Genomic DNA, 72,089 nt, shown 5'->3' with positions numbered 1-72,089 from the left:
GTTTGTATTTGATAATCATTTCATCAATAGGTTCAAGTTTGTATGGGGTTTCACCCTCAAAGCCTATGCCTATTCTCTTGTTTCCACTTACTCCATATATCATAAAGGCTAGCGGACTTCTGCCTATACCTCTAGATAGAAATTTCTGAAGCTTAAGTCATATTCCTTCAGAATATTATTAGTACTTGGAATAGACTTTTCTGAACTAGAAGATGATTCAGCATCTTTGGTTAATTTTAAAACTTTTTCCTTAAGTTCAGAATTTTCTGTTTCAAGCCTCTTAGTTTCATATTCAAAGAGCTTTTTAAGCTTTTTGTATTTGATACTAAGTTGACTTTTAACTTCCAAAAGTTCAGAGAAACTGGAAACAGGGCCTTCTCTAGTAAGTTCAGAAAATACCTCATCAGAGTCTGAATCAGAAGTAGACTCTTCACCAGCGTCATTCGAAAGCCAAAGACAATGGAGAGATCCACCTTATGGGATGCCATATTCTTACATGGCAGGTTTAAGTAGTAGTATACTTGTTTACAGTGCACCCAATATGTCAGCTTTTTTCCCATTCCAAAATTCTGGTTCTAGTGTGAATTACATGGGACAAAATGTCCAAAGTCAAAATGTCTTACCCACACTGACAACAAACAATCAAGCAACGTTCCGATAACAGATGGATGCCAATAATCAAGATATGGTAGGTTTGTTGGCCAGAGAAATGAGAGCTATCTTTTCTCCTTTAATACAGAACATCAACAAAACCAATCAAGATAACTCTGAGACATGTCAGCAATTGTCAATGCAGATGGGTCGAATAACAAACTTTTTAGGCGCTCCTGAAACCTCGGCACGTCGAAGGACAAACCAAATAGTCATTCAGGAGGATGAACCAACCATAAACCAAGTTCGACCACCTAGACCACCCCCGAAACAGAACCCTTGAGGGCAGGATTAGAACAACAAGTAGTTCAACAGTAGACCCCTGAAGAACATCCAGGGAGGGTAGTGATGGTTAATGAAACCAAAATTCTAACGAAGTAATTCACAGGGTTAGGAAAAATAATCAGATGGAGACAAATCTAACTGCTATGATAGAGAGGATCATGGCCCAAAATGGTCTGAACACCGGACATTTCGAAGGCAAAATTATACCTCTCCTTTATGAGATTATGTTTTACAAACTGAATTACCTAGTGGTCACAAGGCCCCTGAGTTTATCAAACTTTCAGGAGATACTAGTGAATCTACCACAGAGCACATAGCCAGATATATGACTGAGGCCGGAGATTTGGCGAACAATGAGGATTTGAGGATGAAATATTTCCCTAGTTCTTTAACCAAGAACGCTTTCACATGGTTCACGACACTACCACTAAATTCTATAGATACTTTGTCTCAGTTAGAAAGGTAATTCCATGAACAATTCTATATGGGTCAAACAAAGATAAGTCTCAAAGAATTGGCCAGCATTAAAAGGAAGTTTACTGAACCCATAGATGATTATTTGAACAGGTTCCTTCTGTTGAAGGCTAGATGCTTTACAGTGGTGCCTAAACACGAATTAGTCGAAATGGCCGCTGGAGGTTTAGATTACTCTATCAGGAAGAAATTGGACACGCAATATCTGCGAGATATGGCCCAATTAGCTGATAAAGTTCACCAGGTCGAAAGATTAAAAGCTGGGAAGGCTAGGGCGAACAAAAGCTATAAAAAGGAAAGGGTTACCTACGTCGAAGTAGACGAAGGAGAACCAGAGATTTCTGAGGACCAATATGGGTTCGAAGATTGCAAAGTGGATCTAGCTGAATTAAAGGAAGCAGGCCCTTATACCTGCAAGATAATCACACCATCAAATGGGAAAAATCCCGTTGAAATATTCGATTTTCTTGTGAAAGATGGCCAAATGGTTTTGCCTCCTAACATTAAAATTCCTAAGTTAGAATAATGGAAGAAGAGAGGCTACTGCAAATACCACAATTTTTTAGGCCACAAAACCTCACAGTGTTTTCGTTTTAGGGATCTTATTCAGAATGCAATCAAGGAGGGACGTCTGAAGTTTACAGACAAAGGAAGAAATCAAATGAAGATAGACGCTAATCCCCTCAATATTTCTGACAGAAATTACTCTGAGCCTGTCTAAATCAACATGGTTGACATGGTTGACATGGTTGAAGTTGAGGCAAGAAGGAACCCAAGAGATGAAGAAGATGTCCAAGCTGGAAAACAGGTTACTGACGACCTGAAGGAGGATGTCACGTCTGAAGTGTCAGTAGAACCAAATACTACTGAAGGTCTTGTTGGAGAAACAACTATGGCTACTGAAGGCCTAAGGAAGAAATTTGAAGAAATGTCGATTATCCATGGCGCCAACTTAGACATCGACATGGTTAATCTGGACCATTCAAACCCTGAAATGGAAGAGGTTGAATGTTTCTTAAAGAAAGAAGGACTGCAGTCCAAACATGAAGAAACTCTGAAGGAATAACTCTGGAGATGTCACAAACAAAGTTCTGAGATACTGTTGTTAGAACAAGATTTGTTCTGATCAATATTCTTAGTTTTGATGATAACAAGGATATGAGTTTTGTGTGAGATAATGTGGTACTCTAATACATTGCATTTTCCTTTTCAGGAAATATATAAAGAGTATGCACAAATCAGCGCTCAGAAGCTTTGTCTCAAAAGGTTCAGCATGCAACATCAGAACATGGTCTGGCAAGACATCAGAAGATGGTCAAGGCAGAATCAGAACATGGGTCTATGGAAGCATCAGAAGAACTTGAGTTCAGAAGCAGAAGCACTGAAGTTCTCATGGTATCACGCTCAGAAGCACTTCAAGGTCAGAAGACAAGAAGATGCTATGCACCAAGCTGTTTGACTCTGATGATATTCAAACGTTGTATACACAAACATCAGATCAGAAGAAAGTACAGGTGGCAGGCTACGCTGACTGACAAAAGGAACGTTGGAAGCTATTAAAGGCAACGTCAGTAGACACAGCGTGAACAAGGCTCGAGGTAGTTGACAAAAGCGTGAAACATTAAATGCAATGCTGTACGGAACACGCAAAGCATTAAATGCTCCCAACGGTCATCGTCTCAAGTAGGGGTGATCAAAACCAAACCAACCCAATAGAAAACCGCAAACCAAACCAAACCAAACCGAAACCGCAAAAAACCGCATTTGGTTCGGATTAGTTTGGGTCAGTTTTTACAAAACCGCACGGTTCGGTTCGGTTTGCGGTTTGTATTTTGTAAACCGAACCAAACCGAATCAAACCGCACTATGTTACAACCTAAATTTTACTAACTCACATCCAACCCAAACTTAAACTCATTATACATTAGCATTATGATTACGAACAATTTTCTCATCCTTACACATATAATTTCAGTCCCGATCTTCTAAAATCTCTAATAACATTATCGCACCTTCTTTGCCACATATATATTCCCTCTTCTTCTATAATCTATACTCTCTTATATTCTTTCTTTTTCACCTTCTCATTTTTATGTAAATGTTTCGTATTTCAGATTCATTTTTATCGCATATCTTCTTCTCTAATCTCTCAACACTTTTTTTCTTTTTCACTTTCACTAATCTTTCGTCTCTTCTATTTTTTTGTTTCGTTATCATAGTTATTATATTGTTTTATGCTATTATTTTATGTTTAATATTCCACTTTTGTCTAATTTAATTTTTATATATTAAATGAATAATTGTTGTCAAAATATGACGAGTTTTGTTGTTATTTGATAGTGTATGAATGTATAAATACAAAATTATGTTATCATCTATATGTGTATGTATGGCTCAATAAAATATTTGTAAAAAACCGAACCGAACCAAACCGCATTAGTTTGGTTTGGTTTGGTTCGGATTTTTTTTAAAAGCCAACCAAACCAAACCAAACCGCATTATTTTTTCTCTTGCGGTTCGGATGAATTTTTTCGTCAAAACCGCCCAAACTGCACCGCGAGCACCCCTAGTCTCAAGTGCCTATAAATATGAAGTTCTGATGAGAAGCAAGGTTACGAATTCTGAACGAACCTATTCTGAATAACTTGCTGAAACGCTGTTTAACTCAAAGCTCAGAAACTTCATCTTCACCAAAGCTCACTACATTGCTGTTGTAATATAGTAGTGAGATTAAGCTTAAACGTTAAGAGAAATATCACTGTTGTGATTATAGCTTTTCGGAAGCATTTGTAATACTCTTAGAATTGATTACATTAATTTGTAAGTAACTAGAGTGATCAAGTGTTGATCAGGATACTCTAGGAAGTCTTAGCTTGTGTCTAAGCAGTTGTAATTAGAGTGATCACGTGGTGGTCAGGATACTCTAAGAAAGTTTTAGCTTGTGTCTAAGCATTTGTTCCTAGAGTGATCAGGTTGTGATCAGGATACTCTAGAAGACTTAGTCGTGGGCTAAGTGGAAAACCATTGTAATCTGTTGAGATTAGTGGATTAAATCCTCAGGTGAGGTAAATCACTCCGCGGGGGTGGACTGGAGTAGTTTAGTTAACAATGAACCAGGATAAAAATAACTGTGCAATTTGTTTTTATCGTTCAAGTTTCTATCCTTCAATTGGTATCAGAGCGCCGGTTCTAAGGTGCAAGCACTTAACCGTGTTTAGAAAAGATTCAGGAAGAGAAAAACGCTTCAGTATAAGATGGCTGGTGAAATTCCAACAAATCCACCTGCATCTACATCTGGCTCTGCTGAGCAATATAATGGTAACAATGGTTATACTAAACCACCAGTATTTGATGGTGAAAACTTTGAATATTGGAAAGATAAACTTGAAAGTTACTTTCTTGGTCTAGATGGTGACTTATGGGATCTTCTGGTGGATGGTTACAAACATCCAGTTAAAGCTAATGGTGTAAAGCTCTCAAGACAAGAGATGAGTGATAATCAAAAGAAGCTATTCAAAAATCATCATAAATGTAGGACTGTTATGCTGAATGCTATCTCTCATGCTGAGTATGAGAAGATATCTAACAGGGAAACTGCCTATGATATATATGAGTCATTGAAAATGACCCATGAGGGAAATGCTCAAGTCAAGGAGACTAAAGCTCTTGCTCTAATCCAGAAATATGAAGCCTTCAAGATGGAGGATGATGAAAACATTGAGAAGATGTTCTCAAGATTTCAAACGCTAACTGCTGGATTAAGAGTTCTGGATAAAGGCTACACCAAGGCTGATCATGTAAAGAAAATTATCAGAAGCTTACCCAGAAGATGGGGTCCAATGGTGACTGCATTCAAGATTGCCAAGAATCTGAATGAAGTTTCTTTGGAAGAGCTTATCAGTGCCTTGAGAAGCCATGAAATAGAGCTGGATGCAAACGAGCCTCAGAAGAAAGGTAAGTCTATTGCATTAAAATCTAATGTTAAAAAATGCACTAACGCTTTTCAGGCTAAAGAAGAAGATCCTGAAGAATCAGAATCTGAAGAAGAAGATGAACTGTCCATGATTTCCAGAAGGGTAAACCAACTCTGGAAGAGCAAGCAAAGGAAGTTCAGAGGCTTCAGAAGTTCAAAGAGATTTGAACGTGGAGAATCTTCTGGTGACAGAAGATCTGACAAGAAGAAGGCTGTCTGCTATGAGTGCAATGAGCCTGGACATTACAAGAACGAGTGTCCAAAACTTCAGAAGGAGAATCCCAAAAAGAAGTTTCATAAGAAGAAAGGTCTTATGGCAACATGGGATGATTCTGAATCAGAATCAGAATCAGACTCTGAAGGAGAACAAGCCAACTTCGCGCTGATGGCTACAGAAGATGATGGATCAGAATCTACATCAGAATCAGATTCTGAAGAGGTATTTTCTGAATTATCTAGAGAAGAGTTAGTTTCCAGTTTAACAGAACTTCTGGAACTCAAGGCTCATCTTAGTATCAAATACAAAAAGCTGAAGAAGCAGTTTGAATTTGAAACTAAGAAGCTGGAAGTGGAAAACTCTGAACTGAAGGAAAAAGTTTTAAATCTATCCAAAGACAGTGGATCTCCTTCTGAAACAGAAAAATCCATTCCTAGCATGAATCATATTCTGAAAGAATATGACTCGAGCTTCAGAAAGTTCTTATCTAGAAGTATTGGCAGAAGTCATCTTGCTTCTATGATATATGGTGTTTCTGGAAACAGAAGGTTTGGTTTTGGCTATGAGGGTGATACCTCACATAAATTTGAACCTGTTGATGATCTGAAGATCACATACAAGCCATTGTATGATCAGTTCAAATATGGCCATGCTCATGATATTTGGCTCACTTCACATGCACAGAAGTTTAACACTGTTCACACCAAGAAGCATGTGACACATCCTAAGAAATATCATGTTGTTCCTCCTGTTAAATATTTTGCTAAACCCAAGTTCAATCAGAACTTGAGGAGAACTAACAAGAAAGGACCCAAGAAATTGTGGGTACCTAAGGAGAAGATAATTTCTGTTGCAGATATCCTTGGCGACAAAGAGGACAAAAGGCAAAATGTCATGGTACCTGGACTCTGGGTGCTCGCGACACATGACGGGAAGAAGGTCTACATTCCAAGACCTGGTGCTTAAACCAGGTGGAGAAGTCAAGTTTGGAGGAGATCAGAAGGGAAAAATCATTGGCTCTGGAACCATAAGTCTTGGTAACTCTCCTTCCATAACTAATGTACTTCTTGTAGAAGGATTAACGCATAACTTATTATGCATAAGTCAATTAAGTGACAATGGTTATGATATAATCTTCAATCAAAAGTCTTGCAAGGCTGTAAGTCAGAAGGATGGCTCAATCCTATTTACAGGCAAGAGAAAGAACAACATTTATAAGACAGATCTTCAGGATCTTAAGAATCAGAAGGTGACTTGTCTTATGTCTGTTTCTGAAGAGCAATGGGTCTGGAACAGAAGATTAGGACATGCTAGTTTGAGAAAGATTTCTCAGATTAACAAACTAAATCTTGTCAGAGGACTCCCTAATCTGAAATACAAATCAGATGCTCTTTGTGAAGCATGTCAGAAGGGCAAGTTCTCCAAACCTGCATTCAAGTCTAAGAATGTTGTCTCTTCCTCAAGGTCGTTAGAACTTTTGCACATTGATCTGTTTGGCCCAGTCAAAACAGCATCTGTCAAAGGGAAGAAATATGGATTAGTCATCATTGATGATTATAGCCGCTAGACATGGGTAAAGTTCTTAAAACACAAGGATGAGTCTCATCCAGTGTTCTTTGAATTCTGCACTCAGATCCAAACTGAGAAGGAGTGTAAAATCATAAAGGTCAGAAGTGATCATGGTGGTGAATTTGAGAACAAATTCTTTGAGGAGTTCTTCAAAGAAAATGGTATTACCCATGATTTCTCTTGTCCTAGAACTCCACAACAAAATGGAGTTGTAGAACGAAAGAATAGGACTCTACAAGAAATGGCCAGAACCATGATCAACGAAACCAATATGGCTAAGCACTTCTGGGCAGAAGCAATAAACACTGCATGTTATATTCAGAATAGAATCTCTATAAGACCTATTCTAAATAAGACTCCTTATGAATTGTGGAAGAACAGAAAGCCCAACATTTCATATTTCCATCCTTTTGGATGTGTATGTTTTATTCTGAATACTAAAGATCATCTTGGTAAGTTTGATTCTAAAGCACAAAAGTGATTCCTTCTTGGATATTCTGAACGCTCTAAAGGCTACAGAGTATACAATACTGAAACATTGATTGTAGAAGAATCAATCAATATCAGGTTTGATGATAAGCTTGGTCTTGAAAAACCAAAGCAGTTTGAGAATTTTGCAGATTTTGATATTGAAATATCAGAAGCAGTAGAACCAAGAAGCAAAGCTGCAGAAGCTGATAGTCTCAGAAGCAATGGATCAGAAGATCAAGTTGCTGCATCTTTAGAGAATCTCAGGATTTCTGAAGAGCCAACAGTCAGAAGATCACCTAGACTTGCTTCAGCTCATTCAGAAGATGTGATCCTTGGGAAGAAAGATGATCCCATCAGAACAAGGGCATTCCTTAAGAACAATGCAGAATGTCAATTAGGTCTTGTTTCTTTGATCGAGCCAACTTCTGTTGACCAAGCTCTAGAAGATCCTGACTAGATAATTGCCATGCAAGAAGAACTAAATCAGTTTACAAGGAATGACGTTTGGGACTTGGTTCCTAGACCAAAAGGATTTAACATCATCGGCACTAAGTGGGTGTTCAGAAACAAGCTAAACGAGAAGGGAGAAGTGGTAAGAAACAAAGCCAGACTGGTTGCTCAAGGTTATAGTCAGCAAGAAGGGATTGACTACACAGAAACCTTTGCACCAGTGGCCAGGTTAGAATCTATTCGTCTATTAATTTCTTTTGCCACTCAACACAACATCACTCTTTATCAGATGGATGTTAAGAGTGCCTTTTTAAATGGTTATATAGATGAAGAAGTTTATGTCCATCAACCTCCTGGTTTTGAAGACTCCAAGTCTCCAAATCATGTTTTTAAATTAAAGAAATCATTATACGGATTGAAGCAAGCTCCGAGAGCTTAGTATGAACGTTTAAGTTCCTTCCTTCTGGAAAATGGTTTCACTAGAGGAAAAGTGGACACTACTCTTTTTTGTAAAACCTTTAAAAAGGATATTTTAATATGTCAAATATATGTTGATGATATCATCTTTGGAACATCTAATGCTACACTTGGAAAGGAGTTTGCTGAGTCTATGCAGGCTGAATTTGAAATGAGCATGATGGGAGAACTCAAGTATTTCCTTGGAATTCAAATCAACCAAACTTCTGACGGAACTTATGTTCATCAAACGAAGTATGTGAAAGAACTTCTGAAGAAGTTTAATCTTTCTGAAAGCAAAGAAGCCAAAACTCCTATGCATCCAACATGTGTCCTAGGTAAGGATGAGGTAAGTAAGAAGGTAGATCAGAAGTTGTACAGAGGTATGATTGGATCTCTTCTATACCTAACTGCTTCTAGACCTGACATTCTCTTCAGTGTTTGTTTGTATGCTAGATTCCAATCAGATCCGAGAGAATCTCATTTAACTGCGGTTAAGAGAATTCTGAGGTATCTGAAAGGTACTACTAATGTTGGTTTAGTTTACAGAAGATCCAAAGATTACAACTTAGTAGGATTCTGTGATGCTGACTATGCTGGAGATAGAATAGAAAGGAAGAGCACTTCTGGAAGTTGTCAATTCCTTGGAAGTCATCTGATCTCATGGTACAGCAAGAAGCAAGCTACAATTGCCCTCTCAACAACAGAAGCAGAATATGTTGCTGCTGCTGGTTGTAGCACATAAATGCTCTGGATGAGAAGTCAGCTAGAAGATTATCAGGTATATGAGAGTAACATTCCTATTTTCTGTGATAATACTTCTGCTATATGTTTATCTAAGAATCCTATTTTACATTCAAAAGCTAAACATATTGAGATTAAACATCATTTCATAAGGGACTATGTTCAGAAGGGTGTTATATCTTTAAACTTTGTGGATACAGACCATCAATGGGCTGATATCTTTACAAAACCCCTTGTTGAAGATAGGTTTAAGTTCATTCTGAAGAATATCAGTATGGATTTATGCCCAGAATGAGAGGATGAGAAGATCTTATGTATGAGTATCATCTGAAATGAGATTGGATTAGTCTTTTATAAGAAGTTCTGAATGTAATCAATTAGAAGTAGTGATTCTGTTATTACTAACGTTTCATTGTCTAAGTTGACTCAGAATCTCTTTAAAAGTAAAACAGCTGTAACTGGCTATCCAGATGGTAAACACGTGTTCACTATTTCTGGACAAGCGTGCGTGCAGTTGAGGGGACGCCTACTTAGGTAACTGTGCTAATCACTTCTTTTGTCATTATTATCTCTCCTCACGTCACGTAACATTAAATGCTATCCATCATTTCTTTTTATTTTTTTCTTTTATATTCTTCAAACGTTTCTTTTCCCTCTTATATTTCTCTCTCTTGCATTCAGTTTCTTTTTCGCTCTCTCTCTCTCTCTTTCTCTCTCTCTCTCTCTCTCTCTCTTTGCATTCATATCATAAACCCTAGCGGTTTTCACTATCTGCAAACTTCATCATGAATCCTTCATCAAGCTCATCAAACCAAGAAACTGATCGTAAACAAAAGAGAAAGGCAACTGATGAACCAGAAAACAAACCAAAAAGAGTAAGGATCACCTACGATCCTCTCAAGGTGAACCCCTTTGAAGCTATGATGTCTGGAAACTATTCTAGACGTGTGTTTAAACCTCTTGATGGTATCCCTCAATCACCTTCCTCTTCACAAACATCCACCACCTCTTCCTCATCATTCATCTCTCTGGAACCACCATCTTCACCATCTGATATCTCTTCTCCTTCAACCCATCCCACAGATATCTCCTCATCTCTCTCACACCCTTTTCCCACCAGAACACCTAACCCCTACAGCTTTGTGTTTCCTGACTCCAGATTCACTGTCAACCCTCCAACACCTACCACTCAATCATTTCTTGAGCTTTTACACTCAGATGTAAATATCTGGTTGGAGATTCTGGGTGCTGCACACCTTAACCATCTGGATGAGTATGCTACCTGCAACCTCTGGGAAGCCTTTCGCCAGGATTTTCTGGTTAGGGCTACGGACGTTCAGAGAAGGATCATGACTGAAGCACCTGGTGCTCGTGGTCGTCTCTTGGAAGTTGGTGAAAGCAGCTATCACCATCTCATCAGGAACAGAAGAGTTCTTGAAGAGAGGATACCTGCAGATGAGATGGAAGAAGAAAATCTCTGCAGAGACATCGTGGTATGGAGACCATGGTATCCAGTGCTGACTGGAGATTTTCAGTGGCTGTTTAACTGGTTCAGAATGAACCCTTCTGAAAGCGCACCTCACATGGTCTTTCCAGAAGTGGTTTATCCTGCTGAAGTTGCTGGTCCTACTCCTCCAACAAACCTAGCAGCTATTCTTCAGGCGTTGGAAGTTGGAGCTTCTGAGTTGCCTGAACCAGAATATGCTGAGGCTGCTCCTGAGTTAGACTCAGATGTTGAAATGGACGGTACAAAAGCTGAAGACCTTCCAGAAGATCGTCCTGCTGAGATTGTTGTCCCTGTTGGCAGAAGTTCTGGTACTCCTTCTTCTGGTGAACCCTCAGCTCTGATGGAGACCTTGGAAGCTCTTCATCAGAATCAAGTTATGCTGGCTTCTCGTTTGAACACGCAAGAAGCAGCCAATGCTGAGTTTCGCTCCTTCATGGCAAGGCAAACTACAAGCATTGACGGGGTTCATGACATACTGGCGCAGATTTTGTCTAAGCTAGGGTCTTAGTCTTTGAGTCTTTGTAGTTTTCTTTCCTTGTTGCATCTGTTTTTTTTTTCTGCATACATCTTTTGTAATTCTGTTTGATTAATCAATGAAAAAAACTAATTTTGTTTCTTTCCTTTGTCGTTTTCTACATCTGAATCTTTTATATTCTTTTTGATGTTATGACAAAAAGGGGGAGAAAATATATGATAAATGATTTGATTAATATTAACTGTTACCGGGTAAAAAGGCCCCACATTACTAACAGAACTTGCAAAGTTCTATGTTTTAAGTTGTGTTGTTGCAGGAACTGAAGATTCTTTACAAGATCAACATAAGAAGCAACAAGATGAATCAAGTTCTTGGATTCTTGAAGCAAGTTGAGTGCTATGAAGCTTCAGAATCAGAAGCAAGAAGGAAGAATGTTCAGATATTCTAATGATAGAATATGCTCTGAAACATTTTGTCTATTTGTTCTGACACATTCTATATGGCTCTGATACATATTATGTGTTCTGAAACATATTCTATGCTCTGACTCATTCATGCTGACTTTTGTCGTTTAGTTTTGTTCTGTAACATTTCAGGATGTAGAGATGCTCTGATGATGCTCTGGTACATTCAACAATATTCTGATACAATCTAGCATGAAGTGATGTAAGAAGAAATTCAAGCTCTGAAGCTGTCCCAATGGAAGCAAGAATCAGAAGTTGTGAATGTTCTGAAGATCAAAGAAATTCAAGTTCTGAAGCTGTCCGATGGAAGCAGAAGTCAGAAGCTGTGAATGTTCTGAGGATCTAAAGAAATTCAATGTTCTGAAGTTGTCCGATGGAAGCAAAAATCAGAAGCTATGAATGTTCTGTGGATCTAAAGAAATTCAATGTTCTGAAGCTGTCCTATGGAAGCAGAAATCAGAAGTCATGAATGTTATGTAGATCAAGCACTATGAACGTCTCTACTGAAATACTCAGGGAAGTCTTTTATTATTAAAATTCTTCTAGTATTAATTTCAGGGGGAGATTATTCATCTCAGAGGGAGACATATTCACATGCTTATGCTATAGCTGTGTAAATTGTCTTTAGCCGTCTGCTCTTTCTGATCGCAAATTCATATCAATTATATATGTTTTTGTCATCATCAAAAAGGGGGAGATTGTTAGAACAAGATTTGTTCTGATCAATATTCTTAGTTTTGATGATAACAAGGATATGAATTTTTTGTGAGATAATGTGGTACTCTAATACATTGCATTTTCCTTTTCAGGAAATATATAAAGAGTATGCACAAATCAGCGCTCAGAAGCTTTGTCTCAGAAGGTTCAGCATGCAACATCAGAACATGGTCTGGCAAGACATCAGAAGATGGTCAAGGCAGAATCAGAACATGGGTCTATGGAAGCATCAGAAGAACTTGAGTTCAGAAGCAGAAGCACTGAAGTTCTCATGGTATCACGCTCAGAAGCACTTCAAGGTCTGAAGACAAGAAGATGCTATGCACCAAGCTGTTTGACTCTGATGATATTCAAACGTTGTATACACAAACATCAGATCAGAAGAAAGTACAGGTGGCAGGCTACGCTGACTGACAAAAGGAACGTTGGAAGATATTAAAGGCAACGTCAGTAGACACAGCGTGAACAAGGCTCGAGGTAGTTGACAAAAGCGTGAAACATTAAATGCAATGTTGTACGGAGCACGCAAAGCATTAAATGCTCCCAACGGTTATCGTCTCAAGTGCCTATAAATATGAAGTTCTGATGAGAAGCAAGGTTACGAATTCTGAACGAACCTATTCTGAATAACTTGCTGAAACGCTGTTTAACTCAAAGCTCAGAAACTTCATCTTCACCAAAGCTCACTACATTGCTGTTGTAATATATTGGTGAGATTAAGCTTAAACGTTAAGAGAAATATCACTGTTGTGATTATAGCTTTTCAGAAGCATTTGTAATACTCTTAGAATTGATTACATTAATTTGTAAGTAACTAGAGTGATCAAGTGTTGATCAGGATACTCTAGGAAGTCTTAGCTTGTGTCTAAGCAGTTGTAATTAGAGTGATCACGTGGTGGTCAGGATACTCTAAGAAAGTCTTAGCTTGTGTCTAAGCATTTGTTCCTAGAGTGATCAGGTTGTGATCAGGATACTCTAGAAGACTTAGTCGTGGGCTAAGTGGAAAACCATTGTAATCTGTTGAGATTAGTGGATTAAATCCTCAGGTGAGGTAAATCACTCCGTGGGGGTGGACTGGAGTAGTTTAGTTAACAATGAACCAGGATAAAAATAACTGTGCAATTTGTTTTTATCGTTCAAGTTTTTAGACTACACTTATTCAAACTCCCCCTTTCTAAGTGTTTTTCTATCCTTCAACTGTTATGCCCAAGGTGCAGTATACAAGTGAATCCGAGGGTAGCAGAAAACTATAAAAGGTGGCAACGCGCTAAAACCCATAGGAACTGAAGGAAAGAAGGTGAATTGTTAGGAGTGTATCCCAAGCCAGGAGAAAGCCTATTAAGTTTTCTTGTTCGCTGCCACAAAGCCTATTAGGCATCACCACTGGATTTTTTTACTTTTGTTTGGCGTCAATGGAGGTTTGCCACTACCTTGAAAAAGAAAAAGACAAAGGTTTTTAAAAAAGGGAAAGAAATAAAAGATTACATCATTAAATACCTTTTATTTTTTTGTTGTTATGGGAGCAACCTCGTTAACTGGAATTCCTTGACTTGAGGAAGTGGTCATGCCAGAGGAAATTTTAGCTGCAGGTTTGTCTTTTCTTGGTGTTTTGCTTTCGATGGCTGAAAAGAAAATAATTTGGTCGAAACATACACTATGTCAAAGACTAGTAGGTTGAAAGGTTGTAAAACCAAGAAATCCAAACATTCCACACCTTGACCCACTGGAGAGGTAATCCTCACTGCATCCAAGTCGAAGTGAAGAAAGACTTTGAAACTGACTAAGGTATGTTTGGTTGCAACCACTCTTTTAGCTGGTTTTTGTCGATCATTTGTCAACTCTTTAAATAGGTCTCCACATACAAACCAATTTGGGTAAGAGGGAAAATGATAAAGCAAAATATGCACTGGGTAATCTTGGAAATTGGGGTGGTTCAAACTCAAAAGCCAAGTCATATCTGTACTTGGGTTTTACGGCTTTGAGAGTCTTTCTTTTAGAAATTTAATTTTCAAACTTTTATTTTAGAATAGGGGCTGCATCACAAACTATTCGAAGGATCTGGGTAGGCTCATAGAAAGTTTCAAAGTACTTTTGGAATGCTTGGATTTCTTCGCAGTGTGTGAGTTTACCTTTGTGAGATTGATCCTGCAAAGATGAAAAAACTTTTGTCATATTAGCATCAATTTCTTCAGTGGTGTACATATTCAGAGAATAGAAGTCCGTTCACCATTGGTCGAACCCTATTGTGTAATAGAATGCTGGTTGGTAAACTATCAATTGGAAGTCAGCAAAATCTGCGTAGCGTTTTTGGTGTGTTACAACATCTCGAGCTGCCCAAATGGTATTGGCAACGCATAACTCGCGTTTCGTTGAAAGAGAGAAACAGGGATAATTTGGCATAACCCAAATTGCATGGAAACAAGATTAGGTTGATAAGACAACAAGCATACATGGCTTTTTACTGGTTAAAGTCTGAAAACCAGTAATCGAGGAAGCAAAAATGCACGCCATATGTCTTCAATGGTGGTGTTTTCTCTTTAACAGCATCTTCAAGTGAAGCAGTAAACCAAGATGGACCACGAATTTGATTGGCGAATGGAGCCATCGAAGGAGTGAAGATGTGACATGAAGAAAACATCAAGGTGTATTGGGTAAGAGAAGCTTGCAGATCTGTATCCTCATAAGCAGGAGTCAATCGGAGGAGTCTGGTACCTTCGATTTTTCTATCCTTTATATCTGGACTATTTTCATCAACTTGTCCACGTGTTGACAAAGAAGGTTCGAAAGTGGCATTAAGCCACAATTGAAGGAGCCAATAAGGTCCAAACAGGAGCAAGTTAGTGTCAGGTTTATAATTTTTTATTTTCTCACTTGCAGATCCTAAACTCTCATATAAAGTTGCTAAGAGAAGTTCACTTAAACATATTTTTTTATCAGCATACAATTGGTTAGCAAGTGTCGGAAACCTCTTTGCAACTTGCAAGGATTTACAACTAAAGACGAACTTAGATAACCATAGACCAAAGAATGCTATATGTTCTGTATCAGAGACAATTTCTTCTTTAGTATGGGATAGACTGATGTAGGAGCTGAAAGTAGCATTTTTTACGGTAAATCCGATTAAGTTTTCGCTATCCTGATAAGGGTCAAAGGTTTCCCCTGTTGGAGGAAGTCCAGAAATGGTAGCTATGTCGAAAAGTGTAGGAGTTATCATTCCACATGGGAGGTGGAAAGTATTATATGCATTGTCCCAATAGTACAAGCTAGATAACAACAAAGGTTGACAATAACTAAACCCTAGTTTTGACATTTGAATCAGGTCGAAGATGCCTAATTCTTTCCAAAGTGAAGCTTTTTGGGTTTCAACTTTATCTAGCCAAGATAAATATAATTTATCTAAAGATGGACAAGAGCTAAATGGCCTAAAGTTGTCTGTGATATAGTCTAGTTGGAAAGCTTCTCTGGTTTCCCTGTTGGAATCAGCAGATTGCTGGGTTGAACCTTTTTCTTGGAAGAATTGGTTTTGTTCTCTATGGGTTCTGTGTCAAAGTGACATGGGAAAAATTTTACGCATTTTTTCAGATGACCTTCTGGGGCTAACGGTCCTAAAAACCCTAATGTACTTTCAGAAAGAAGAGATGGAATCATTACCTGAGAATCCATGATAATTCTTTGTTCTTTCGTAAGTTTTAGGGGTGTGATGTTCTCCCGATTTCTAGTAGTCACGATCTTGCTTGTTGAAGTAGTGTGAAGACCGAAACTCTTTGAGGAGTCAATGTCTGTGGTTTGCTTTAATTTCTTTGGTTGCTTATTGATAACACGATTTTATATCGTATATTTAGCCTAAAATCCATAGATATTTATAGCATTTTCCATTTATTATGTCAATTTATTATGATATTACGCGTGTATTTGCTTTGTTTCAGGTTTTACACTTCAATTCCGACTATTTGCGAAAAGGAAAGAAAATCGAGCTTAAATGACCAATATTTATGCTTAAAAGACGAAAAGGGGTGCTGAAACTAAAGAGGGGTGCAATTAGGACCCAAAAGGCCCAAAAGAGACGAACCAGCCCACAAAGGAACAAAATTGCGTGGCCCAAACCTGCCCAGCAAGTGGAGACGCACGTCTCCACATCCTCTATGCCACGTCAGCAAAGGGAGACGCACGTCTCCATGTTCCTACATCTTCTCCACTTGAGACGCACGTCTCAAGTCACGTACCCAGTCTCCCTGAAGAATAGGAGACGCACGTCTCCAAGTCCCGGTCTGCAAAAAGTCCCGTTTTTCACGCAAAGCAACTGCAAAGCCTCACCTATAAATAGAGGCAGCCACTTCAGTCCAAAGAGTCCGATTTCCTGCCAACGAAGTGCTGCCGAAATTGTACCGCGAACTGCTTTTCATTATTCTGTTTCCATTTAACCTTCTATTTTCTCACAACGATTTCTACATTGGAAATTGTTGTGAACTTTTCATAGATCTAGCCTTACGTTAGATTTATCGCTTTATTTTCCTTGTTTTTATTTTCTGCCATTTAAATTCCGAAGAACGATCCAGCCAAGCTGTGGTGGAAGTTCGATACTTGAAGAATTATTTGCCATTTATTTAATTCAGGTTTTTATTTACCGCTTTTATTTATATTACTATTGCATGATATATCTATATTATATGCCGTTTAATATGCTTATTATTATGAACCGAACCGATTTATGTATGTTTAATCGTATTAATATGTCTGGCTAAAATACTAAAGGGGTCGGTATGTAAAGTAAGTTAACCGTAGGGGTCCGAAATAAATTGGCTTAAATTAGGTTTTATTAATTATCACTTATTTTTGGTTTGTATGTCTAGTTTAATTAGTAAGTCTTAAAACCAATAGAGCGAAAGTTTGAGGGATTAGGACGGTCAAAGGTTAAAACCAATAGAGCGAAAGTTTGAGGTCTTTAACTGGATAGTAGACATAGGACATTAGTTTTAAGGATGGCGAAAGCGTATTAAAACTAATTGGAACTTATTTATTTTCAAAAATTGTTTTTACACTCGAGCGGGATGGCGAAAGCGTACGTTAGGGGTATTAGCTTGCTCCGAGTCAACAGAGCGAAAGTTTGAGATTAGGATATTTAAATAGATAACAACCTCGTAAAATAGGCATTTTATTAATTACATTGTTTTCAAAAAGCTCTTCTAAAATCTAATGGGATGGCGAAAGCGTACATTAGGATTAGGATAGTAGTCTGAATCAACAGAGCGAAAGTTTGAGACGAGGATTTTTAATCAATTGGAATTAGTAAAGATTTTTAATTTAATTATGTAAAAGCCAACGAACCTTCGGATTACCTTTAGTTAAACGAAATACATACTGACACCTGTCTTTCATTATTATTCTTTATTTTCTCACAATCACTTTCCCTTAGGAACAATCGAAAATTTTAGTACTCCTAGCTTTACATAGTAACCTTAGATAACGGTAGATCGATTCATAGTCCCTGTGGATTCGATATCTTTTAAAACTACACGACACGACTGTGCACTTGCAGTCATCAGATTTATAGACACGTAAAGTCGCGATCAAGTTTTTGGCGCCGTTGCCGGGGACTATTTAAGTCGATATCGTAACTCACTGTTACACCGTAGAGACTAGGAAAATTCTTCCCTTTCTTTTTGAACGATTGTATGCCAAATACTCGTTCACAAGGAGGAGACTTAATACAACGAATTAACGAGATCGAACGTTTCATTAACGTTAAACGTCGAGCTCGCAACCTTCCCGAAGTAGCAGAAATTCCGATTAATCAGGAATTGAATTTTACTGATCAAATCAATCAAATCACCCCGAAGTTAGAGATGGCTGCTATTCGTCCTCTTAGAGACTATGCCGCTCCTTCGCGCGCTGAACCGCATTCAAGTATCGCACCACCTGCGATTGAAGCGAACAATTTCGAACTGAAACCTTCACTGGTCCAAGCTGTTCAACAGAATCAATTCTCTGGAAGCCCTGTAGACGACCCCAATCTCCATTTATCCGTGTTCGTGCAATACGCTGACACTATCAAAGCCAACAACGTTAGCTCCGAAGCTATTCGATTACGCCTTTTCCCTTTCTCCTTGAGAGATAGAGCGAGAGCGTGGCTTCAATCCCTGCCTTCCAATTCCATAACTACGTGGGACGAATTGAAGAGAGTATTCTTAGCAAGATATTTTCCGCCTAGCAAAACTGCTATGCTTAGAGGTCAAATCAACGGATTTACCCAGAAAGATAACGAATCGCTTTTCGAAGCTTGGGAACGTTACAAGGACATGCTTAGAATATGTCCTCATCATGGACTCGAACCATGGCTGATCATCCATACCTTTTATGGTGGTCTCTTATATAACACTAAAATGACTATAGATGCCGCTGCTGGCGGAGCATTAATGGACAAGCCCCATGATGAAGCATACAAACTCATAGAGAACATGGCACAAAACCATTACCAATGGGGAGGAGAACGCGCCGCTCTAGAGAAAGCCCAAACCAAAGGAGGAATGTACGAAATTAGTGGTATAGACCGCGTTAACGCTAAAGTAGACGCTTTAACTCAAAAGATCGAGAATTTGACCATCACTCCTTCAGCCACCGCTGCCGCTGTAGCACCTAACTGCGAGATTTGTGGATTGACTGGGCATGTAGTTGCTGAATGTCAACTCTTGACTGGAGTCCCATCTGATCAAGTAAATTACGCTCAAGGAAACCCTTATTCTAACACGTACAACCCTGGATGGAAAAACCACCCGAACTTCTCTTATAAGAACAACAATGCGTTGTACGCGCCTGGACAAGCACCTGCTGTACCACCTGGCTACCAAAAAGCGCCTGTAGCTGCTCAAAACACCCCTAGGAAGTCAAACCTAGAAATCATGATGGAGAACTTCATAGCTTCCCAACAACAAACCAATAAAGACTTCTTGAATCAAAACATCCACAATAGCGAGCAACTAAAACAACTATCGAACAAAGTAGATGCTTTAGCTACGCATAACAAAATGTTAGAAACTCAAATCTCACAAGTAGCTCAACAACAAGCACCTACTGCTGCCCCTGCTGGCACGTTTCCTGCTCAACCACAACCTAATCCTAAAGGACATGCGAACGCGATAACACTACGAAGTGGAACTAATTACGATGGACCCATAGATCCTAGAACCCTAAACGTACCCATGTCACAACAAGAGCCAAAGGAAACCCAAAAGAAAACAACCGACGAACAAACTGCTAAGACTGATGAGAACAATAACGAAGTGGAACCCGAAAAGGAGAAACCTTATGTTCCACCACCACCTTATAAGCCACCAATTCCTTACCCTCAGAGATTAGCTAAATCCAAAACCGAAGCGCAATTTAAAAGATTTGTAGAACTTCTGAAGCAATTAAACATAACCATACCATTCACAGAAGCCATAACTGAGATGCCTTCATACGCTAAGTTCTTAAAAGAAATCTTATCAAACAAAAAGAAACTCGAGGATAACGAAACTATAACACTTACCGCTGAATGTAGCGCTATCATCCAAAACAACATGCCTCCAAAACTGAAAGACCCTGGTAGTTTCTCTATACCCTGCGTAATTGGAAAAACCATCATAGAGAAAGCCTTGTGCGATTTAGGAGCTAGTGTTAGTTTGATGCCTCTTTCAACCTGTAAGAAACTCAATCTAGGTGAGCTTAAAGCAACAAGAATGTCTCTTCAACTAGCAGACCGTTCAGTTAAATATCCTGTAGGAATGTTAGAGAATATCCCTGTTCGTGTAGGTCAATTCTACATCCCAACTGACTTCATCATTATGGATATCCAAGAAGATTCTAACATCCCGATCATTTTAGGAAGACCATTTTTAGCGACCGCTGGTGCAATTATAGATGTAAAGCGAGGAAAGCTTACTTTCGAAGTAGGAGAAGAGAAAATAGAATTTATCCTTTCCCAATTCCTAAAAGCACCTTCTATAATTGACACATGCTGTTCTGCTGATATAATCGACGAATGTGTCAAGGAAATAAAATCCGAACCAAATAAGGATACCGAAACCCTAAGAATTCCTATGCCGCCAATTTTTGAAGATGACAACTGGCGTGAGGAATATCAAGATAACCACCTGAGTGAATGCTTAGCTTTAACCCCTGATCCTATACCTGGACCTAAGAAACCTGCTATAGAGCTGAAGACACTTCCTACCGATCTTAGATACGAATTTCTAGACGAAGAACTAAACCGACCAGTTATAGTGAACGCCAACTTAGGACGAACCGAGACTGAAAAATTACTTAATGTTCTAAGAAAATACCCTACCGCTTTAGGATACAACATATCAGATCTAAAAGGTATAAGCCCTTCTCTGTGTATGCACCGCATTATGCTCGAAGACGATAGTAAAACCTCTAGGGAACATCAAAGGCGAATAAATCCTATTATGAGCGATGTGGTTAAAAAGGAAATCCAAAAACTGCTAGAAGCTGGAATAATATATCCTATATCCGATAGTAAATGGGTTAGCCCCGTTCACGTCGTACCAAAGAAAGGAGGAGTCACTGTAATCACTAACGCAAAAGGAGAATCTGTAGCACAACGTACCCAAACTGGATGGAGGATGTGCATTGACTATAGGAAGCTAAATAAAGCTACCCGAAAAGACCATTTCCCTTTACCTTTCATAGATCAAATGCTCGAACGCCTAGCTAAACACTCACATTTTTGTTATCTGGATGGATACTCCGGATTTTTCCAAATTCCTATCCACCCTGACGACCAAGAGAAGACCACATTCACCTGTCCTTATGGTACATTCGCTTATAGACGAATGCCTTTTGGACTCTGCAATGCACCCGCGACCTTCCAAAGATGCATGATGGCAATATTTGCCGACTTCCTAGATGGGATAATGGAGGTCTTTATGGACGACTTCTCTGTCTGTGGAGGAAGTTTTGAAACATGTTTAGAAAACCTTGAAATGGTGCTTAGACGATGCGTAAGCGTAAACCTAGTCCTTAATTGGGAAAAATGCCATTTCATGGTTCGACAAGGAATTGTACTTGGACACATCGTATCCGATAGAGGAATCGAAGTTGATAAAGCAAAAATCGAGATTATCGAAAACCTTCAACCTCCCAAAACCGTTAGAGAAATAAGAAGTTTTCTGGGACATGCTGGTTTTTACCGACGCTTCATTAAAGATTTCTCTAAAATAACCAAACCTTTAACTGAACTACTCATGAAAGACGCCGAATTTGTTTTCACCGATAAATGCACTGAAGCATTTCAAACGCTTAAACAAGCATTGATCTCTGCGCCAATTATGCAACCTCCCGACTGGAATGAACCTTTCGAAATAATGTGTGACGCAAGTGATTATGCTGTAGGAGCCGTTCTAGGACAAAGAAAGGATAAGAAACTACATGTCATATATTATGCGAGTAGAACCCTAGACGAAGCTCAGATGAATTATGCCACGACAGAAAAAGAATTATTAGCTGTCGTATTCGCATTAGACAAATTCCGTTCTTACCTGGTAGGAGCCAAAATAATCATATACACTGACCACGCCGCCATTAGGTACCTCCTAACCAAAAAGGACGCTAAACCAAGACTTTTGAGATGGATCTTGTTACTACAAGAATTCGACCTGGAAATTAAAGATAAGAAAGGCACTGAAAATGTCGTAGCAGATCACCTCTCTCGATTGGAAAATCTGAAACCCGAACAAGTACCAATTGACGATGATTTCCCTTATGAAAGACTCATCGCCCAATTAGAAGCAAATGAATTCGAACCATACCGTCCAAACTCTGAAACCGAGAAATTAGCTGAAATAGCTTTAGCCCGATCTAACACACCTTGGTATGCAGATTTCGTAAATTACCTAGCTGCTGGTGTGCTTCCTCCTGATCTAAGCTACCAACAGAAGAAGAAATTCTTCCATGACCTAAAACATTACTATTGGGACGACCCACTCCTTTTCAAAAGAGGCCCCGATGGAATCTTTAGACGTTGTGTACCCGAGGAAGAGATAAGAAGCATAATAACACACTGTCATTCTGCACCGTGTGGGGGACACCATAGCACATCTAGAACCTGCGCCAAAATCCTTCAATCTGGACTCTTCTGGCCCAACCTGTGGAAAGACGTCTATTTTGCTGTACTAAGCTGTGATAGATGCCAACGGACTGGAAACATTTCAAGACGCGATGAAATGCCTCAAAAAGGCATTCTAGAAGTAGAAATATTTGACGTCTGGGGAATAGACTTCATGGGACCGTTTCCGTCATCGTTTGGAAATCAATATATACTCGTAGCCGTCGATTACGTTTCAAAATGGATAGAAGCTATCGCTTCCCCTACAAACGATACACGAGTAGTTATTAAACTTTTCAAAAACGTCATCTTTCCTAGGTTCGGTGTGCCAAGACTGGTAATTAGCGATGGTGGTTCCCATTTCATTTCAAGAATACTTGAGAAACTCCTTCGAAAATATGGAGTAAATCATCGAATAGCCACACCATACCATCCCCAAACAAGCGGTCAAGTAGAAGTATCTAACCGCGAAATAAAACAAATATTGGAGAAAACTGTTGCTATATCGAGGAAAGATTGGTCAACCAAGCTAAATGAAGCTTTATGGGCTTATAGAACAGCTTTCAAAACTCCAATAGGAACTACACCATTCAAACTCGTTTATGGAAAATCATGCCACCTACCAGTAGAGTTAGAACATAAAGCCTATTGGGCCATTAAGAATTTAAACCTAAACTACACTGCCGCTGGTGAGAAACGACTTCTAGACATAAACGAATTAGAAGAACTTAGACAAGACGCTTACGAAAACGCCAAAATCTATAAAGAGCGAACGAAAAAATGGCACGACAAGCGTATATCTAGGAAAAATTTTAGCATAGGCGATAAAGTGCTCTTATTTAATTCTAGACTAAAATTATTTCCTGGTAAGTTACGATCTAGATGGTCTGGCCCTTTCGAAATAACTAACATATTTCCAAGTGGAGCGATAGAAATCAAAGGAGAAACCGTCAAACCTTTTGTCGTAAATGGGCAACGTCTTAAGTATTACCATCATCTCGAATACGATGAAAACATCGAAGTTTTTAAACTTGACGAACTGCCCGCTCTTTCGAAAAAATAGTTTTCTATTTTTAAATCGTCGAGCTTACGACATTAAACAAAGCGCTTGGTGGGAGACAACCCACATTTATTTATTCTTCTATTTTATTTTATTAAAACTTTAATTTTCCTATTATTTTTATTTTTATTTTTCATTTTTAAAATTTTATTTTATTTAATTTTAATTTTAATCATTTTTTATTTTCCATACATCTTATAATAATTATTATAATTATAACTACTATCTATGAATTGAGAAAATATTTCCGTTATAATTATATTTATTATTATAACTTGTTACCTAAGCTTAATTTTAACTTTTTATTTTATTTTAAATAAACACTAGCCTAATTCTAACTCAATCTTAATATTTTCAACTTCTAGGTTTTTCATTTAATTACTAACTACGATGCAAGAAGTTGACAATATGGAAGTTGTGTTCCGTGGTAGAGGACAAGAAGCAAGATTTAACAAGCTGGCTGAAAGACACATGGAATTGACTTGCTATCCTCACCAACCAACTATGGTGAAGCTTGGTATCGAAGAAAGCATCCTACACCTGCTTAACCAAATCGGTTGGACTGGTTCTCACTTGTTCCGCAAGTTTAGCACTTATCGGAAGCTCACTCTGGAATTCTTGAGCTCCCTGACCTATCTTCCAAACTGTGGACAAGGACTGAAAAAAGGAGTTATTCTCTTTAGACTCTTTGGTATGGAGTTTAATTTCTGCATCCGAGATTTTGCTGAAATGTTAGAACTACCTCATGGACCCGATGCATACGCCCAAGTAGCTGAAGAAAATCTTCCATACTGGGAGTTGGAAAAATACTGGGGCAAGATCACTGGAAACGACAACCCTGAAGAGAATGAATTTCAATCTGAGAACATCCACAATCCTGCTTTCCGCTACTTTCACAAGATCCTTGCTCACTATATTTTTGGAAAGCCTGATAATGTCACTGAAGTTACTAGAGAAGAGCTGTTCATCATGTTTTGTACATCTCAGAATCGCCCGGTCAATGCCATCGCATTCATGCTTACAAACTTCGAGCGCATCACGCAAGACGAAGTTTCACCCATTAGGATCGGCGGATTTGTCACTATGATCGCTAATGCCATAGGAATGAGAGTGCCTTTGCTTAGATTGACACCTTTTGGTACCCATACCTCTATGGACATCAATTTCTGCTTTAACCGAGGTATCATCGGTAATCTTGGACCTGATCGTTTTGAATTGCTCATTGATAACAAAGTTTGGTATCAGTTCACCTTACCGAATCCTAGGACAAGTGTGCACAACCCTACCAACTGGCTTTACTATGGTCAGATTCCTGAGAGAGAGCCATCACCTGAAACTCCTCAAGCTTATGAACATTTTGATGAGGAAATGCCCGCATCTGAATCTGAACCTGAAACACCTCCTGGTTATTATGAACCTCTTCCTGTTGATGAACCCATTCCTGATTATGAACCTCTTCCTATTGATGAACCTATATCTGAGTATGAACCTGAAACTCGTTCTGAAGATTCCGTCGAAGATCACACTGTTGATATGACTGATGTCGAGGTCGAGCAACAACAACCCGCTACATCTACCGCATCGGTAAATCAAAGGATGCCCAATCTGAACACGCACGAACAAGCAATCAATGCACTACAACAAGATGTACAACATGTGCGAAACGAGCTTCACACTTTGCAAATGCATTTCTTCGATTTCATCGACACCGTAAATGCTCAGTTCGACGAAGTTTTCAAACACGTTCAGTCCAATCAGAACAACAATAGACGTGGCTAGATGTTACCGTATTAGATTATTAGATTTTTATTTCTAGTTTTAGTAATTTCTATTCTTAGTTTAGATTTACATTTTTCTGCACTTTTCCATTCTGCTATTGTTAACACTCAGTACTGGTTTAATTTTAAATGCAATATTTTATTCACTACTGCTGTTGTGTTATAATACACTGCTATTAACTGCTATATATATTTACCTGGCTATCACTTTTTGCTGTTAATAGTATTAAAATAAGACACTGTTCTGAACTGATGGACACTTTTTGCTGTTAATGGTATCAGTCAGCACTGGCTGGTCATCTGCATGCGTGACCCACTTGTCTGCCACAGGAGACGCCCGTCTCCATCTGTGTGGGACCAGTTGGAACGAAACAGGGGACAGGAGACGCACGTCTCCATGCTCTGCCCCAGCAGACTGGCTGCCTGAGACGCACGTCTCCCAAGGCTAGCAGTCTGCATTTGACCACGCAGACACTCTTCTCTCCCTCTTGAATTTTGAATTTGAATTTCAAAATTCATTCTCCTCATTCTTCCCCTATTTATTCCATTTAAACCCCATTAACCTCATTCATCCTCCATCATTCACCTCTTAAACTCCATTCATTTCCCATTCTTCTATTCTATTCAAACTTCAAACACCACCATTAATCCATTTTAATTCTCCATTAACCACCCCATTTTCAAACCTCACTATAAAACCACACCACCACCACTCTTATTCTTCACAACCTTCATACCATTTCTTTTCTACCATTCTACTATCATATCTATTTTCCATTTCCATACTCACCATGCCTCCACGTTCATTAATCCGTAGTGAGCGTCCCGAGCGACCACCTCCCGACCTTTCAAACATTATCTTCCGAGATGATGCTCAACGAACAAAATATGTTGCTTTCTACGAACGTTCGGTTGTTCCCACAAAATTTGTGAACACCGAGTGTCTAGAAACTTTGGGTCTCATTGATGGTGTCACCCGTTTGCTCACTAAATCTAGCCTCCACCATCTTTGTACCGAACCCGTACCTACTTATGAGCCGCTCGTCTTAGAATTTTTGAGTTCCTTCAACTACGACACTCCCTCTACTCAACCATTCTCAACCGGCACCATCCAATTCCGGATGTTCAACCGTGAATATGCTCTAGATCAAGATGTCGTAGCTTCATATTTGCATTTTAATCATGCTCCAATTGCTCACCGCTCGATCTTTCAAGAACTCAATGGTCGATCCTGGGAGGATCTCGCTTTTGAATTTTGGTTCCATCTCACTGGAGAAAATCCTACCGGTTGGAGAGCTCTTCATGCTTCTCACATTCAAAACCCCGCTATACGTTATTTTCAACGTGTTTTGGGGCATATTATTTTTGCAAGATCCAACAACCACAAGGTAAACCAAAATGAATTATTTTTCCTTTACTGTGCGCTTAACAATATCCGTTTCAATGCCGCACCGTTTATGTTCCAACACATCCAAGGCTTAGTCAACGCCCCCGCTACAAATCCATTCTTGCTTGGAGGCATTATTACTACCTTGGCCTGTGCTTTAGGTCTTGGTGACGAGCTCCTATCACTCTCTCATCTCATGAAGCCTGCTCAGTCACTCGATCTCACTTACTGCCGCGATTCCCACTTGGTTTCACCCCGCCATGATGGCCGATACACTTTGGTCGTCAATAAAGTTCCTATTCCTTATGTCATCCTTCCTTGTCCTGAAAGAATTAACATCCGTTATGTTCAACGTTGGAGGCTTATTGAAGAAAATCCTCAAGATGACCAACAAGAACATCCTAATGAACCAATGGATGCAAATGAAGAAGAACTCAACCAAGGGCAAGCTGATGTCAACCAACCTCCTCCAAACAACCCTCCGCCTATTACTCTTGAAGCCATGTATGCTGCTATTCAACGCCAAGATCAACTCGTTCAAGCTATGCAGACAAACCAAACTGAAACCATTAGGCTCATCCGAGAGATGCAACAGGAGCACCGTGACTATGCTATTAGGAACGAAAGTCAATACGCTGAAATTGCCACATATTTGCATGATCTTGACATTCGTGTTAATGACTCTCCTGATAGACGTCGTCGTGTTCGTACAAGAGGCGCGAGCAGTTCTCAAAACCGCAACAATGAGGAGTAGTTCTTATGCACTGAGGACATTGCATCATCTAAGTCTGGGGGAGTCGTATTATTTCTATTTCCTATTTCCTTTAGTTTTATTTTTCCCTTCAGTTATTTCCCTTCCTTGTAATGTTTTTCTAATTCAATAAAGAATATTTATGGAATTTAAGTCTTATATGTATAATTCCGTAGTTATTTCAATTTCTTCCATTTTCTTGAGCCATAACAAAAAAAATTTTTGCTCCTAAACGATAAACGCAAACCCCACACGTTCAAGAAATACGAAGCTACTCAATCACTCAACGCACCGAAACTGAATTAGTCAATATCCTTATTGTCACAACACTCTAAAACCCCCGAGTATACATAACCGATTTGAATACCCGTTATACCAAAACCACCGACTTTAAGTTTTGAAATAACCCTTAGTAGTTTATTCTAGCAGTCGGCACCGTCTTAGATACAAACTACGCAGAGAGTCGATGAATATAAGTGTATGATCCTCATAATAATTATGTGTTCAACTATAAGAAGAAATGTGCCTACTAAGTAAGGTGATCCTCACAAGATCATTTAACCTAACGGTCACAAATCTCATATACAAAGAATTTAAAAACTCACTGTCGATTGGTTCAGAAGTCATCTGGTAATGAACTTGGTAGGAAGGACTATTGTCCGATTCCCCACAATCTACAAGTGAATGCTAAGGAGTATACCACATATTGTGCCAGAACTCCATGAGAAGGATCATAGTCACTAACCGACTACTCTGCTATGTGCGTGTCAAGATAATGGGCTTAATGTGATTGCGCGCGAATGAAAAGGGTGAAACATGATGACAAGTCAAATAGGTCGAGCTATAATGGCATGATTCGGATTGGTATGCATGCTGGGAGTTGTTTAGTGTTGTTACTATAGGTTTATTGCTAAGATTCATTACTTCCGAATAAGAACACTATGTAGCTAAGTATGACTGAACGACGTGGTGGAAGTGTGTTTCATTTATCTTTATCTTCTTATTTTGCTTGAGGACAAGCAAAGGTTCAAGTCTGGGGGAATTTGATAACACGATTTTATATCGTATATTTAGCCTAAAATCCATAGATATTTATAGCATTTTCCATTTATTATGTCAATTTATTATGATATTACGCGTGTATTTGCTTTGTTTCAGGTTTTACACTTCAATTCCGACTATTTGCGAAAAGGAAAGAAAATCGAGCTTAAATGACCAATATTTATGCTTAAAAGACGAAAAGGGGTGCTGAAACTAAAGAGGGGTGCAATTAGGACCCAAAAGGCCCAAAAGAGACGAACCAGCCCACAAAGGAACAAAATTGCGTGGCCCAAACCTGCCCAGCAAGTGGAGACGCACGTCTCCACATCCTCTATGCCACGTCAGCAAAGGGAGACGCACGTCTCCATGTTCCTACATCTTCTCCACTTGAGACGCACGTCTCAAGTCACGTACCCAGTCTCCCTGAAGAATAGGAGACGCACGTCTCCAAGTCCCGGTCTGCAAAAAGTCCCGTTTTTCACGCAAAGCAACTGCAAAGCCTCACCTATAAATAGAGGCAGCCACTTCAGTCCAAAGAGTCCGATTTCCTGCCAACGAAGTGCTGCCGAAATTGTACCGCGAACTGCTTTTCATTATTCTGTTTCCATTTAACCTTCTATTTTCTCACAACGATTTCTACATTGGAAATTGTTGTGAACTTTTCATAGATCTAGCCTTACGTTAGATTTATCGCTTTATTTTCCTTGTTTTTATTTTCTGCCATTTAAATTCCGAAGAACGATCCAGCCAAGCTGTGGTGGAAGTTCGATACTTGAAGAATTATTTGCCATTTATTTAATTCAGGTTTTTATTTACCGCTTTTATTTATATTACTATTGCATGATATATCTATATTATATGCCGTTTAATATGCTTATTATTATGAACCGAACCGATTTATGTATGTTTAATCGTATTAATATGTCTGGCTAAAATACTAAAGGGGTCGGTATGTAAAGTAAGTTAACCGTAGGGGTCCGAAATAAATTGGCTTAAATTAGGTTTTATTAATTATCACTTATTTTTGGTTTGTATGTCTAGTTTAATTAGTAAGTCTTAAAACCAATAGAGCGAAAGTTTGAGGGATTAGGACGGTCAAAGGTTAAAACCAATAGAGCGAAAGTTTGAGGTCTTTAACTGGATAGTAGACATAGGACATTAGTTTTAAGGATGGCGAAAGCGTATTAAAACTAATTGGAACTTATTTATTTTCAAAAATTGTTTTTACACTCGAGCGGGATGGCGAAAGCGTACGTTAGGGGTATTAGCTTGCTCCGAGTCAACAGAGCGAAAGTTTGAGATTAGGATATTTAAATAGATAACAACCTCGTAAAATAGGCATTTTATTAATTACATTGTTTTCAAAAAGCTCTTCTAAAATCTAATGGGATGGCGAAAGCGTACATTAGGATTAGGATAGTAGTCTGAATCAACAGAGCGAAAGTTTGAGACGAGGATTTTTAATCAATTGGAATTAGTAAAGATTTTTAATTTAATTATGTAAAAGCCAACGAACCTTCGGATTACCTTTAGTTAAACGAAATACATACTGACACCTGTCTTTCATTATTATTCTTTATTTTCTCACAATCACTTTCCCTTAGGAACAATCGAAAATTTTAGTACTCCTAGCTTTACATAGTAACCTTAGATAACGGTAGATCGATTCATAGTCCCTGTGGATTCGATATCTTTTAAAACTACACGACACGACTGTGCACTTGCAGTCATCAGATTTATAGACACGTAAAGTCGCGATCACTTATCAGAAGGCGTTGTGATTTTTAGGGTTTTGTTCTAAAAAAAGGGTTTCTGGAAAAGAGTTGCAGAGATGGTGAGGAAGAAGGAAGGTTGAAGATAAAGTTGCTTAAAAAGAGAAGTTTGAGGTAACGATGGGTTTTTATAGAGTCAGCTTGCGAAGAGTACGTTATACTTGTTAGAAGTATTGGGTTATGTGTCACCCGTTTTGAAGGACAACTGTAAAATGACTATTTAGTCTCCTCGGGAGTTGGAAGTTATGATGAATAATAACTTCACGTACGTCTCGATGAGACGTTTTGAGAAGGTAAACCACGATTGATTGACAGTTACTACTGTAGAACTGAAAGCCAGTCGAAATCTAGAGTTTCAAGAAATGCCTATCTCTGCATGAATTCGAAATAGCCATTTATTGGGGGCAATTTGTTAGCTGAAGATTTCGACTAAAGGATTGTGATACCTTGAAGTGTTGGATTATGATGAAGAAATAGTTCTCATATAGCTATTTAAGGATTTTTCTCTTTGGAAGAAGTGTTATTCGACCAAGAGTAGTTTTTGTAATATTTACAAGTATCCTTCGACGGAAGCGCTAACATGATCGAAATGCTAAAGCGGGAAGATTTGAATTTCAAATGGAACGGTTTTGTTTAGCAGACGCGTGGGAACATCTGAAACGAAGTAAACGTTCGAAATATCGAACGTGGCAAAGATCTGTGTAGAGACCGTTAGGGTCGAAATAGTATAAATAGGAGTGTTATTGTTTAGATTGATATGTTCGAATCAATATACAAAAATTCACAAAAATACTCGAAGTACCAGCGTGAGAGAAAAGAGTCTTTGCAGAAATAATGTATGTGTGAAGAACATCATATTTACATTTCATGTTATTTGTATAATGCAAAGTTATATTTTAAGTCGAAGTTTGTGTTGTTTATGCATTCACTTTATTTAGTTTTGAAGTCATTTACTTATTGCAATTTACATTAGAAAGTTGTATATATTCACAAACTAGAGAAATTATTGAACATGAATCGAATCTCTGAAACACTATTTAACAATGTCTTAGGATTAATCTAGTCGATCCTGCGAGTAACCAGATTGTTTAAGCACTTTGGAAGACTAGCTGTTGTTTGTCAGAAATCACTGGTAAACAACTGGTCATGTATTATTGTGTTGTTGCACATTATGCATTCATGGCATATGTTAGGACATTAGTCCAATGATGTTGATTAGGACGATTGGTCAAATGACGGCTTTTAATCCCATAGTGCGGATTGAATGCTATATTGTGAATTGCTCTAGTTCCAAGCGGGAGTCGGTCCTATTGGTGGAGATCTTTGGAGATCAATGACTAAGTCATCAGTGAAGTTTTTATACCACATACATGAGTCAATAAGTGATGATTAAGTGATGACTTGATGATGCGTGAATAAATGATATTTTGATAATGATTGTGAATTGATTACATGATCATGATGTGAATGGTGTAGTGACGTGAAAGTGTGTAGTATGATGATTTATATGTATGATATCCTTGATGACCGTTATGTACTACTATATTTATTCCTTATGTCATTTAATAATGATTATGAATTACTCACCCTTTCTGCTTGGAAAAATGAGAAGGTGAATAAGTAGGAGAAGATGAATGAATAAGAGGAACCCTATAAACACTATTCTATTAGCAAACTTACAAAATGTTCTAGAATGAAGAGGAATACACACTTAAGTCAGGTTTGCGACTCATTCTATCCAATTTTGCCAACTGGGATTGTCACATAAGCACAAATTAACAATTTTGGAAAAATTTAAATAAAGAGAAAAGTTAGCTAACGCAATAGTTTTTCAAAACACAACAGTTAGGTTTGTTAGATAAGAGGCCAAATTGAAATCTTAAATTAAATTATAATTTGTTCAAGACACATTGTTCTATCAAGAACAAAGTGTGTAATCTAATTGTGGATAGTGGCAGCATAGAGAATCTGGTGTCGAAAAAATTGGTAGATTATTTGAAGTTGTCCACAAAACCACGTGAGAAGCCATACAACCTCGGTTGGATAAGTAAGGGCTCCCAAGTTCGAGTAACACTAACCTGCAGAGTTCTTATCTCCATCGGAAAATATTATAGAGAAGAGGTACTTTGTGATGTTCTTGATATGGATGTTTGTCATATTTTACTTGGTAGGACTTGGCAGTTTGATAATGATATCACTTATCGAGGACGGGATAACGTGATGATGTTTACATGGGGCACACATAAAATTGCTATGGCTCCTGTTTTGCACTTTGATAAGAATCCAGAAGGAAAGAAGTCTAGATTTTTGATAATGATGCAGATTGAAAAGGAGCTTGATGAGGCTGTAAAAGAAATTGAAGCTTGATGAATGTTGTAAAGGAGAAAACAACAATTCCAGAAGAACTGCTAGGGATCCTAAAGGGTTTCAAGGAGTTAACCGCAGATGAGTTGACAAACGAATTGCCTCCTATGCGAGATAAACACATGGAAGTTAAAGTTTTCAATGGGGAGAAGATGTGATGGCATTTCGGCGTAAGGAGAGGTTTTCAGTGGGTACTCACAATTATAGCAAGCTGCTGTCATACCCTAATTTTTGACCCCCTGAGATGTCATATCTTTTAGACTTTTCATCAAAGACAAAATAGATACTCATAGCAGTCACTTGTTCATCTGATACCCAGTCTAGGGTTTTGAGCCCCCATCAAGGACTAAAATCAGGGATCACATTTGGGAAACCCCAGAAAACCCCAGGGGATCATTCAAAGGCATCAATCATCTTCAAATATCTCATATAACAATATCCATTGGGAATTACAACCCAATCCAAGGCCTACAGTCATCACTTTCATCTGGTCGACAATTAGGGTTTTTGACCTAATTCACCAAGATAGTTGACTTTTAATCAGGACATGGATCCAAAACTCAAAGCATGACTCAAGAGTTTCTATTACCTCAATATAATCCATTCACATCACTCATTTGAAGAGGAGATTTTGATTCATCACAAAAGTCCAAGAATTCACTTCATCTGAAAAAGTCAACTGCACAGGATCACCTTTGACTTTTTGGAAATATTGGTCAACCATGACTTTTGAAGTTTTAAATCATCAATATATGATATTTGAAGTCATTTGATAAAGGAAAATCAAGAAAATCAATCAAGAATCAAAAGTTAAAAGTTTGACTTTTCATACTTAAAAAAATTTTCTAAGTGTTTTCAAGTGATTTTTGCCAAACTTTGGAAGGGATTTTCTCAAAATTTCACCTACAAACTGAAAAAAACTTCCAACATGAAAGTTGTAGATTTTGATCCAATAAACAACTTTGACACATATGATGTTTTGGCTAAAAATCAACCATTGAAGAGTTATGGAGCTTCAAAGTGGCTGCCTTCACAAAAAAATGCAAGAAAACCCTAGTTTTCTTCAAACTTTATGGGACTTTTTCACTAATTTCCCTAAAGAATTTGGGCAAACACCAAACTAATGAATCAAAGTACATATTAAGGGCTTTCCAAATTGTGCTCAACCTCTCCCAAATTCATTTTGAGCTAAGAGATATGATTGATCAAAGTTAGGCATTTGAAGTGAAACTATAGGTCATGCATAAGTTTGAAATTGGCGATTTTTGTGCAAGTGCTTACACTAATTGATACCTCTAAAACTCAGAAACATTACAAGGATAAGAGAAGATCATTTGCATCATTACACAAATATTTGAAGAGAATATTCCAAAACCAAAACATGTGATTATGTAATGATTGCATTTTTGAATTTATGGCAAATGGTGAATCATCAAGGAATCTTGCTCTAAGCCAATTAGAACTCTCCTCTGCATCAGAAATGTTCCCTAAGATCACACAAGATCAATGGTTGGGGAAGTTAGCCCGAAAATGCATCATTGCATTTGGGATATTTTCAAAATTTCTTCATGGCTAAGAAACCAAACTCACTTCACTAAGCAAGCTTTCTATGTTCAATTGCTCTGAACCATTTGCCTATAAATAGAGGGGTCTTTCTCATTCAGAAAACACACCAAAGCAACCATATTCCTTGCTTTCTCTTTCTCTTCTCATGCTTATGGTTTTTCAAAGTTCTTTGGCAAGAAGAATCGTTTTCTTCAAACCAGAGCTTCTCTTTGGAAAGTAAGCATTCTAACATCTCAAGGGGGTTCATTTGAGGTGATCCAAGCACCTGGATCACTTCTGTAGGTGGAGGAACACCATTGTTGCTCTCACTTTGGAGCTGTTGCAGTTGGAGGTCCATAGAGCAATTCAGAAAGTTTCCAACAAAGCCAAGCATCCAGACACGTTCCTTAGGTCATAGTGAAGCTGTTCAGATGGTTGTAGCTCATCTGTAACTCAAGATTCATCACCCTCCATGTCCACTTGAAGCTCAAATTGAAGGTGTCGGGTAGAGCAATTCAGAAGGATTGAAGTCACAATAAGCATTCAGTTAGCATCACTGAGTCCCAAGGAAGCTTTTGGGATCACTCATACAAGCCCAGGTGTTCTCTATCATCCTCACGACCTCCATTTTCAGAGGTAAGTTTCTCAACTCCACCTCTTTAATTCGTGTACCTTTTTGGTTAAAGCTCGATACCATTTCATTCAGCATCATCAGAGGATTAAAAACCCTTTATCATTAGTCATTTATACTTCAGTATGGTCATTTAATTTAAATTTCAAATTTTAGGGTTCTTCACGTATTTTAGATAATTCAGTAGATGTAGTTAATATAAATTCATGTTAGTTACATATTTGAAATCGTGAGAGTATTTAGAGCAAGTTTGGTCTTTACATCTTTGCAAATGGTTGAGAAATGAGCAAGTTCACAAATTCAAAATTTGAGAGCTTGAGGAAGAAGACGACCATGGCTATGGCGCACAAATTTCAAATCTCTAGGCAAAGTTTATTTTATTTTCAATGGTAGGCGTTTCCTAAACGAATGAATAACTTGTCACAGTGGCCTCACATGCGCTCTTAGTCTCCTCATGCCTCAAGTATGGGGTTCGAATCCCCCTCGCCCCAAACTTTTTGATTCTTTTATTTTTCAATGATTTATCACTTGTTTTGAAACATAACCAAATGGGTGTGTGTTATAATCACCAAGCGCGCGTTGGCTCAGTGGTGTTATTTTGAGCTGGTGACTTAGAGGGCGTGTGTTCAAACCTTGGAGGAGACAAACCCAATTTTTTACCACAATTTTTCTTTGTTTTATTCACAAACTTCACACAATTATTTAACCTATCAAATAAATCCATTTTCACCTCATTTTTCACACACTTGTTATTTAATATATCTATTTTGTGAATAATCAAAAAAATCATAAAAATATTATTTATTTCATATATTTTTATTAGGTTTAAAATAGTATGTTTTAAGTGTTTTTTTTTAAATACTTTGAAAATATATATCTTCATTTTGTTTTAACCTAATTATTTTGTGAATAATTTTATGATAAAACCCTAATTATTTAGGTCTTAATTAGGTATAGATTTCATCTTTGCCTTAATTAAGTTGACTTTTGTCAATATTTGAAACTGTTTTCAATCTCTGATTAAACGGACGATTAAGGTTTTCAGACAACAAAACCTTATATCATTTCAACCATTTTTCAACTGTTTTCATAAACAGTAAATCATTTTCATTGGGCCTCTATTAGAGTGTAAGACCCAGCACCTTTTTCTTTTCATAGTTTGTTTTCAAAAACTGTATTTACAAAATCTTCTTTCTGTTTTCAAAACATTCTTCTGGTATTTGAAGGGCATTATTCCCGGTGAAACTCTTCAGATACCTATGTGACCTTTGTCCATCTTCACTTCTTCTGTTTTCAAAACCTTTAACTGTTTATCATAAGTATTCAACTGTTATCAATAAAACAACCAAAAAATTGCTGTTGAGGCTTTGTACATACTTCTTCAAAGGCCTCCACTCCATCCAGGTTAGGCTTTACAAGCTTTCAATTTACAGTCTTTATTTAAATTACTGTCAAATATAGAACTGTTTATATAATTGTTTAGAACTACGTTTGAGTGTAAACCCTAGGACAGTTAAATTATATATATATATATATTATAGGAATATGGCCTAGGATTGAGAATGTCTTCCCGGTGAAGGCTCTTTCCTAATTAGAGATCTGTAGTTCAAACCCCCAAGATGAATTATTCCCGGTGAAACATCTTGGCAAAAGCCTTAGAACAAAAATAGGACACATGCACCCAAAGAGGAATTATTCCCGGTGAAACCTCTTACCCATTTGCTTAAATCCAAAATAAGTTCAAAACCACATAGCTTTCTCTTGTGCTATAACAAGGACCCTCGATGACCCTCGATTAGCCTCCTCTTGGGCTTTGTACAAGGACCCACAGGCTTCTTAAAAGCATTCCCAACTTCCTCTTGAGCTTGTATACAAGGACCCATCGGGTTTCTTATAAACATAGGAACAGGTCTTTAGTTACCTTTTAGCCTATCCTGGTGAGTTTCTTCCATTCTTTAAACCAGACTTTAAACAAGCTAAGTTTGTCTCAATTTCACATTGAGCACACCTTTTGGAATGAGAGACATGGACAATCTCTGTCACCCTTATCTTCATCAATCTTCCTTAGCAGAGTCTAGGATCCATGTTTTGTTTATCCTCAGTCAGTGTCAGCCTTAATCTTGGGCTTTAAAACAAGAAGTCTCTACTAGATAATCTTTCTGCCATTCATTTCAATAAAAACCCCTGGAAAGGGTTAGCCTCCACATCATTCTTTCATTTTAACAAAAACCCCTGGAAAGGGTTAGCCTCCACATCATTCTTTTATTTTAACAAAAACCCCTGGAAAGGGTTAGCCTCCACACATTCTTTCATTTTCAATAAAAACCCTTAGAAATGGTTAGCCTCCAAAATCACTCCTTCAAATCCAAAGATTTATTCCTTTAAAGAGATAAATTTCCCAAAAGAGTCAAAACCCCTGGAAAGGGTCAGCCTCCAAAAACATGATAAATTCAGTCTTTTAATAGTCAATTTCTCCAGCTAAGTCAAAATCCCTGGAAAGGGTTAGCTTCCAAAAAACATAAAAATAAATTAGTTTGTTAAAACCTCTAGCAGAATAAAACTCCCCCAGTGAGTCTTTCATTTTTTTAGCCATAACCTTGGGCTTTGTACAAGGCAGATAAACCATATTTCCCTGTGTCAAAGATTCCTAATCTCAAGGATCTTTTCCCCATAGAGTCTTCCATACTCAGTTTCTTTAAGAGTCCGCCACAACCTTGGGCTTTGTACAAGGCAGAAAATAATATTTCCCCTAGCTAGAGTAGCCACAACCTTGGGCTTCATACAAGGCACAAATTAATAACCATCCTCAGTAAGAGTCAGCCACAACCTTGGGCTTTGTACAAGGCACACAAAATAGAGTCATCCATAGTCTTAAAAAACTCAGTTATCCTCAGCAGTTAGCCACAACCTTGGGCTTCATACAAGGCACACAAATAGAGTCTCCCTGAGAAGAGTTAGCCTCAATTCTGGGCTTTGTACAGAGCACAAAAACTCCTTAGTTTAAATTCTCTCCAGTAGAGTTTTTCTCTCAATAAGTCAATAAATTAATCAAAAAGCCTCAAGCTTGGGCCTCATACAAGCCAGCTAAAAAATCAAATCTTTCAAACAATAGATAGACATAACTCATCTTCATAGGTAGATATTTCTCTTATCTCACCACAAACAAACAATCATTTCAAACAATCATCATTTCAAACAAATCATCATTTCTTCCATTTAGGACACTGAAAGGCATGCTCTGGCAACACACCCAGACTTGTACGACCCTTTCTCTAATTTGGTTGAGAATCTTTCATTTTTGAGGCACGACGGCTGTCATACTTGATCAACCAAGTAGACTCCCCTCTTAATGAAACATCATTTTTTTAGCTTTTCTGTCACTTTTAAAATGTTTGTGGTGGAATAGTAGAAATACCTCTCTGTAAAGATGATTTCATGTCTCTTTATTGTAAACAGAGATTTAATTCAAAGCTTCAACCTTGAGCTTAAAGCAAGGCACCAAAAATAATTAATTTCCCTAGTTAGTTCTCCGAACTACATTAAGCTCTGACTTCCACTAGGGATATGTAGGCATGAGGTTCACAAGGAACCTCAGCGAGCTAATAAAATACCAAAAATAGTCTGTTTATTTGTCTGTCTTTTTAAATCAATTCAATTCTCTCTCCTATCACAAAGGAGAAACTTTCCCAATCATTAGCAATAAACACAATCACAATGACACAGAGAAGGTTCCCGTAGAGTACTACGGATATGTAGGGTGCTTAAACTCTTCCCTATGTATAACCGACCCCCCGAACTCCAGAATTTCTAGTCTAGGTGAAATCCCCACACTTAGCAAACTCCTAGGGTTTAGTTGAGATCTTTTTTCCCCTTTCCTACTCGTAGGACAAATAAGAAAGTTTGTGTGATATCGTAGGAAGAACTGAAACAAAATTCATCCCATCCCGGGCGCATTCTCCTTCCAAATTTCGCGTGAAGGGTCTAGCGTGCCGTCCTCCCAAGTGAAACGGGGAGGTAAAAAAAACGACACCACAGCTGCCAGATGAAGTTCTTTATCAAAAAGAGAACTCGGGGTCGAGTTCTTCAGAAGTGAAGGAGACTGATGTAGGAGGATTGTGCATAACAAAGAAGAAACCGCACGTCGAAAAGCATTTTAATATTTAAACAATTTTAATTTTAATATTTAAGCAATTTCTGTTTTATTTATTTTATTTAATTTTGTTTTGGATTAAAGGCCCATAAGGCCCAATAGGGTTTATTTGTTTTCTGTATTTAAAGACCTTTGCCATGGCCATAACGATTATCTCTTTTATTATAATAGAATCCAAAGTTTTCTTTATTTCAGGTGGACTCCAGAGCTTATCTATAGGGTTTGCGCTTGCAACCCTGTTTTCATTCAAGGTTTAGCGCTTGCTATTCCTTTGGGCGGCTTCCAACTGCGTCAATAAGTAATTTAATTAATTTTTAAATAGACTAACAAATTAAAATATTAATGAGACTAAATATTTGTTTGCTTTGACTTATTTGAGTATATATAGTAGCATAAGTTTTGTTATATTATTTGTTTGAGAGAGCTGATGAAAACAACATATCACACTGATCATAAGAGTTTTTTCAACTTATTCCTATAATTACTTGAAGATAACTAAACTTTATTTTTATGTTTTAATTAAAAGTACACTATAAAATATCATAAATAATTTTTTTTTCAGATTTATCTAAATAGGTCAGCCTGATAGGCTTAAAAGGCTTTTTATATGACATGTAGCCTAACTTTTTTTAACTATAGACTAATAAAAAAATCTAGGTCTTTTCTATTGAAAAAAATGTCTGGCCTAGCATTGGCCTGTGTAGGCTAGGTCGCAGGCTCCTGTTAGTCGGTCTGACCTATTCTCAATCCTATATCTAGGGGTGACAAACGAGCATGCCTGCCCCCATTTAGCTCCGCTCCGCATAAACCTCCAAAAAAAAGGCGGGGCAAACTTTGTTGAAGGTGCGAACCTAAAATCTTACCCCGCCCCACAAAAAAATAATACGGACGGGGCAGGCCTACGGGCATTGCACCTTTTTAAACCTAAAAATTACAAATTTTTATGTTAATACTTGTGCCCGCAAAAAAAAAAACGAGGTGGGGCGAGCCGAGGCAGGGCAGGAATATTAGAGGGTGCGGCCCTAAAACCTTGACTTGCCCCGCAAAAAATGCAGGCAAAACAATCATGATCGACGGACCGGATTCGTTTTTCCACCCCTATTTCTATCGATTAAATTCAATATTGCCAGAAAGGAAAATATGTAGACAATGTACCAAACCATCCAAGATCATAGAGATACAATACTCAAGTATTTTATTTTACTTTTGGTACAATGTAATCCATTATTTATAGTAGCATCAAGAACCACGAAAAGATATCGTTTAAGTAACTTTTTAAGGTTGGCACAAAGATTTTGCAAGCATGGAACTTTTTGCACCTTGGTTATCTTGCAATCATTGCAATATTTTGTCAACAAAGGGGAAGGTAGGAGACACATCAACAGGTACCTAAGGTACAGAATAATACACCAACAATTAGTTTTTTCAGTACTTTAAATTCAGTCTGGATGCAAGATAATGGTATATGCAAGATAAGAAAGGCTGTGCGCTATACTTGTTATACAACATTGACAAACTATCCTGCAGACAGATGACATCAATATCTAATGTGTGTCACACAGACAAGCAGCCATAAGTTGAATGAAACCATACATGGATAACTATAGTTTAAGATACCACAGCCAAGAAAAAGAGATACTATACAGAGTGAGATGCAAAAAGTAAAAACAATTGTAATTATTCAAAATAGTCTTCAATTTAAATTGGAAAAGTATAGATAAGGGTATCAGCTTCAGGAGTTTTGAAAAAGTGTCACAAGCCAAGTAAGATGGTAAGCTCCTTCAAATGATAAAAACATTAAGGGTGGCTAATTGAAATGATACAGTAGTACCAGTCCAATTCTCGCATTTTAAAGTTATACCATAGACACTCATCTACTTTGTGATATAGGTATTATCTTTTGTAATGTGTTCGTTGACAAACTAATAAATAAGTGGTTAAAAAACTACGATTGTGAGTGATTGTCAAAAAAAAAAGGCTACAAGAATTTTGAAAACGTGGGTATAGCCTTGCCATCACAGATTAAGAGTTCTGACATTAGAAATTTTGTAAACATGGTATATAGGCTTCAAGAATTTTGAAAACATGGGTCATGAGTAAATACTAGTTTAAATAACTAACTAGGATTTGTATTGTGAAAATCACTGAAATCCGCTCATGTTGCAACAAAGTCTCACTTGGAATTACAACTACTCAATGGTTCTGTGATTAATACCTGAATATTCTCTAACTTTTCCAGAGCAACTTTCAATGGTTCTGTCATCACACCGTATTTTTTAAGAAACAAGCCAGCAGCCTCTTTATCACCTTGGGCTTGTATGGTGAGTATCTCCCTGCTCAGGCCTTCAACTGCACCTTCAATCTTTAGAAAGAAAAATATAATTTACATCACTTATCTTAGGGTCAAATAGATTCAAAATGAAGGGAGGAAAATAGAAAGATTTTGAAGCAATAAATACCTTGGAAAAATCAACAGAAAATGTATCTTCAGAATGCAAGACAAAGGCTCCTTTCTCGTATAACCAGTTGAACTGCAATGCTTGTCCTTTTCTGACAATATGCGGTAGAATTAGATGCTAAATTACAAAAAATGAACACCAGATGAAAGAAGAATGTGTAGCTAGCAACACACCCGTGAGCTTCCTCTAAGCCAAAACGTACTGAGCGAAAGCATCCAGCAAGAAAAGAAACATACATGGACTTCAATAAGCTTTCAGAAAGCATGTCCTGATGAAATCATACAGATAATCTATGACATTAACGCAGTTCTAAGCAATGGAACAATAAACTATCTAGGAAATGTATAGAGAAGTTAAACATAATGAATAACAAGGGAACTACAGAGTTACAAAGTGAAGAAAGTAATCAAAGAGCAATCTTGGGTTTACGTTATTTTTAACTTTCAGGTTCCCTTCACTGGCTCTCTATTAGAGTTATATCTTAAGATATGAAAAATCAGCACTATAGAATAATTAAGGCCAGCCTTAATTTAATAGAATAAGAAAAGTCATCCTTAAATGTAGAGTTTGAATGATTCAACTCTTAAATGCTCTACTCCTCTTGTATAAATAGAGCATAATGCTCCTTTCCAATTCAACAATAATAGAATTTGTTTCTCTCTCTTCTCTCTTTTAGCTTTCTCTCTCTTCTCTCTCATATCTCACTCTAATATGGTATCATAGAGCTTCGGTTCTATCCATGGCAGCGACTCCGGTAACTACAGCTCCGGCCACCCCAACATCTATGTCCTTCCAACTCAAAATCACAGAAAAACTTAATGAGAAGAATTTCCTACTTTGGCGCCAACAAGTAGTTCCTTTCGTTAACGCGAACAATCTTCAAAACTACGTTTACCTTCGTGACATACTGAATCGATACCTAACTGATGAAGATCGTGCAGCTGCTCGTGAGAACCCTGCGTATCACACCTGAATTACGCAAGATCAGTGGCTTATGACGTGGCTGTTAAACACGAATATGTATTATAAAACTGTGTTTTCTTCTGCTGTATTATTCCTCTATATATATATCTAGTGTATACAATCTATTTCCTTAATTAAGGAGATGCTAAATAATTACATAATTACAGTTAATAATAACCAATATTTTGTAATAATGAGGAAATCAACTATGTCATTATTCTGCTAATAAATTCCATTGACATCCCCCCTCAAATTGATGTTGGTAAATCTATCAACATCAATTTGCTGACAAGGAAATTATGACGCTGACGTGTCAAAGGTTTGGTGAATATGTCTGCAATTTGAACAGAAGTGGAGACATGAGGTAGAGTGATAACTCTACGATCTAAAGCTTCCCGGATGGAGTGAAAATCAACTTCTATGTGTTTTGTCCGTTTATGATAAACAGGATTTGCTGCAATCTGTATGGCACTTGTATTGTCAGCATGCAGCGGAGTTGGTTGTGTTTGTGAAATACCAATCTCAGACAGAAGACCACGCAACCAAATAATCTCAGAGCATGCTGCAGACATGGCGCGATATTCTGATTCAGTGGATGACTTAGAGACTGAGTCTTGTTTCTTACATTTCCATGAAATTGGTGCATTGCCTAAAAACATACACCAGCCAGTAGTAGATTTCCTAGTCTCTGGACATCCGGCCCAATCGGCATCGCTGTATGCTTGGAGTTGTGGAGATACACCAACGGGGAAGAATATACCACGATTGGAGGTGCCGACGAGGTATCTAATACGGTGGACTGCTGAAAGATGCAAGTGTCGAGGGGATTGCATGAATTTGCTTACTGTGTGGACAGCAAACGAGATGTCTGGTCGTGTAATGGTTAAGTAGATAAGGCTTCCCACAAGTTTTCTATAAACAGTCGGGTCTTGTAAAAGTTTACCTTCATCCCGTCGATATTTCACATTTACTTCCATGGGGTTGTCAACCATAGTTTTGCATTGGCAAGACCAGCGAGCTTAATCAGATCATGTACATATTTGTGTTGGGTAACAAAAATGCCTTCTTGTTGATATTGCACTTCTAATCCCAAGAAGTAAGTTAGTTGGCCAAGATCTTTCATGTGAAACGTGGACTGCAACAGTTTCTTGATTGTTGAGATAGACTCTTGATCCGATCCAGTGACTACAATTTCATCCACATATACCAAGAGTAACACAATTCCCTTGGAGGTGTTTTGCATAAAAAGGGAGGGATCGTACCGACTCTGTGTGAATGAAAAGCCAAGGAGTGTTGTTCTGAATTTTTCAAACCATACTCTTGGGGCCTGTTTCAATCCATATAAAGAACGCTTCAGTTTGCAAACAGCATTGGGCAATGGACAAGGCATACCTGTAGGTAGTTTGATGTAAACTTCTTCCTTGAGGTCACCGTGTAGAAACGCATTCTTTACATCCATCTGGTGTAGGTGCCAAGATTTGGATGGTGCAATGGCAAGAATAATGCGCACAGTAGTCATCTTGGCCACAGGTGCAAAAGTTTCCTCATAGTCAAGACTAAATTCTTGCTTATTTCCATGAACAACTAGCCTAGCCTTGTAGCGATCTATTGATCCATCTGAGCAAAGCTTTATAGTGAACACAAATTTACTGCCAAGAGGTTTAACAGATGGAGGACAAGAAACAACCTCCCATGTCTGATTTTCTTCAAGTGCTAGAAGTTCTGCTTCAACAGCTTCTCGCCATGAGTTGTGTTCCATGGCCTGCTTATAGGAAGAAGGAATACGAACAGATGCTAAAGTAGCTGTTAAAGACAAATGGGAAGAAAAACCATATTTTTCCGGAGGTTTACCAACGCGAGTACTGCGACGTAGGGGAGCTGGTTCTGGATTAAGTACTGGACCAGCAGCCAGAGATTGATCAAGAGGGGGCCTGGTATTGGATAGAACAGTCGAACGGCTTTGGTAAACCAATAAAGGTTTAGGTGTTGATTCTCCTGTAGAAACATTAGAAAACAACCTTTTTGGTTGGTTGAGTAACCAAGAAAAGTACATTTAACAGATTGAGCTGTGAGCTTAGTGCGTTCTTGTGGGAGAAGATGAACATAGCACACACAACCAAAAGTGCGCAGATTGGAATAAATGGGCGTCTGACCAAAAAGTCGTGAGAAAGCAGTGGAGAGAGCTTCACACCAAAATCGTGGTGGCGCAAAGGATTCCAACATGAGTGTACGAACGACATCAAGAAGATGTCGATTTTTTCTTACAGCCACCCCATTTTGTTGAGGTTTCAAAGGACATGACCTCTGAGATAAAATTCCATTGACCTGCAAGAAATCTTGGAATAAATGAGATAAAGAGCGTTGAGACAAAGATAAGTAAAGAGGAAAAAGACGTCCAACTTTAGGCCCCTTCGCGATCAGTTTCCCTGAGTGTTGATCCTGCACAAGACAACCAGATTTTGAGAATTCAACTCGGCAATTATTATCAACTAATTGTCCGACAGAAATAAGATTACTAGTGAGACTAGGGGAAACATAAACATTGGTTAAAGAGGAGGAAATGTCACCAATTTCTGTGATAGGTAAATTATTCCCATCAGCCGTGTGAATTTGAAGATCACCAAAATATCTTGTAACGTTTGTAAGAGTATCAACATTGTTGGTCATATGATTGGAGGCCCCAGAGTCAAAATACCAAGGAGAACAGGGAGGAGAAGGTTTACTTGAAATTCCTAAAGCAGAAAAAGCTGAAATTATCATTTGTTGAACCATTTCAGGAGTCATGTTCTAGACGTTGGTGGAAGCAATCTGATCCATACTACCAGTTGCAGAAGAGGAACCAACACAGGCAGTAAAAGCGGGTACAGTTTTCTTTGGTGGTCTTATAGGGAATTCCTTAATGATGTGACCGTCTTTTTTGCAATAGTTACAGAACTTTTTAGGACAGTGTGAACCAAAATGTCCAAGTCCTTTGCAGCAGAAACATTGGACAGCACTCATATCACGTCCTCTAGGCTTGCCTTATACAGCGTATGCAATTGGAATCGAAGACGATTTATGTTGTTCCATTGTTGTTTGAGTTAGGAGGCGTTGTTCTTCACGAAGAAGCTCATTAAAGCATGCATCCAAGGTGGGGACAGTGGCTCGATTCATGAGATTGGACCGGATACCTTCAAAATCAGATCTCAGTTTCATAAGAAATTGATCTCTTTGAGTAGTTTCGTGAACTTTTCGCACTGCAATTTGATCGGTAGTTGACAAATCTTCATAGACAATGTCATTGTATTCAGCCCAAAGATTGATAAAATGAGAATAAAATTCAGAAATTGAGAGACTATCCTGTTGAGAAATGGCAATGTCGTGTTCTAGCTGGAATCTACGAGCTGCGTTATTTTAGCTGTATACTTTCTTTAAATAGGCCCACATCTTTGCTGCAGTGTTAAATGGCCGAAGATTGAGAACAATGGTAGGATCAATGACTTGAGCATCTTTGACTATCCATTTGGCATGTTCTTCCTTCTGCTTCTCTTTGTCAGGAGTAGGTTTGGTGCCATCAACATGACCCCAAAGATCCTTACCAGTGACAAAAATCTGGAACTGAAATGCCCAAGCTGAATAGTTCTTGTCATTCAGGCGAATGAATAAAATATCATATTTGTCATACTTTTCAGTAGACATGAGGCCGAGAAAAATGACAAGAAGGAACAAAAAACTAGATCTGGACAGATTCGAGAGAGACAAGAGACTAAGACTGAATTAGGGTAGGATCGAAACCTAGACGGATACCATGTTAAACACGAATATGTATTATAAAACTGTGTTTTCTTCTGCTGTATTATTCCTCTATATATATCTAGTGTATACAATCTATTTCCTTAATTAAGGAGATGCTAAATAATTACATAATTACAGCTAATAATAATCAATATTTTGTAATAATGAGGAAATCAACTATGTCATTATTCTACTAATAAATTCCATTGACAGTGGCTTCAATCCATGCTTTCACCTTCGATTCTTTCACGTGTTCTTAGATGCGTTCACTCCTACGAGCTCTGGAAACGTATTCTTGCGCATTTTCAAAAGCTTACACGTGCGAAAGCAAGACAACTACGAGCGGAACTCAGATCTACAACACTTGAAGACAAATCTGTTGGTGATTATCTGGTTCGCATCAAAGCTCTTGTTGATGCGCTTGCTTCAGTAGGAGATCCAGTTCCAGATCAGCAACACATTGATGTGATTCTTGAAGGTCTTCCTCAAGACTTTGCCTCTGTTATTTCAGTTATTGAAAGCAAGTTTGATTCAGTAGAACTTGAAGAAGTTGAAGCTCTTCTTCTTGCTCATGAGATGAGATTCAACAAGTATAAGAAACACTCACAAATGGAGGTGGCTGCCTCAGTGAATCTCACTCAAGCCAATTCTCAACCTGAAACTGATAACTCCAATAACAAGAACAATGAACAAGCTGTGAATTCAACCTTTAATCCAACCTATTCAAGAGGAGCTCGTGCAGCTGGCCGTGGTGGTGGACGCGGCCGTGGGAGAGGTAGGTTCAGCAACATTCAATGTCAAGTTTGCTTCAAATATGGTCACCTTGCTGCTAACTGCTATCACAGGTTCAATCAACAGTTTCAACCTAACATACCTGCTGATTTTCAAACAATGAATCTACAAAATTTCTATCTGTATCAACCAATTGGTGGACCTCAGTTTGCTCAGCCCATGGTTAACACTTGGTCACGCCCAAGCTATCAACAAAGACTTGCCCCTCTCCCTGTTCCTCAGTCACAGATCACTCTCAATGATATGATTGCTAACACAGCTTCAGTTCCAAGCAGTGCCTGGTCCCCAGACTCAGGAGCTTCTTATCATTTTACTAATGCCTCTCAAAACATACAGCAGACCACACCTTTTGAAGGTCCTGATCAAATCTTCATTGGTAACGGTCAAGGTTTGCACATTCACTCTTCAGGCTCTTCTTATTTTCCTTCTCATTCTAAACCTAACACTCCATTAGCTCTTCATAATTTACTGCTTGTTCCTTCTATTACAAAGAACCTGATAAGTGTCAGCAAATTCTGTCTTGATAATAGAGTTTTCTTTGAGTTTCATGCTGATATGTGCTATGTCAAATCTCAGGCTACCAATGAAATTCTGCTCCAAGGTCGTGTAGGAAGTGATGGCCTATACCATTTTTCCCATCTTCAGCTTCTTAAGTCTCCTTCAACAAGTCAAGTCTCATGTCTCACCTTAGACTCTAATGCTCCTGTTTCAAGATCTGATTCCAGCACTAGTGATAGGGTTTCAGTTTCTAATCAAAATGTATCAGCTAATAACTCATATAATTCTCAACATACTTGGCATTTACGCCTTGGTCATCCATATTCTAATACTATGAGACTTGTTTTAACTCAATGTAATATTCCTTATTCTAATAAAGCTGAATCTGTCTTTTGTTCTTCCTGCTGTATGGGAAAGGCACATAGGTTGCACTCCCTTCAGTCACAAACTCAATATCACTCTCCTCTTGAATTAATTTTCAGTGACCTATGGGGTCCTGCCCCAGTCAAATCCTCCCAAAACTTTACCTACTACATCACCTTTGTTGATGCATACACTAGATTTACTTGGATCTATTTGCTCAAAAATAAATCTGAAGCCTTAACTATCTTTAAACAATTCAAAGTCATGGCTGAATTACAATTTGGATTTCCTATTAAATCTGTCCAAACTGATTGGAGTGGTGAATTTCTCCCATTTACAAAGTTTCTTTCTGATCTTGGCATTATTCATCGCCTAGTTTGCCCTCACACTCATCACCAAAATGGTGTAGTGGAGAGGAAGCATAGACACATTGTTGATCTTGGTTTAACCCTCTTGAGTCATGCCTCTTTACCTCTCAAATTTTGGGATCATGCCTTTTTAACCGCTGTCTACCTAATAAATAGGTTACAACCATGTCTCTCAATCAACATATACCATATGCTGTCCTTTTCAATCAAAATCCTGACTATAAATTCCTTAGAGTCTTTGGGTGTGCTTGTTTTCCTCTCCTTCGCCCATACAACTCTCAGAAATTTGACTTTAGATCCCATGAGTGCCTTTTTCTAGGGTACTCTACAGCTCACAATGGTTACAGATGTCTCTCCCCAAGTGGTAGAATATTCATCTCTAAAGATGTTCTTTTCAATGAGTCCAAATTTTCTTACAATGATCTTTTTTCCTCTAATGTTTCTCTCCCCTCATCAACCATTCCATCCTCCCCCTTATCTAAATTCCTGTTTTGAAAAGATTCCTCATCCCCCTTCTATATGTTTTCCTTTCTCAATAAAATATTATTCCATGCGCAGTGAAAAAGTATAATAGCTAACCTGGGAGATTAAGAACCTCAATGCCCAGAGGCCAACTATATCAGCTTTTGCTTCTTCCAGAGCTGAGTGAAATTCTTGCAATTCCTGTATCAAAAGATTAGATATTGTAATTGATATTAAATCAAACAAAATCATGTGCTGCAAACAATTTAATATGCTAGGTGCATATAAAATAAGTTCACATATGTAGGTACAGTATCAGTAGCAGATAGCAGTAGACTATCAAAAAGGATATTTCGGATGTTCAGGAAATCAAAGATGAAATACAGTATCCATAAGAACTTCCAACCACTGTGTCTGGCAGATATGCAGAAATAAGGGTTGGTTTCCGGAAATCAAAGATGAAATACAGTATGCCAAAAAAGAGTGGTACCCCTCGCTTTATAAACCAGTTTGGTAGAGCCCAGTTACTTCTAACCCAACTTTTAAGATATACTAATTACTGCAATTATAAGATATAATTAGTTTATTTATATTTTACAAATTTTGTAACAGAAGTATTTAGTGACAGTCATAGACTGTACTTTCTATTACTATGTGTCTCTCACTCGCATTCTTTCATTCCACACTTAATTCTTGTGTTTTCTCTAACTTTTCCAATGTTCCTACATCACAAAGTTTAGTCCTTGAAAAAAATGTGATGTTACAACCAGAATTGAAAACGAGCTTAAAATGTTACAATTATCAGTATCCGTAGAGGCAGATCTCATTAACTTAATGATGATGAAGCATTAGTGAGTCATACTAACAGTGTCACTATATCTTGCCACTTACCAGTCTCACAGTCGACTCTTTACCATTTGGAAGTATTATAGTATGAGGCCCAATTCCATGGCAGCATTCATGGCAAATTGTGTGAGTAAAAAACGATTCAAAATCTACGAGTTCTTGTTGTTCCTCGACAAGATAGGCACTGGCTATAGGTAAAAGAATATGGTTGAACCTGATAAGAAAAGGCAGATTTCCCCAACATGAAATATCCACTTAAAAAGAAAATGTTACAGAAGAGACTCACTCATGATGGAGTTAAAATTTGAAGAAACTAAAGCATTAAGGGTTGGAAAGTTACTTAGCCTCTGAAACATTCTTAAGCATGACCATCGATGTTCCCCTGTCTTTTACAATGCGCTCATCATTTGGTAGATTGAAAGCAAGAGTTTGTGGTCCCTTGACATCCTGAAATAATTTACTAATGTAAGTGTGAAAAATAGAAATCAAAGTGTTCTGAATGTGCTTGAGTCAGTAAAGCACTCAGCATCCATAATATTTATACACTATATAATTAATTACATATTATGTTTACAAGGAGAAATAAATAATAGTCCAACTTCCTAAATGCATGAATCTAAATATACATGAACCTAAAATTTAAATGCTCCTTTTAATGGAAAACATACAATGTATTTTTTCTATTTCCAACACTCCCCCTCAAGCTGGTGAATAAGTATTCTCCATTCCCAGCTTGGATATAATTCGTTCAAAATTTGAGCAACTCAATCCTTTAGTGAGAATATCCGCAAGTTGCCCATGTGAGGACACATATGGGGTGCAAATCAGCCCACTGTCAAGCTTCTCCTTAATGAAGTGTCTATCAACCTCAATGTGCTTAGTTCGATCATGTTGAACTGGATTATGTGCTATACTGATAGCTGACTTATTATCACAGTAGAGCTTCATGGGTCCTTCCCATTTGATTTTCAAATCTTCTAAAATAATTTTAAGCCAAAGTAATTCACAAATGCCTTGTGCCATGGCTCGAAATTCAGCTTCAGCACTAGAACGTGCTACTACATTTTGCTTCTTACTCCTCCAAGTCACAAGATTTCCTCCAAGAAAGGTGCAATACCCTGTAGTGGATCTTCTATCAACAATTGATCCTGCATAGTCTGCATCAGTGTAGGCCTCAAGTGTTGTATTTCCATTTCTTTTGAACAAAATCCCTCTTCCTGGAGTTCCCTTGAGATACTGCAGGATTCTATGAACTGCTTGTAAATGGATCTCTTTAGGACAGTGCATGAACTGACTAACCATACTTACAGCATATGCAATATCAGGTCTAGTGTGAGACAAGTAAATTAATCTCCCAACTAGACGTTGATACATTTCTTTATCTACTGCAACATCTTCTTCTGTATTACCCAATTTAAGATTTGGATCCATAGGAACGCTCGCTGGTTTACACGCTGTTTTTCCTGTCTCTTTGAGTAAATCTGTAATGTATTTTTGTTGTGATATAAAAATGCCTTTTCGGGAATGTGCCACCTCGATTCCCAAGAAGTACTTCAGCTTTCCAAGAGCTTTTATTTCAAACTCCTTAGCCAAACAATGACTCAAGATCTGTTGCTCCTTCCAATCATCTCCAGTCATTATAATATCATCCACATATACTAACAAAACTGTTACTCCCCCTTGTGGCGAGTGTTTGATGAACAAGGTGTGATCCCCTTGACTTTGCTTGTACCCCAAGGATGTCATAACCTTAGTGAATCTTCCAAACCATGCTCGAGGTGATTGCTTTAGGCCATATAACGTCTTTTTCAACCTGCAAACTGTATTGTCAGACACATTTTTTTCATACCCCGGTGGTACCTGCATATAAATCTCCTCCTCAAGTTCCCCATGTAGGAAAGCATTCTTCACATCAAATTGTTGTAAATTCCAACCATAATTGGCAGCAAGTGACAAAATTACTCTCACTGTATTCATCTTCGCAACCGGTGCAAATGTCTCTGAGTAGTCAATTCCATAGGTTTGTGTAAACCCTTTGGCAACCAACCTGGCTTTATATCTTTCGATTGATCCATCAGCCTTATATTTTACCGTGTACACCCATTTGCATCCAACTGGCCTCTTTCCTTCTGGTAAAGTCACTATCTCCCACGTTCCATTCTTCTTCAGTGCGTCCATCTCAATATTCATGGCTTGCTTCCATTTTTCATCAGACAATGCCTCAGAAACATTAGTAGGTATGGAAGTAGCGTTAAGGTTTGTAAGGAAGGCTCTATGGGTAGGTGAGAATTTTTGAAAAGAAAGATAGTTTGAAAGGGGATATAAAGGTTGTTTGGTGCATTTTCTGGTACCTTTCCTAATAGCAATTGGAAGGTCTAGGTCATCATCTGTTGTTTGAGTCATAATTTTATCCTGCAATTCAGAAGAATTAATTACCTCATTTGAAGGAGTCGAGTAAGGCTCTTGAACTTGTGTCGATTCAGGAATGGCCTTTGACTTTCTCATGTAAACCAGATTCTTTCCATATCTCACATCCACTTCAGGTTCACGTTCAACTACTGGTATATTTGATTGATTTGACTCAACTCCCAGTTCTTCAGGCTCAGATGGGTTTGGTACAAGTGTGTTTAACTCAAGACCAGAAAGATCGGGTCTATTTGACTCGAAACTGGAAGAATTAGGTGGATTTGACTCGAGACCAGGGAGATTGAGTGTTTTTGAGTCATGACCAGATGTATTTGACTTATTACTAGACAAATTAAGTGTATTTGACTCGAGACCAGAAAGATCAAGACTTTCAAGCTTATCTTCCTTAAAACTCTCCCCCTGAAGATAAGGTTGAGTGAAGTACGGTTCCTCTTCATGGAAGGTTACATCCCGCGACACAAAGAATCTTTTAGATGGAGGATGAAAACACTTATATCCCTTTTGAGTAGAGGAATAACCGACAAAAACACATCTTAGGGCTCTAGGATCGAGTTTTTTCCTGTCTTGACTATGCACATGGACAAATGAGACACACCCAAAGATTCGAGGTTTGAGATTACTACTTGTTGACAAATTTGGATAGAAGGAAGAAAGAACATCCATAGGACTCTTGAACCCTAATACTCTAGAGGGTAATCGATTAATAAGATATGTGCTAGTGAGAACGGCCTCCCCCCATAAATATTTGGGAACATTTTTATGAAACAATAGTGCTCAGGTTTGGTCTAATAGATGCCCATTTTTCTTTCTGCGATTCCATTTTGTTGTGGTGTTTTAACACAAGAAGACTCATGGACAACTCCCTCTTTTTGACAGAAAGAAATAAGAACGTGATTGAAGTACTCTTTTCCATTATCAGACCTAAGTCTTTTAATGTTTACTCCAAATTGATTTCCAGTTTAGTAAAGAAATCCATTATATAGGTCAGAAATGCCAGCAAATTATACTAGAAAGGGCATAGGGAAAATTGGGTCCACCATAACTGATAGAACAGAGGTAAGATAGAATATAATGGAGAAAATTATTTTATTACTGAATATGAAAATAGAAAAGAATTCCAGAGCTGCTGCTCCTCAGCGAGAGAAACAATTCTCTCACTGCCTAAACCCTAATAAGGAAAACAAAAAATAATAATCATACCAGCTACTGCCCTATACACTCCTATTTAAATGGGGAATAATAACTGAGCCAACTCCTATTTATTTGGAGAATTCCTATTTATTAGGAGAATAAAAACTTACTAACAGAGTCACTCCTAATTATTTGATTTGGACTAAGGCCCAACCCAATATCCTAACAATAACTTTTGCAGAAGCTAGGCATCAGATGCAATAGATTGAAATGTTTCTCCACTCTTTTTGTCGTTATGCATCATATTCATTTTTCATTCATAGGGCATCTGTTTATATTTCAAAAGCACTCCTGTGAAGCCAAAAGTCTCATCCAACTAAATCGTGTAATACACACACAGTTCACACAGAGTAGTCAAATGTTCATAACACTCACCCCTGAATTATATAGAAGTTGGATGACACGAATAGGTGCTGCATTCACATATTTTGATTTGTATGCATTATCCATTGGAAGATTTTGCTCCAGAAGCTTCAATAGCAGAATTATTTTTCATATCATTCATACTAAATTTCAAAAAAAAAATTAATAAAATTACAAAATTTAATTCAATTAGAAGGTTTGAGGCGTACTACCTGCAGATTATCACCAAAAAGTTTCAATTGAGCTGTTGCTTCATCGTCTCGGATTCCAATATATGCTTCAAAGGTAGCCTAAAAACAAACAATGCAATTACCAAGTTATATAGGCAAATGTCTTAGTATAAGAGTTGGGCAACAAAAGGGACTCCAACAGAGTGAATGGAATAGAGCTCTAATAAATGGGATGAAGTGTGTGAGACCACAAAATATTGTCTTTAGAACCAATGTGGGACTTTCACAACTTTCACGCTTGCATTTTACAAAAGTCTTTCCAAATGAGAGAAATGTTGACAAGTTTCCAGAGAATTTCAACTGTTAACATGAATGATAGTTGTTTATTTATGGATTTCAAACCAGAGTGTTGCATTTGCATCCATATATAATGAATGATTATAGACATAGAACAAGCTTTGTCGCACCAATACTGAGTAATTAAGCTCGATAGCCAGACAAAACCACTTTATGCTTCGTTTTAGACACTTCACGCCAAATCTTTTGGATGTTCAGTTGACGCTGGCAAATGTTATTATTGTCTCAAATAATTTATGAGATAACTGAAATAAAGATGAAAGTAACAAGGGTTTTTAAAAGATACTTAACACATGGTTGTCCAAGGATCTTCCATGTAAGAACTCAGTCAAGAAATTATGCATTGGTGCCTTGAACAATAATGAAACTTTGAGAAAACAAGGTACATGCCGACAAGAATCATCAAAGACTGAGAGTGTTTCCGTATCTGACCGTAAATACCTATGTTCTTGACAATGCTTAGCATTTTGTCTACTACAATAATCATGCAACGACATTTATTTCTGTTAAGAGTTTCACATCGGAATATATGGTCTTAACATGTGCTTATATGTGGGGTAATCCTCACCCTACAAGCTGGTTTTGTAGGGATGAGTTAGACCCAACCACAATTTTTAACAATTTCTATGTTTAAATTTGACATGACATAAACGCAACCAACATTTTTATGTCCATTCCAACGTAACAAGTTAACTGACAGCTGGCCAGTAATGATACAAAGCTTCGCTCTACTGCAATTTTCGTGAAATATGGACATTATTCAAAATAAATAAATAAATCATTTAAGTTTGACATTATAATTCTTTGGGGACTTGAATTGTTTATGCGGCATAAAGCCTAGTTTTCAGTAATCACCTTGTATCCAAAAAGTTTGTCTTCGTAAGTTTCATATGGCCCTATTGTGATATCCAACTTAGAGTCCTGCATAGAAAAGAGGATGCCAAATAATATCATGATTCAGAAACTGTATACAAAATAGAACTCATTACCTTAATTACACTATTTTAGTTACACAAGCTCACTGTTGCAGAAAAAACACATAACCAAGGATAAATGATGGGAGCAAACATAGAGCACAGCACAGATGAAATAGTTGAAGAACTCCAACAAAAGTATTCACCATGTCAAAATAAGAGTATAAGTTCTGTCTAAACTTAAAACTCAAGTAGTGTATCATCCACGAATTCAAGTATTTCACTTAAAAACTACGAGGAATGGTACACACTTATTCTCGAGAGACCAATATTTCAGCAACGCTAGAAAGCTTCTCCTTGTCAGACGCGCTTGATGGCGTGTGACGTAGTCTTCCTAAGCGGTAGCTGATGTGTGAGAGTGAGTGTGTGTGTGTGTGTGTGTGTGTGTGAGAGAGAGAGAGAGAGAGAGAGAGAGAGGGGAGAGAGAGAGAGAGAGTGTGTGTGTGTGTGTGTGAGAGAGAGAGAGAGAGAATGTGTGTGTGTGTGTGTGTGAGAGAGAGAGAGAGAGAGAGAGAGAGAGTGTGTGTGTGTGTGTGTGTGTGTGAGAGAGAGAGAGAGAGAGAGAGAGAGAGAGAGAGAGAGAGATATTTGTAAATGATGTCTTTTTATTATTATTAGTAATAGTAGTAATTTTATTCGACCCAATAAATCCATTAGTCAGACTCATTAGACTATAATAGCCAATATAAACTAATTAGTGCTGAAATATATTCACTTTTCACAATATTTACAATTATTAGGCTGATTCTATGCACCATTTACAAGGAGACAACAATAGTAATAAAGAATCATTAACCAACACCAAGTTAATAGATTGATAAAAAAAATTATTAGGCAGTGTAGTGTTTCCATGTCATGTATGACTACGTGAATAGGGACAAATGTAAAAGAACATTAGTAAAAGCTGTCATTCTTTATTTCATTTATTTTAATAAACTTCTTATTTAAATCAGCCAACAACTTGCTAATACCATTCGCAACACATTTCACCAGCTTGACAACTACTCTTTTTTGGATCATAAAAGTAAACTAGACAGTATTGACTAACCAATTCCATCCAGGCTATGTCAGACTCATAATAATCATTTGAAAGGAAAGCATCAGCCTTGCTATGTAGCAGCTTCTTCAAACTACACTTGGAAACAATGTGTTATTGACCAACAACATAAGTATTTTAGCATGTAGCTGAAAATTGACCCCTTAATAATAAGGGAATGGATGAAAGAACAATATACCTTGTTGAGTTGGTAATGTCTCCAGCTTTATGCAATAATTTAGCAGCTTTTGCAAGAAGAGACTTGTACTCTTGAGAATAAGGAACTATGTACAGATCCTTAGAAGAAGCTACTTTATCATTGGACAGACCAGAATCTAAAATAAATTCACTGTGCCTTTTAATAACAGTGAAAAAGCTTGTTGCCTCTGTCTGTTGATCCTTTGCTAGACTGTCATTCCATAAATTGAACTCCTGCAAAACACAAGTTTTCGTCTTTTTTATAAATCAAACCAAATATTTTGATAAAATAGATTCTTTAAATGACGACAAAAATCCTTTCTCACTATAAAGGATTGGTTCCATAGATCAGACAACGTCATGATATTCTATCACAAATCATATCTAGTAACAAACCAATCAAATCTGAATTTTTCTATGGTACCATTTTGTCCATATCAGGGGGGTAGAAATTAGCACCGGCAGGTTTAAGGATTGGAAATGCTGCTCTGTATTCCAGACCCTTCCACTCACTAACTGTCCTAGTTGCCTTAGAGAGCAGCCTTATTGCTGAATCTGCAGTTGTCAAAAATGCCTCGTCATCATCAAGGCAAGACCTGCAAAGATTAGGTTCAAGTCAGATTTCTACTATTAGAGTTTGACCTAAATCATCCTTACAAAACTGATTGGTAAGGTGAGGAGTGTCACTCTATATAAACTATTTTCAAGCTATATGTCTAACCAATGTGGGACGATAGGCTCTGATACCATATTAGAGTTTGACCTAACTCATCCTTACAAAACCGGTTGGTAAGGTGAGGAGTGTCACTCTATATAAACTATTTTCAAGCTCTATGTCTAACCAATGTGGGACTTAGGATATTCTTAACATCTACATTAATCAGGTAAAGAGAAAGGAAGTGCTAAACAAAATGAGCCAGTGATGCTAATAGGAACTCTTGATGGTAATCCCTGCTGGCCTCAGACTGAGAAAACAGATTCTCGGAGAAATCTTGATCTTAAATATAGTAAATTAACCACATTCTACTATTCTAGACCATTGGAATTCTCAAATGTCCTCAAGTACAAGAAAACACCAGAGTTTCATCTCACATCCAAGTTGATTTTTTGAGATTCAAAATCACCAAAGTCTGTTGGTCTACATAAATATATAGCATTCAGTTGGTAGAGTAAATAGTCAAGATTTAAAGGACTTACCATGGGCTCTTGTTTATCTGATAATAGGACCATTTCAACTTATTTAACTCTGACGTATCTGCATGCTCCTTCAACCAATCTCTAAGAGCTGGATTACTGTACCACGACTGATAGGGAAATAAACAGAAACTTTAGTAATACACACTATTATTCAAACATATCAGTCTTCCTGATTCTAATCTCCAACCACAGTTAAAAATAAAGAATATTTTTTGGAGCACAAAACAAATTGCCAATCAAATTTCACAAAATAATTAGTAAAACCTAGGTACCAAGCATGATACATGGAACATTATTACATGCATGTGAAAAATTATTTGCTCAGACAAAAGCTTAGAATTTATATATTTGATATGAACATGCACATTGGAAATAGAAAGAAAAATCAGCATACATAAGGTACATAAAAATAGTATATAAACACAGTTATAAATGTATTGTAAACTAAACCTGCAGATAAAAAATTTCATCCATAACACTTGCAGCCTTGACAATAAAAATAAGAGCCTCTTTGTCTGAATCTGTAAGCCCTGTCAACTGCCAAACCAACAAAATAAAGAAAAAGAAACTTATTTCCAAGGTTAAAAAGGGACAAAAATATTTATGATAAATATGCTGGTAATAATCCATGAATTGTTACACTCAACTAATAATGATATCATAACCTTCAAAATTCATAAACAAAACTTGTTTCGAATTTTAAATGAATTTATTTGCAACAAGAGTTCATCCAAAACCTCTATACATAGTCATACTGATGTAAAAGATGCATAGAACTAATTGCTGGTATCACATGTCTCCTTGCAAATATGTATGACATTAACATAATCTAGTCTTTATTCTGCTCATAAATCAACAAAATATTTGATATTGCTAGGAATACTTTGACATGTGGCTTCTGGCCTTGTGACTCAGAATTGTCTACATTCAGGATCAAGAGCACGTTGCCAAGAAAATACAGATCAAAGTTATGTTTTGTTAATAGTTCTATGAACAATCTAGTATTAGTAGCATAAAAATAACAGTACACAGAGAGATTGAAAGGGAATATTAGATTATTCAGCAAAACACACTAGAGTTCAAATGGGATCTAGTGGTATACACACAAATACTGAAATAGCAGCAAAGAAAGAAAAGGAAAAAAGGACTGAGGCACTTCGAGAGGCCTTTCTCTCCTAGAATTCAGTACCAAAACTATGCATACTGACACTCCTATCATTCCTTCTATTTATTATCAGTCCTAGGATTTACTAACCACTCACAGCTTGACACCTAGCCCTGCTCAGTAGTGGTCCTAACAGATTTTGTCCTATATGCTAGCTGGCTACTCTTTCTCTCTCTTGCGGTTTCTCTTGTAAACTTTCCCAAATCTACCATTCTAGAATGATGAAAGTCTTAAAGAGGCGATAGCCTTCTCTAACCTTTATTAAAAAAATGTCAGAGAAATAATGGAACAGTGTGATGCCCTAAAACGTATTAATAAAATCATACATTTCTAACTAACTAACTAACAGACAATTTCAATAAATTGGCACAGTAAAGATTTTATGATTCAGCTTAAATACTTAACACTTGCTTCGATTATCCATTTGGATAACTCCTAAATATCAACAACCTTCTTGGCGAGATCAAATTCAATATTTATTTTAAGTTACAATTTTGAATTCCATTATGTCTGTTAAAATTGATGTTAACATTAGGTTGTTGAGTACATGGGCTTGGTCCAAATTTACATTTTACCGCCTTTATAAACCGGTGCAATATATAAACAGGGAGACTAAGGTATTGGCTTCCAATTACAGTATCAGTATCTCTTGCTTTCTTATTTACTCTCTTGACACGATATGGCATACTAGGGAAACGGCTTTCCTACAAGCCCCCGCCACAGAAAAATGCAATACAAGTTGAATCGGGAAAGGCCAACCAGCGCAGCTGAAGGGTAAAAAATCATTTGGTCACCGTATATTGTAAAAAAACAAATACTATTAACAACACATTCTTAAATACATTATTTCCAACAAACTGTTGTCAAGTGAAATTCACATGTGATCCACCACAATTTATGGATCTTGGTCCTTATTTGGCGAGCATATTTTTAACTTAGAACCCAGAAGAATTTCATCAAATCAAATAATAGTGTTAAAATTAGATTTTAGATTTCTTATGAAGAAACCAACCAGATCTTGAAAGTGAACAACGAAAATATCCAATTTGTCTGACAAAAGCTCGGTCACTTCACTATGGAAGATTTTCACAGATGTCGGGTGCCATTTCAGATAGAATCAATCTGTGTTTCCAGCTGTTCGGGTTTTTTAGTGCTGTTTTGGTCATGTCCGGGTATTAAGATGTTTATTACAGCTGTTTGGTGAAATTCGTGTTCTTTTATCTCAGGTTATTAAAATTAAATGTGTAATGTCTACAAACAAGAATAAGACAAAACTCCAGTCCTAGTGGAAAAAATTGGAAGATACATGTTTTCTACTAAATTTCTGTTACATCTCTCTGTTAAAACTTGCATTCAATAGTTTAGCTTTTTTTTTGTTATCAACTATTGTGCCTCGTGACCAGTGTTGTCAATGGCGGAGAGCCAAAATCGCGCCATACCGGCCGCCTTGCGGCACCGTTATAGCGGAAAAACCAGCAATATCGGCCAATATATACCATTGCAGCGAGCCCAAAAACCGCCATGTATATCCGCCATAGTGGCCATGGCGCCACTATTTGATAACACTGCTCTTGACTCAATATTCTTGGTTAAGGCCAGCTTTTTGGCAAGTCGAGATTAGTTATTTTTATTTCAGATCACTTCCAACTGTTTATTATGGTTGTAAATGTATAATAACATTGCAGCTACTATTCTTTCCATATATTCATAAGGCCCTGCAGTGAAACAAAACCAATCTACGGATTGAAATGCTACAGTTTAGCCGTAATGCCGTTCAATTGTTAAAAGCACAGGGATATAAAAAGAATTAAAGCTAAATAATTGATAGATAGAAATCAATATAATGCAACAAAGCAAACAAAAATGAAAATACAACAACCTCTACATTGAGAGAAACAGGAGCATAGCGACTTAATTGCTTTTGTAAAGTCAAACTGCGTGCTACGGTATTCTCTTTGTACCTTCAACAAATATATAAGGAATAGCAAATTAAGTATATAATCAATGACTGTCTTTATTTTTGATATTATGTGCTAGGTAGTTGTCCCTTAATATATGGTGATAACTCATAAGTATATGATAGTACAAATAGTTTTAATAATATTTGTGCAATGTTGTGATTATTTTACACCGAGAAGATCGCAATCCTAAACAGCTAAAATCATGACATCCTTAATGCGAGCGACTATGACCACAACCACCACCGCCACACTGTTACTGTTGTGTACCTGTACAACTTTTTATCCTTCATTTCTTCGTACTTCTACTTTCTCGCCTCTCCTCGTATTGTGATGGTTGTAGCCATTTTCGGTAGATCATGGTCGGAAACGACTTCTCCCTCATGAAATGCAGCCGCAAACACCGTTCATGTTGAGCGCAGAAAACAGGCTAAATGGGTCGCAATGGCCCCTTCCCCCACTCTACTATTCCACTAATGCACATTATGGCGCCGCTTTGACAACATAGAGCCCCCCACTTACAAACCTAACCACATGCGACTTGTCCGCCATTTTTTACATTAGTTCAGGTGGTGTTTCATCATTGCTTTTTGTCCACTGGTCACTAATCATATCTGTCTTACAGCAGATTCCCCAAAGGCCGATCATTCTATATTTTCTATAATAATGCTAGCAAGTAGAAACACGCTTTCTAACTCAGTTTTCAACACACTTGTATTAGTTAAAACTTACATGGGTCCCACATGATTTGGTGGAATCCACATGAATTTTAACCAATAAAAGGAAAGTGTTTAGCGCTTCTCTTATTTCTAGGTCACTTCTTCCTACTGCACTAAGAGACATGATGGAACCGATTACAGTACCTGGACTTCTAATGTCAAGTTATGGATCAATGGTCAAGGCTACAAAAACCACCTAAATACAAAATTGAGTTTGTTGCGGAAGTTTTCAATTGAGAATGATGGGAAAAGATTGACATCAAATGATCTTTCCATCCCTCCATCAAATTTATTTTCCGTCTACACCTCACGTTCAAGTCTAAAATAATGATACACCTCACGTTCAAGTCTAATGATACATTGTCATGAGTAGATGAATGTCATTGCAGCAAAGAAGGATTACTGAAGATATATAATTAATTTTAGAAAGAGAGATGCAGTATTGATATGCTACTTCTTTACAAGAGCCTGGGCTCTGAAAAATCTCCTAAGAGAAAAACCCAATGATAGATCCTAACATACTCCCCATCCCCTAACAACTTCCTTGAAATCAGAATAACAAAATAAAAAAAGTAACTAGATAATCCTAAATTTTAATTTAAAAATAAAAACAGTGACGCATGACAACTAGAAATTATCAACTTAATAGATAAAAGATTCCTAAATTTGTTATTCCTTATCCCTCCTAGTGTAGACTCTCCAAACCTTTGGTCCACTAGACAGTTGGGTTCTATCATAAACCAAAACATAATAGTGATATTTTTATTTAGTGTGAATCTTAAACATTAGCATACCTCTTCTCAATTAAATCAAATAGTTGACCATATTGTCCATGAACATCATAAGGGACATAGTCTGAATCTTCTTTGGCCAGCAACTTTTTATACTCGTCATAAGCGATGTATTTAACAGCAGAAACTTCAGTTTCCTGCCATCATAAAAAGATCCATTCACCAAGATCAGGAAACTCAATAAATTATGTGTATACTTATAAAAGACCTAAAGGACATGCATATAATTAGATTAGCATACATTACTCATGGAAGAGTGTTAGAGACTGAGATTACTCTGCAGTCAGCCGAATAGAAAACCACACAAGCTATAATGACATTAATGCATCTAGAAGATTCCAATGATCTATTTCGGAATTCATGTCATAACAAAATTTATTGAACTGCAACAAATGATATTATCTTTATATTAATGATTTAGGTTATTGTAGTCTTAAACTGAGTTCTGTTATTATGATTGTGACAGTAACAGTTACAACAGAGTAGAACTTAAGGTAGTCAAGCACGGGATCATAAGTAAGATCGGACGGCCTGTGAAAGATTGTAATAGTAGGATCGTAGCACGGCACTTAAGATCTTACCAAAGGGCAAAATGGTAAATTCACATAGACAAAAACATGAAAATTATAATACATGAACAAGATAACCTATAAATCACAACATTCAACTAATTTAATTAATAATTCATAACCATCAATCCCTAATTTAATAAGCTCAAAACTTCAAAAGATCAAGTTCAAACTAAGTAGCTCAAAAGATCAAATTTAAAATAAGTAGCTCAAAATACATAAATATAACTGTTGGAATATCTTATTTCTATTTGTATTATTTTTCGTTTATTCTCTTTTATTTCCCTTTATTCTCCATTAAGGAGAGAATTAATATCATTATTGTATTACCATTATATATACCAGCCTAGAGCTGAGGAATAAAATACAACAGCTTTTTACCATTCCATTCAATATGGTATCAGAGCTCTGGGTTAGGATTTTTTGTTCGACCCGCTTTCTTACCCGACCCGATTGACATACCCGTTTAATCCCTCCTATGGTGAATCACAACACGAGTTGGCCCGCTCTAGGTTTCGCCTACACCGGATCCAATGATGGCGGTGGCCGCGGTGATGGTGGTGACGGCGGTGGCCACGGTAACGGCGGCGGCCGCGGTAACGGTGGTGGCCGCGATGACGGCGGTGGCCACGGAAATGACAGCAGTAGAGGAAATGGCAATGGTGGCGGAAACGGCGACGAAACATCGGGTGTCATAAACAATGGCAGTTATTTCAATATAGGCGGCAATGACCAAGAGGGTTCCTCATACCCCCTCAAGGTCAATATTCCTAAGATGAATGGTAATAACTATAAAGAATGGGCCCAAACAGTTCGCTTGGTATTGGATAGCAAAGGGAAGCTTGGTTTTTTAACAGGAGCAGTAGCTGAACTGGCAGTAAGCTCCTGCTCTTTACAATGGAAATCTGAAAACTCCTTGATTATTGCGTGGTTGGTAAGCTCAATGGAAACTGGAGTAGGTAAGCCTTATATATTTTTTCATTCTGCAAGAGGATGTATGGGAAGCTGTTAAGGAAACATACTCTGGTATTCAAAACTCCTCACAGATTTTTGGTTTAAAATCAAAGTTATGGCATGCGAAACAAGGGGACAGGAATGTTACTGCTTATTACAATGAGTTGTTGACCCTGTGGCAAGAGTTGGATCTATGTTATGATGACAATTGGAGGTGCACAGAAGATAGTGTTTTGTTTCTCAAAAGACAAGAAAATGATCGTGTCTTCATGTTTCTCGCTGGGCTCAATAAAGACCTTGATGAGGTAAGAGGTAGAGTTTTAGGAAAAATACCGTTGCCAACTCTTCGTGAAACTTTTGCAGAAATAAGAAGGGAGGAGGCACGACAAGGTATTATGATGGGCAAGACACCACGAAGCTCTAAATCTGAAGGCTCAACTTTGTCTACTAGGAACTTTGACGAGGGAAAAAGGGTAGACAAAGTTCCTTGGTGTGACCAGTGCAAGCGTGAATGGCATACGCGTGAAACCTGTTGGAAGCTCAAAGAGAAACCTCCTAACTGTAAGAAGAAAGGTGGTCGTGCATTTCAGGTAAGTAATTCTGATCAAGAGCAGCAAATCTCTTCACCTCAACTTCCACTCACTACAGAACAACTAGACAGGCTGTACAAACTCCTTGAGTCTCCAACTCCTTCTTGCTCTATAGCAACAAAAGGTAATTTTGCATTTATTAGTGTCAGTCCCAGTCATACTTGGATAGAAGATTCAGGTGCCTCTGATCACATGGCAGGTGAATCTATTTTTTTCTCTTCATATAGTCCATGTGCAGGTAACCAAAAAATAAAAATTGCAGATGGCTCTTTTTCAGCCATTGTAGGTAAAGGGTCAGTTGTCTTGTCTCCAATGTTAACTCTGAAAAAAATGTCCTTCATGTTCCAAATTTATCATGTAATTTAATGTCCGTCAGTAAATTAGCCCAAGATACAAATTGTCAAACTAATTTTTCCCGTTCTCATTGTGTTTTTCAGGATTTGAACTCGGGGAAGATGATTGGAAGTGCTAAGGAGAGTGGAGGACTCTACTACCTTGACATTGGATCTGCATCACAACTACCTTCAAAAACAATAAGTTCTTGTTTTGAGTCTTTTTTTGTTTTGAATAATAAAGATGACAACATTATGACATGGCATTTAAGATTAGGTCATCCTAGTTTTCATTACTTAAATCACTTGTTTCCTAAGTTATTTCATAATAAGAACTTTTCTTCGTTTAAATGTGAAGCATGTGAGTTTGCATAACATCATCGTTCCCAATTTTCAATACAGCCTTATAAACCATCAAAATCTTTTTCTATTATTCACAGTGATGTTTGGGGCCCTAACCGTACAAGTACACTCTCTCTCAAAAAATGGTTTATCACATTTATAGATGACCATACAAGAGTATGTTGGGTGTACTTGTTAAAGGGGAAATCAGATGTTTGTCAGGCTGTAAAAAAAATTTTACAATGGTGCAGAATCAATTTCAAACAAATATCCAAGTCTTTAGAAGTGATAATGGCAAAAAATATTTTAACACTATCCTGGATGATTTTTTTCTAAAAAATGGGATTGTACATCAAAGTTCATGTCCTAATACTCCTCAACAAAATGGAGTTGCCGAAAGGAAAAATAGACATTTATTGGAGGTTGCTAGAGCTTTACTTTTCACAAATAAAGTACCAATATATTTGTGGGGCGAAGCCGTTTTAACAGCTGCAAATTTAATTAATAGAATGCCCTCCAAAAATCTTAATTTTCAAACTCCAATTAATACTTTCAAAGAATGTTTTCCTAGTTCTCGTGTTTTAACTGATTTGACATTAAAAATCTTTGGTTGCACAGCTTTTGTTCATGAACATAAAAATGTTGGAAAACTTGAACCACGTGCTATAAAGTGTGTTTTTGTTGGATACTCCCCAACCCAAAAAAGATATAAATGTTTTGATCCAAACACCAAAAAAATGTTTGTCACTATGGATGTTACATTCTTTGAAAATAAATTTTTTTTGATGACACTCATCAAGGGGGGGATATAAAGGAAGACTTGTTTCAAATTGAGAACATGAGTTTTTTAAATATTTTATCTTTGCCTATATCACAAAGTTCTGAGACTTATACTTCTACACCAACAGAAAATGACCATGATTCTTTATCTAATCCTACTCCTGTTATGAGTAACGATCCTTGTGAATCTGAGCCTACATTTTCTCATGTAGAAAACAATGAAATTCCTGAAAACGATGATAGTGATGATCTAATTGAAATGCCATAGAATAACGAGTCACTTCAGGAAAACAGATTTGAATTAGGAAACGGGATTTGAAAAGGGAATGTTTTTGTGAAAAAGCACCACAAAGGAATGGATGAGTCCACATCTCCACACTGTCAGGAATCTGAACCGGAGAATGATCAACCTCCTAAGAATAGGAAAGGTAAGTCCATTTCTATTTCTGAAAGTTGTATTTTGTATCCTGATATAGATGATCCTGTTGCCATTAGAAAACCTGTTAGATCGTGTACTAAACACCCCCATGTCCAATTTTATATCATATTCAAACTTGTCTTCATCTCTGTCTGCCTTCACCTCAAAATTGTCTAGTGTAGAAATTCCCAAAAATGTACAGGTTGCTCTAGAAATTTCAAAGTGGAGGGAAGTTGTACTTGAGGAGATGAAAGCTCTAGAAAAGAACAAAACTTGGAGTGTTACGACACTACCGAATGGCAAGAAGACAGTTGGATGCAAATGGGTGTTTACTGTGAAGTATAATTCAGATGGGTCAATTGAAAGGTACAAGGCTCGCTTGGTGGCTAAAGGATTTACTCAGACCTAGACATTTGCTCCCGTTACAAAACTGAACACTGTAAGAATTCTTTTATCTCTTGCTGCTAACCTGGATTGGCCCCTACATCAGTTAGATGTTAAGAATGTCTTTCTTAATGGCGATCTAGAAGAAGAAGTATACACGGACATTCCTCTTGGCTGTGAAAACAAATTTGGATCAAATGTATGCAAATTAAATAAGTCTTTGTATGGATTAAAACAGTCTCCTAGAGCGTGGTTTGAAAAATTCGCTCAGTCCATGAAGAATTAAGGGTACATTCAAGGACAGGCTGATCACACCTTGTTCACAAAGTTCTCCCATGATGGGAAATTGGCTGCCCTGATTGTATATGTTGATGATATTGTCCTTACTGGAGACGATACAGTTGAAATGGCAAGAGTAAAAGAGAAATTAGCAGTAAACTATGAAATCAAGGACTTAGGATCCATGCGATATTTTCTTGGTATGGAGGTTGCTCGGTCAAAGAATGGTATTGTGGTTTCACAACAGAAATACATACTTAGAGTCCTAGAAGAACTTAAGATGAAAATTGAGCTTCCATTAAAATTATACTCTGACGGCATCTGTTTTGGGTTGGATTATAGTGATACATTCTCTCCTGTAGTCAAGATGGCATCTGTTAGACTTCTAGCCATTGCAGCCATTCGACATTGAACCTCTTCATCAACTTGATATCAAAAATGCATTTTTACATGGTGATCTTGAAGAGGAAGTATACATGGAGCAACCATCTGGATTTGTTGCTCAAAGAGAGTCATCGAATATGGTGTGTAGGCTACACAGGTCTCTTTATGCTCTTAAGCAATCTCCGAGGGTTTGGCAGATTCAGCATTATTGTACAATAGTTTGGTGTGATCCGTAGTAAAGCTGACCATTCTGTTTTTTATCGTCACTCAGCCCAAGGGTGTATTTATCTTATTTTGTATGTAGATGATATTGTCATAACTGCTAGTAATCAGCAGGGAATACTCCAGTTGAAACAACATCTCTCAAATCAGTTTTAGACAAAAGATTTTGGTAAACTCCGCTATTTCTTGGGAATTGAGGTAGCCCAATCTAAAGATGGTTCGGTGATTTCTCAGCGGAAATATGCTATGAATATTTTCCAAGTGTCAAATTACTACCCAATCAGGGGGAGACTCTATCTGACTTAGGAAGGTATAGGAGATTGGTTAGAAAGTTGAATTATCTCACAGACATTCGTCCGAACAATTCTTTTGCAGTCAGTGTGGTAAGCCAGTTGTTAAATACCCCTTGTCAAGAACACATGGATGTTGTTATCCGAATTCTGAGATACATCAAATGTGCTCCGGAGAAAAGTCTAGTGTGTGAAGATAAAGGACATACTTAGATAGTTGGATACTCCAATACTGAATGGGCAGGGTCACCCATTGATAGACGATCCACCTCTGGGTATTGTGTACTTGTGGGAGGAAACCTTATATCTTGGAAAGTAAGAAACAAAACATAATTGCAAGATCAAGCGTCGAGGCAGAGTATAGGTCATGGCAATGGCAACATGTGAACTCATTTGGTTAAAATAGTTGCTCAAAGAACTTCAAATTGAAAAAGCTAGACCAATGACACTTGTTTGTGATAATCAAGTTGCATTGCACACTGCTTCAAATCCATGAGAGGACCAAACATATTGAGATAAACTGTCACTTTGTCAGAGAGAAGATCGAATCAGGTGACATTGTCACAAGCTTTGTCGACTCTAATGATCAATTGCCAGATGTGTTTACAAAATCCCTGCGAAGTCCCAAAACTAATTATATATGTGGCAAACTTGGTGCTTTTGACTTATAAGCTCAAGCTTGAGTGGTTGTGTTGATATTTGTAAATATATAGTGTTAAGAATATTTGTATATAGAATAGTCTCACATCGACTATATCATGTAATTAGCTATAATCCCTCTATATATAATAAAGTCTCCGTAGTGCTTTTCAAAACACACGGTTCATTCAAATGTCTCTTAGTCTCTCGTATTTTAATAGTAGTAGGGGCTCTCCAATACGCCACCATCACTATACCTAACCCAAGTTACTCTATGAATAATGTGAGTCAATTCCTGTAAAATCCTTTGGATTTCCATTGGCAAGCAGTAAAACGGATTCTAAGATACCTATGGAATAGTCTTAACGACGGCCTCCAACTACACTCTGCTTCACCTCAGCAACCTTTCTTCTTGCATGGCTTTTGTGATGCAAATTGGAATGTTGATCCTTATACCCGCATGTCCACTTCTGGTGGTGCCATCTATTTTGGTTCTAATTTAATTTTGGGTGGTCAGGAAAGCAAACTATGGTTGCAAGCTGAATATAAAAGTCCAACCCTAACTAGTGCTGAGATGTTTTGGCTGCAAACGCTTCTCTGTGAGCTAAAAGTTCCCACTGCTTCTGTCATTTATGGTGACAAAGAAAGCACATGGTGATAGACTTGTTTTTTGTTCTTTGTTCGAGAGAAGGTTCTAGTCGATTGCAAGTTGTGCATTCCTAGTGATGATCAAAAGGCAGATATTTTGACCAAGTCTCTCTCTCATATGACAAATTTGTCACCTTCATAATCAAAACCAAGTTTAGGGTGGTTCCTCTGCTGTCACAAGAATAGACCTCTCTTTGCATCACAGGCTACATCAGACTCTAACTCCTATTCATTACTACCGATTCCTCTCTTTAAAACACATGTCTCTGCTCATAGTTGTCCACAGTCACAAGGTACTCGAGACTTTCGTCGTGTTGGTATTACTTATGGGTGTCAATGCATTGAAGCTTCAGAGACCACCCCCTACTTAACGATCATGTTGGTATTAATTAATTATAAATGTTATGATTCTATTACAATGCACTATAAATGAATGATCATATCTGAAATTTTGTTCATACTAAAAGTTCGTGCCTTTTTTTTAGTAATAGTGATTCTTTGTGAGAATTGTGTTTTATTTTATAAAAGAATATATCATTCATTTATAGTGCATTGTAATACAAACATAGCATTTATTAATAAAAAAAATAAAAATAAAAAAAGTTAGCAAGCAGCTTTTAAGCAAAAAAATAAAACAACCAAACTTTGCATCTAAAGCTTTTATTATTATCATTAGCTTAATAGTATCTTTTTAGCCATAAAAAAACAGACCACACACACTAATATAATTATCAAACAATTAGATAACATAATTCCATTAAATAACAAGCTGGAAACTAGAAAGTTAACTAACTTAACATAGATAAAATAATCCCCGGGTACAAAATATAAAGTTCTATCATTTTCAACAATTTAAAATATTCAACAAATGAAAAACAATAAAGGAAAAATATGAGGATAATCACAATCTACTTTATTTAGAGAACTATACATAAATGTGGTGAAAATGCATATTGTTCAATTTGAAAGTATTTAAAACATCATCACCTGAAGTGTAAGAGCTTCCAAAGGTATTGGATCTATAGTAGTTACCAGAAACACATCATTATATTCGTTATTGATGAACTTCCCATTATTTGTGACACTGCATTTCACATCAAAAGCTAAAATCAGCTAATTCATGGATAATAAAGAAAGGAAGTACTGCATTAATTGAACGTGAAAAACATAACGAATCAGCCGTCTCTCTTCGTATGTGAAAGAGGGTCTTAAAGAAACCCCTTTAAACAAATACCCGGCTTAGCTTGACGAATAATTTTTTTTCTTGGACTAAAACAGAAAAACATGCAGGAAAACTTAGAGGATGTTTTATTGTCATTTAATTTTACATTCTCGGTTGATATGTTTTTTCTTTTTATCATAATTAAAAGAATGCTACGTTATTTAAATTCTGTTTTCTAGTTTCAGACTTCTGTGAAATAAATGGTGCAAAAAAAAGTAATTCTTGAAAAAACAGCACGAAAGCAATGTGGTGGTTTTGTAATTATAATCAAAGCATATCCAGAAAGGAAAACCAAACCTACTCCTAAAATTTTGATAAATACAGTAGTACTATTGGCATAAGCTACGTACCACTCTTGTAGGAAAACAAATATCAATTCGAATGCATCCTTGGGAAGGGTTATACCTAACTCTTCTTCCAGCTCCCTCCTGAAAAAAACAAATATACAACAATATACAGTTCATTCATCACCAATACAATCTTCATATTACAAACATTCTAAACCTAATTAACTCTACTCGATCATCTAAAGTCAACAACCAAATAAATTCTAATTTATGAAGCACGGATACCTCGAACCCCTACACTGACACGGTGTCACCGATAATAACTTTAAAAAATAAATAAATTAAAGGTAATCACAAATGTTGGTGCAGTTGCCCGACAAAGACAGAGATACATTTTTTCAGAGGTGTCGGTGCGGCTAGATTCTAATGTTCACCATAAACCACTTTACTTAAAATTAATTTCTAATCAACTTTGAAAAATCAAGTAACATTACATAAACACATAAACAGGCGAAGTAATTTGTAATCAAAGGGAACAGAAATGAAAGTTGATAATCTGAAGTACCTAGCAGTGACAAGAGAGGAATCGCCGGCAGAGATGTGACCGGCGCTGGAAATGTCCCAAAGATCAGGCCACGAATCTTTGCAAGTAGCACGACGTTGGAGAAGTAACTGCTGTGTGCTCTCGGCGAAAATCCAAACGTGGACAGCGCGATGGTAATCGCCATCGCGATGAACTTGTCCTCTGAAACGCACGCGTTTGGTTTGTTATGAGATGGAGGAGTTGTGTGTGAGAGAGTGTGAGTTAGTTAGTGTTACTTGCCTGGGTTTGGTAATTCCCGTTTTGACACCGGCTTTGGTGAGAACGTCGAAGTGCTCTTCTTCCTGGGAGTGGGAGTGTTGAAATTGGGATTTTTCTGCCATTGCGTTTGAGATGAATGAGAGCGTCGTCGTCGTCGTACTCCAAAGCCAACTTACATAGATACAGCTGTCACGCCATGTCACTTGTTAACTAAATAAACTATTAAACAAGAAAAAATTAAATGCTACCATATCATTGATTGGGGCACTATCCAATTTTTTATTAGAATTAATTGATTCAACACTTTTTTTTTACTTTTTATAATTTACATCATATTTTCTTTTTTAGGGGTGTACAGGGGTTGGATTGGACTGAGTTTGACCTAACTTATTCTCCAATCCGTTCAAACTTTAATGGGTTGGATTCACGGTCCAATCCGCAATTACCAAAACCAACCTAAATTGACATGTTCATTTAGGGGTTGGGTTAGTGGGTTGTGTTTCAAATTAAAAAATTATATATTTTTTTAATTTAAAAACATAGTAACAAAATTCAATATATTTATACTCATTTCTAAGACACAAAATGGATAAACCACATAATATAATATCTAATAATATTCATCAACATGACATAACACTAGAAAATAGTATAATATCCTACCAGACACGTTATTTTTATAAAATATGTAAGTTGGAAATGGTACAAACGAAAATAAGAAACAACATTTAGTCTTAAAATTACGTAAACTCATTGATTTAGTAGTATTATTGGTGGAAAATAAAGTTTTTTGGAAAAATTATGGTTAGTACTGAGATAATAATTTTATATTTCTATTTAAA

General features: G+C 37.4%; 1 protein-coding gene and 1 non-coding gene across 2 annotated transcripts; both read right to left on the bottom strand.

Annotated features, from left to right (window-relative positions):
- Positions 1 to 18,671: 18,671 nt before the first annotated feature.
- Positions 18,672 to 18,778, bottom strand: LOC131593740 (small nucleolar RNA R71). Its single transcript, XR_009281122.1, has one exon. It is a non-coding gene; the product is annotated as a small nucleolar RNA R71 (small nucleolar RNA).
- A 21,385-nt stretch (positions 18,779 to 40,163) lies between these two features.
- LOC131662556 (nudix hydrolase 3-like) lies at positions 40,164 to 71,433 on the bottom strand. Its single transcript, XM_058932370.1, has 21 exons — positions 71,269 to 71,433; positions 71,011 to 71,190; positions 70,509 to 70,586; positions 69,924 to 70,020; positions 62,109 to 62,242; positions 60,517 to 60,598; positions 57,923 to 58,009; positions 57,473 to 57,579; positions 56,700 to 56,871; positions 56,277 to 56,509; positions 56,090 to 56,171; positions 54,923 to 54,988; positions 53,753 to 53,830; positions 53,553 to 53,648; positions 49,900 to 50,006; positions 49,605 to 49,773; positions 48,831 to 48,914; positions 41,667 to 41,761; positions 41,494 to 41,584; positions 41,250 to 41,396; positions 40,164 to 40,423 (listed from the first exon to the last, which is right to left on the bottom strand). The coding sequence occupies exons 1-21, from the start codon at positions 71,367 to 71,369 to the stop codon at positions 40,370 to 40,372; spliced, it is 2,340 nt and encodes a 779-aa protein (XP_058788353.1). The 5' UTR covers positions 71,370 to 71,433; the 3' UTR covers positions 40,164 to 40,369.
- Between the last annotated feature and the right edge of the window lie 656 nt (positions 71,434 to 72,089).

The sequence above is a fragment of the Vicia villosa genome, linkage group LG3 (genome assembly GCF_029867415.1).
Source record: "Vicia villosa cultivar HV-30 ecotype Madison, WI linkage group LG3, Vvil1.0, whole genome shotgun sequence".
Taxonomy (NCBI): Eukaryota; Viridiplantae; Streptophyta; class Magnoliopsida; order Fabales; family Fabaceae; genus Vicia; species Vicia villosa.
This window is presented reverse-complemented; position numbering and strand designations above follow the sequence as displayed.

What these genes read in the sequence shown, in the direction of transcription:
- LOC131662556 (XM_058932370.1), bottom strand. Translation starts at nt 71,369, where the DNA reads ATGGCAGAAAAATCCCAATTTCAACACTCCCACTCCCAGGAAGAAGAG. An exon ending in ATGAAATTTTTTATCTGCAG is followed by an intron (nt 57,580 to 57,922) that starts GTTTAGTTTACA and finishes TTTCCCTATCAG; the next exon opens with TCGTGGTACAGTAATCCAGC. An exon ending in AAAAGTTAGAGAATATTCAG is followed by an intron (nt 40,424 to 41,249) that starts GTATTAATCACA and finishes TCTGTACCTTAG; the next exon opens with GTACCTGTTGATGTGTCTCC.